Source organism: Cibotium barometz, chromosome 54, assembly GCF_041138505.1.
Source record: "Cibotium barometz isolate CiBa-2024 chromosome 54, ASM4113850v1, whole genome shotgun sequence".
NCBI lineage: Eukaryota > Viridiplantae > Streptophyta > Polypodiopsida > Cyatheales > Cibotiaceae > Cibotium > Cibotium barometz.
Genome location: NC_141099.1, coordinates 40,855,339 through 40,927,427, shown reverse-complemented (window position 1 = coordinate 40,927,427; position 72,089 = coordinate 40,855,339). Strand labels below are relative to the sequence as shown.

Genomic DNA, 72,089 nt, shown 5'->3' with positions numbered 1-72,089 from the left:
AAACATCATCTACAATCAAACCTTATCACTCTTTTCAAAGCACATTTCACTAATTATTCATTTTTTTACTAATCCTCTTCTTAGTCACCCATTTTTTACTAATTCTCTTCTTAAAGAAGACTTAATCAACCAATTAATCATAAATCAATAACTTGATTAAGAACATGTTCACTTATTTTCAGATTGCACACATTCTGATTATCACTTCACATTATTGCTTCATGTCAAAACACTCCAATTTTGACAATGACATCTTTAGTGAAGACACATTGGTAGTGATCCCATACAAGAGACAAGCCAAAGGGGGATTTAGATTCCTACCTAGTTGATAACTTGATTGAATAGTTGAAGGGTACCCACTCTAGGACCAAAGTCGAAGTGCCACAATCATTCTCATTTCTTATTGTGCTTCAACATTTTCCAGCAATCGATTTCTAGTGGCCGAATTTGTAGCCCCAAAATATCCCTAACAGCCCTAGAGTGTACTAGCTCAAGGATTGAGATAGATTTATCGACCCATTATTTTATCATGGATTTTTCTTGGTGTTCAAAGTCAAGAGTTTATCTTAGCCTTGCCTAAGCATGTCATTAGATCTTTCCTTCAAGCTATAAATGCAACTTCCCACTGTGGGTGTGTTAGCTCATCTATCACGTCCTCTCTTCATTCTCACACCAGAATGCTCCTTGCTAAGGGATGAAGGGAGAGCTCTCAATGCCTAGATGGAGGTAAAAAGAGATGGTTCTTCGTGATGATTATCTCTCACAATAGACGAGAAATGAAGGGCAAAGCTAATACAAGAAGAAAACCTACGAGCATGCATCCATCAAGCATACAAGCAAGCAAGAAGAGAAACCTCATAAGAAAACTATTGCAAGGGAATGATTGTGTATTGTTTATTATCACAAATGATTTATACGCAAATGACTAGTTTTCACACTAGGTCAACCAAACTTAAAAATGGTTCAACCTCCATTACTAGTCTTAAGCAACTATGTACACTAAGTCTGTAGACTTTCCTTATTTGATATTAAGTGCACGGTAAGACTACTTAATATGTTATAGCATCTTCTTACAAAAGTTAAGCATCTGTTTGCTTGGGTAAGATGGCAAAGCGCCTTACGGTAAGTCGGACATGTGAAACCCATTAGGGCCAAAAACGGCTAGAAAAGGGCTGTTTGTTAATCTAAGGATTAAGAAATTGTCCAATTGTGAGTTGACACGTATACAAAAGTATGGCATTCTTGACACGTATACAAAAGTATGGCATTCTTGTCTCCTCTAAATGTCTTCTTAACGGTTCTATTTTAGTGGCGAACGGCTAAAACGGCTTAATTTAGACGTTTGCGATGGCTAACATTAAAGTTTGGGTCCAAAATAGTGACATCTTGTTCCATTTTATATTTCAAAAAATCAAGCAGGAAGATACGAAATCTTCTCTTTTCAGGCTCTGAAAACAACGCTATTAATGACAAATCACCAAATTTTTTCAAACGTCTACTTTCCACCTTCCCTCCATTTTGGTATGGCTCATTCCCTTTTCCACCTTCCCTCCATTTGGGCATATGGCTTATTCTCCTTTCTTTGCATTTTCAAAAGACTCACTATTTTTCTCTCATCTGTGAGCTTCTATGGCGTCCTCACGTCGTCCTTCTCATAATATAACTTCTTGTGATTTTCATAACACCAGAGAGGATGGTGTTTGGAAACCCATGTCTTTTCGTGTGAATGATTGGGTAACAATGCTTCCCTCTTGCAAAGGTGCCCACAGGGTGGAAAGAACCAAGCGAAATGAAGTGAAATCCCATTGGAAAGGTCGTGTTCTTGCCTTCAAAGTGACTGACACTGGCTGGCTTGCAAAAGTTCAACATGTCTACATGGCCAAAGACATGGTGTTGAACTTGGATGAACATCAAATTCTCCATTCTTACTGTAATTTAACAAAACTTTATCTATTTGATACAACACAATATTTCTCCTTCTGATATATTTGTTGTTTGTTTAATTTCAGTTATCTTTCCATCAACAGCTGTGGAGTGGCAGCCTGTTGAGAGCTTAAGTGGCAGATTCAAAGCAATTCACAAGGGGATTGCAGATGTAATGTATGCAGACAAACCACCTTCATTTTATAAATCAGTGGATATATTTGTGTATTTTGCAGAATACAGGGTTCCATCAAGAGAAGGTGTTCATGGAGAATTATATGACATACCTATTCCCACATTAATGTCACTCGAATGGGAAGTTCCTGATCCAAATACCATAACAAGATTCAAATCCAAAATCAAAGATGATATTCTTAAAGCTATGTCTTCTGGAAGGATTTCAAGAAGGATAAAAATTCAATGGTTCTTGCCTATACATGTCTTTGTGGCATGTTTCAATACAATGGAATTGGAGAGGACAAGAACGATGTGGCTTAATAGAAGACTACTACGACTGATCTGGACATTGTACATGGAGAAGGATGGAGTACCAAGGAAACTTTTCATATTGGCGACAATATCAGTTGTAGAGTAAGCCCAAATTCTATGTCTATCTCATACCAACTATGTCGTCAATCCCTAGTTTTGGGCTATGACTATAGCAGATGGAAAAGCAAGCTTGGTAGTTGGGTCCCTTTGGATTCTGAAGAGAATTGTCTAGAGTTTGAATTTAACATCATAGTCCATCCATTCATAGATCCTAGGAACCTTATAGTAACATCAAACTGGAGACTACAACATGTAAGAGAGTCGCTTGAGTTTCTGGACGAAACATCACCTGAATATAGATTCAAAGTAGATGATATTGTTGTCAGTACAAGGATGGAGAGTGTAACCTCATGCATCACATGTCTTCTCCCAAAAAAAGTTGTATTTGAGCCACTTGCAAGGGCAAGTTTGTAAAGCTGAAAAGGATTTTTCCAATAATGTAATCAATATATTCTGCTAAATTTCGTCTTGACTTCTTCACAAAACTGGTCAACATATTGTTCGCAACACAAAACAAGGCTTAACAGTTGAATATCAAATTATTGATACTGAATTTAAGTACAGAATATAGTCCCAAAAAGGGTGTGTTCATATGGACAAAATGAACAAAACAAAAGCCAATTTGTGGAATCACTCAACAAAATCAACTTTTCTTTTGGCATGGGATGACCCTGGACCTTTCTCTCTTCTGTTTGCTTCGATCAAATTTGGCTGATTGAGGTTCAAGTTCCGGTGTTTTGAGCTCTTGAGGTGTTGGAAAGGAAGACTTTGCAGTGGATTCCTCAACTGGTGGTAAGTTGGGCTCTTCTCTGAGATCTTTAGGTATTGGCGAGGGAGATTTGGCAGTGGGGTCTGGTTTTGGAGAAGGTTCTTTGGAGGTTGGCTTTGGAGACCTGGCAGTCTTCTTGGGGAACATGAAAAAGAAATTGAATGGAGAGCCAACATTTTCCCTCTTACTTTCTTTGTTGGATGAACGATGCTTCTGAATTTTAAATTTCACTGGTGAGTGAAACGGAAGACCTTTAGTAGCACTCTTCTCTTTGACAGGTGTCTTCTCTTTGATTGGGGTTTTCTCTTTGACAGGGGTCTTCTCTTTGATAGGAGTCTTCTCTTGAGCTGGTGAAGAGCTCTTCTCTTTGGCATGAGGGCTAGGGCTCTTCTCTTTAGCAGGAGGGCTAGGTGTCTTCTCTTTAGCAGGAGGGCTAGGGCTCTTCTCTTTAGCAGGAGGGCTAGGGCTCTTCTCTGTAGCCTGAGGGCTCTTCTCTTTAGTAGTGCTCTTTTTCCCCTTGGAAGATCTGCTCTTAGTAGGGCTCTTCTTTCTTTCCTTCTTCTCTTTGGCAGAGGTCTTTTTCTTTTTGGATGAGCCATCCTTGACATGGCTTTTCTTCTCCTTTTTTCTTTTCTTTGAAGTTGTACCCTTGGCTCCTTTCTCAGGTGGAAAGGGGGAATCAGGATCAACTGGATTGATAGATCTTTCCAAAACCATAGACACTGCCTTCTCCCTTACCCAACTTACCCAAGAATCTGGATATTCATGCAACTAAGGCAAAAGAAAATGATAAAATTTCTTAATATGAGAAAGTCACTAAATGTATTGACCCTCATTCTAAATCTTGACTCAAGATATCTCCAAGCATTAGCAAGCACCATCCATCCACAAGATGTTGAGTCTTTCTGCAAAGGAACTTCCTGATTGTAGTACTTAAAATCTTCAAGTTTGTAGTCTTCATAGGTGGAACCTAGAAAACTCAAGATAAGTTTGGCAGCACTGTAAGCATAAAATATTGAGGGTCAATCAAACAATTGAAAACTTACAAAATATTGCTCTAGAACATAAACCATGGTAAAGTTGATTCTTACATTTTACTTCTCCCATGAATGGATGCTAAAGAATTCATAAAGATTACATCTCTATCCAATAGATTGAAGATAATAAGACTCCAATGGCCTCTATGATAAGATGAATATTGCAATTAGTTGTGAATATTGTAATGATGGACAAAAGATAATTGAGTGTGAGTCTTACACTTCAACATAAGGGTATACAATGTAATTGCATGTCAGCATATCAAAGTTTTTTAGAAAACTTGCAAGATCCCCTTGCCTATTGAAAAGGCACTGTGTAACAAGGGGATCAAGAATGGTCACTTGCATAGCCATTGAGTCAGGAAGATCCCTCATAAGACATCTGGAGACATAAACAAAACATATCAACAAAATATGGAATCTGAGAAATTCATCAAGAAAGCAAAAGGAAATCCACACAAACCCGAGACAGATAAAGAGGACTGTGTCACATATCTCAATATTGTGATTCACAAGCATACTTGTGTCTTCAGGGGCAATGTCACAATAAACCTCATCCTCTCCATGCATGGAGACATCTACTACCATTTGACCTATTACATTCTGATAAAGTTCTGAATTGGATGCATGAAGAATTTCAGCTTGCTGAGAAAGAATGGCATCCTCTGTAATCTTCTCCCGCTCTCTCTCTTTCTCCACTTCTTCTTTAATATCCTGAGCTTTTCTTGTACTATAAGTATGCGAAATATCTTCAATAACAACTGATTGTTTGGGTTGTCTTGCTGGAGGAATATTTAGAATTTCAAAAGCCCTCATATCTAGACTTGGAATGGGTTCCAAAGCTTTGTCAAACTTGTATCTAAGTCTGGACACAAACACAAAATCTTTGCTCATAAGAGTGATCCTATGAGCAAATGCAGCAGCAATGTATCCATCATTCATAAAGTCGATTAAAAAATCCTCAGCAGCCTCTTGAAGACACATAAGGGCCTGTGACTCCCATCGAACTTTATCAAGATTTGTGTTTCTCATTTTGCCAATTAACCTTTCTGATATGTCCCTGACAACTCGAATAAATGGCAGTCGAGGGATGAGAAGACTAGTAGATTTCTGTGCCGCTCTGATCTCTCTTAGTGACTTCACCTGATAGTTTAATCTCTTTCTTGCTGTTGCCCTAGCACGAGGCTTTGGAGGAGGCTTTTCTTGTTTTTCATCGACAACTGGCTTTTTGGAAGATCCTGGTTTGTCTTGAGTCTTTTCAGTCTCCAAAGGGGCGTAGACTTTCCTTGCAGTCTGTTTTGTCCTCGCCATTGAAGTTAAAGAAAAAAAAGAGACCCGATCGAGGTGATTTGTGTGTTGAGATAAAAAAACTTACAGTGGCCCGAACTAAGAGATGGGGTGGATCCAAAGTGGTTGGATTAGCTCTATCGCTTGATTCGGGCTATGGCAATAGGAGATGGAACTAAGCGATTAAAAGCTTCCAAAAGGATTGGAAATGCTCAATCGCTTGGTTCTGGATATGTCCGAAACAAGGTGAAAATAGAGATAGGGGAGGATCCGGAACGAAGCGATGAAGAAGGTTCGATTGATATGGATGAGATCTATCGCTTGATATGGGTGAGAAGGGTAAAAGGAGATTTCGGGAATTTCGGAGGAGCGATCTCGCTTGATACCGTGTCGGTGAAAAATAGAAATGTTTTCAAGAAAATTAAATTTTTATACCTCGAATCCGTCGTACATAGGACCGTTGGATTCACGTGTCATGCAATCATTTTTGCCACGTGGCACGAACGGTCACTATTTAAGGTATTTTTGCCACTCTCCACCTGCTCCATCGGATATTCGCAAAAACTCTCTCTCAAATTTTTTCTAAACTTTTGGACCACTTATTTTTGCTTAGTCGGCGGGCTCTGCCATATAGTGACTTCCAAGCTCTATTTTGCAAAACTCTCTCTTTTTTTTTCGAACCTTCAAATTGCCAAAGCCCGCACCAAGCGATAGAAGCATTCCAAAACTTTTGGACCACTCATTTTCGCTTAGTTCGGGCTCTTTCATATAAAGACTTCTAAGCCTTCTTCAGAATTATTCCAGCGTTTTTCTCAAATATCACAATGAGTAAAAGTGTTGAGGGACGACATGAATTTGTTGAAGAAAGCCCAAGTGAAAGACTCTTGAATGCTATTTTGCAAGATGGTCATGACATGAAGGTATACGTAGACGCAGTGGAGATATTCAATCCAAGGTTTGTTCTTTCAAATGTTTTGATGAAGCTTAAGGACATTCTTGAAGAGGAGTACAAACAATTTGAAATGTCAATTGAAGCTCATTGTTTTCATATCAGAGACAATGATTTTTGTCACCTTACCAATTTTACTCAGCTGTCAGTGGAGAAAGCCAAAGTTACAAAGAGGTTCAATAGATTTTCAAATAGAATCTCTTTCACATGCCCTTCATCCATTTCTTGTCCAATTCATAAAAAGCTTTGTAACCTTGTCCCCAAAGATGTCTCCTTTCTTTTCTTTCTATTTTTGAGAGCAGAAATACAAGATAAAGAGCAAGAATCAGAAATTGATGCAGAGAAGGAGGAAGAAAACTTAAATGTCACCACAGTCTCAAAGCTAGAGAAAAGTGAGATTTTAGAAGAGGAAGAAATTGATGTTCAAGCTGAGGAGAAAGAAAGTGCAAATCTTGATGTTGCTGAATTTAGGGCTTTCACTGTTATTGAAGAGCCCTTAGAGGAAGCAAGCATATCTGAATCCTCTGTTACTGTTCCAAGCCTTCCTTTCTTCTATATGGCAATGAGAAAGATTTTATTCCTTTGTCCTATCTTCAATGTCTCTTTAATATCAGGGAAGACTACTGTATTGCAGCAATTTCAGAAGCTTGTGAGGTGACCAAAGACTTTATTGATACAGAAGTAGAGTCAAAGGAAGAGTTTTTGGCACTTGATTTGCAAACATCTGACCACTCATTTATCCCTGCTCCTGATGCACTTGCCTTGTGCCTTAAAAGAGTGGATGAGGAGAAACCTTTCCTTAGAGATGAGGATTTTGAGAACAGGCTTATTGAGTTAGGTGTAGAGTCTTTTGGCAGAGATTTCAAGCTTCAGGCAGATTCTGATAAAGTGGAAAGGGTTGGCTCATGCAACTTGATGAAAGACAAAGTAGTAAGTGAGGATGAGTTGCAGAAGGTAGTTTCCTTTTAATCTTTTGCAAAATGTTATTGTGATTGTAATTTTTTTAAAGTGAGGTTTTTGTCTTGCAGATTGAATTGCTTGATAAGGATGATTTTCTAGGAAGAGCTAAAGGCAGCAGAGTGAAAGCTACAGAGACTAGGTCAAGAAGGCCTTCATCTGCTCTCATGCACTACTTATCTGCATTGGATAAGGCTGTGTTCTGTGCATTCCACATGAACTTCTCTGAAGATGCTGAGTTGCCAATATTTGCCTTGAAGGTGTTGTCAAGGTTCATGGGATAGACTCCCCTTCAAATAAATGCTAACAAGGTCTTGCTTCTAGAGAGAGCTGCTGCTCTTAGAATCTTTGGATATGCTGCAGGTTTCAATGCCTCAAGAGCAGGATACTTTCTTTGCTACTCTAGCTATGCAGCTGTAGCTGAGGAGTCAGATATCAATCTTCTTGGAGGTTATAGAAGGAGAAAATTTTTGAGATACAGAGGTGACATGCCAAATAGTCCCAAGAGAATCAAAAACTAATGTACACACAATATTTTGCAAGGACTGATTATAATTCAGCAAATATTTTGTAAGAGGTACAAATGTGTTAGTAAATAATTAGTCTCTATCTTGAGGTGTTTGTGTAGTTTCAGATTGCTGGTTCTTTGATCTCATCCTTTGTAATTGCCTCCTGTAGAACCAATTGAATAATTCTTTAAGTGCATTGCTTCTTCTTTGACCACCTCCTCTTCTGGTACATCTGAAAAAGGAAGTTCTCGCTTGATAGTGAGACTTTTCCATTCCTTGTGTGTTCCATGTTGCAAGGGGTCCTTCTGTAGCAAAATATGGTCCATGCAAGTAAAGAATATGGTCCATGCAAGTAAAGAATATGCTACAAAGACAATTCTTTGTTAGTAAATTTAAGAAATTACACTTTAATTTTAACTATTTTGATAAGTCTGAACACTCACCAAGTAATAAGTTATGTCTTTTTCTCCCCAGGCATCTATGATAGCTTTTATTAAAAACTTTATTGCTTTTTTGAAATCATCTGCATAATTATTTGAACCAACTTGTTGTCTTAGGACTTTGAAAAAATTGTCGAGTTTTTTCCAAACTTTCATACGTTTGTTGGCTACATCTGGTCTACTTTTGACATTTGTGGTGATGACACATAGATGTTTCTAGCAGTTCCACATTGCATTGACTTGTTTGGTATCATGGTTGCTCAAAAATCTTCTTGCTTTTGCTCCTCCCATTGAAACATCTTGTAGAACATCACCTGTACCTCTAGAAAGAACATGATCTGTTTTAAGATGCACTTCGCCACCATGGAAACCCATTTGAGAGAGCAAGGCTTCGCATTTTTCTATGCACTCATCTGCAAGTTTAGTCGGCTTAATAGAATATGCATAGTCCAGATGAAGTCGGAGCAATTTGTCCAAGATTCTTATCTCTGCATGCAATGTACATATATGCACATTTTTTTAATGTATTGGTAGAACTGGATCCCAAATTTTAACAGAAGTTGGATAATCGGCAACATTCACATTATTTCTGGATGGTGGTTTTCCAATCTCATTTTCTGCAAGCCATTCTCTTGTCCCTGTGCTTGCCATGCAATAAAGACATGGATATTTGGTATTTGCTCCTCCACATACACCAAACATACACTTCAACGCCTTGAGGTCGGCACTCAAATGCCGTTCCATAATGAAATCACCTATGTCGTCTACATGAAGGTGTTCACCTGCATTTTGGCTCTGAATAACTGAAGGAATGTCTGTATGTGAAAAGAGCCACTTTAATGTTTCATGACTCTCTATTGGCACATGAGCTAATCCAATCCACCATAGCTCCATTTCTGATTGAGTTTTGTGGTATGGAGAATCAAGCTTACCTTGACTATAGTCCAATGCTTTATTCATTAGGGATATAGATATTCTTTCCATTTTTTGACATTTTTGGATTTGAGCTTCATCTAATTTTATAACAAATACAAGTTTTCCTTCATAATCTATTTCTCGAATGTTGTAATATCTCACCATAAAAGATTGGACTTTTCTAATGTTCATCCAAATATTATTATAAACGTTGTATTCAAAAGACGATTTTTTTTTTTGTCTCTCATATGGCATTGTTCCCTCAATATAGAAATACTCTCCGAAATGTTTGAAAATTTCCTCATTTAACAGAGTTCTATATTTTCCAACATTGTGAGGTCTAGGCAACCCAAAAGCTTTGATTTTGTAATACTTAAGGACCCTGAACCAGGTTTTAAAGATGGCTCTGTATCCCTTTCTACTCACTCCCACTGTGTCACAAACTTCTTGCATTTAGGAAGGCTGGACCAATAAGTCCATATCTTTTAGTAGATGTTGAAAGACTAGTTTTTTTTTAGTTTGATTTTCAGGAAGTTTCAAAAGTTTCAAGATATCCGACCTATTCATAAGCTCATTCAAAAATCTTACCCTTTCCTGAGCATTAGACATGTCAAATCCTAGAAGGATAGTAACATGATCTCTTACAAGTTTTAACCTTTTTTTCCTTTGTCCAGATCTCTCTGTCAAGTTAACTATATCCCGCAGTCGTTTTACTCGTGCTCTTAACCCTATTGGAGTTTCTTTTAAGGTTTTCAATTGATCATTTTCTTGTTTCAAAGACACTATTTTGTTTTCAAGTTCTATAATTTTTGTTGCATTTAAAGATAAAGTATTTTGAAGATATGTAATATATTCTGCATGTGATTGAGATAGTCTTGAACTATAACCAAGTAAGCCATCCACCCCATCACCAACAAATCTAATCAAATCATGTGGTGTGTGAAAAGAAGGATACCGTCCTGTTCTAGGATCCGGTGGATATAGACTTCCATCTGTCCATAGGTCAATATGCTTCTTTCCTTCGTGTTGCGAAGATGTTGAGCTTCATTCGCACATGAAAGGGGTCTTTGGTAGACACTCCGTGTAGTTGCATACTCTTGGTTGAGCTTGATATTCAAATGAAACTTATGATTAGATGTATCACTCATTACTAATAGAGCTAAAAATATTAGCAGAGCTATTAGAAGATGAGAGACGCAGAAGAATGAGAATGAGATATAGCTTGTAAAATTCTTAGAGAAGCAAAGGAGTGAAATTTTTTGGAGAATGGATGAGAGCGCGTTCGGAGGGAATGGTCATTTAAAAGTAAGAGAAATAAGTATTTACCGCGAAATCACTAAAAGAGGACAAATTTCAAGACAAGCCATTAAAGAGTAGCATGAAAACGATATATTTTTTTAGATTTTAAAATATGTACTTAGATACGTGTTCAATCACATAGATACGCTTTAAATATCCAAAACGACCAAATTTGAAACCGTTTTGACCGTCAACGTTCTACTAATTAGCAAGTTAGCGAATTTCCTTACACAGCCCATTTTGAGACGTTTTTGGCCCTAATGCATGTTAACCTATAGAGTGGTTAACATACCCTCCTTCCTAATGGTAACCGCGTCCTCGCGTCACCCAAGTTGATGATGGTAAAGCTATTGTTGAGAAGTGAATGATATGGAGGATGTAAGATACGCCATGAAGTTGGTAGCCGAGGTTAAGTGGTATAGTTTCGAGACCGATCTACAACCCGGAAGCAGGGCAACATGGTAGGAAGCTTTGGATAGCCTTGTTGGTAGACAGCTTGTCAAAGTGTCATGGAAAGTGATAGGCGATGTAAAGATGCTTCATGCCAAGCCTTCGTTTGGTTGTGAAAGTAGTGTGGACCCTTCAACACCTTGTGATTTGGTTGTGAAAGTAGTGTGGACCCTTCAACAGCTTGTGATTGAGAGAATGAGGACCTAGACTCCATGGAATGGGTGGCATGGGTAGATGGCAGTTGTGTCATGGATGCCGGTTGTGTCATGGATGCCGCACCTCTTATGTATGCTAACGAAATCAAGTGTACATTGTGGGAGTAGACCCAAGTAGCCTCATGCACTCTATGATTCTGAAATACAGTTTCATACGAAGTCTTGAGTTGCTCCAGGTCTTGCAGACAAGCAGCCAAGCATTCAACGGTCTCATACAGCGGCACAAGGCCATCCTTCATCTCAGAAGAACCTTACTGTTGGCCAGCATGTGGTTCACATGATCGGAAGCTGCTGGGAACATATTGTCTGTAACAAGGCCAGCTTCTCGCATGTTATTGCTCTGCTTTTTGATGGTGGCAAAAGCAGCTCTCTTGCCCTCTGGACTGTCAAGCTTGCTTTGCTCCAATGTTTCTCTCACCTTGCTCTCTCAAAGCAACTCTCATCTCTTGCTCTGGAGCCGTCGTGGGCTCTCAGATCCCCTTCTTCTCTCTCACTCGCTTCTCTACACACATACAAATTGTAAGGTCCTATTAAACGAGTGCCAATGAAAGTATCCACGCCCGAAAAACATATGTTCCCAACCTCACCAAGTTGTTTTGTTGTGCACTAACTACTTTGGAAAATGAATATCCATGGTTACCTCGTAGGTCATAGAAGACAGGGTCGGGTCGAAGGCGCTGCCGAGCTACGGTCTGCTTGAGCTCACAAGGAGCTTTTAAATGTTCTCTATATATATATATATAGGGAAAAAAAACAATTTCCTAGATACACTAACTAGGAAAAGTGCAAACTGGAGAAAATACAACACTTACTAGATAGCCTAACTAGGAAATATTCTGGATATAGGGAATTTTTTCAATGTACGCTACATAGGAAAAATTCCATATATTAACCTAACTAGGAAATATTTCGAATATATGCAATTTTTTCTATGTACACTACATAGGAAAAATTCCATATATTAGCCTAGCTAGGAATTTTTTGAATATATGGATTTTTTCCAGAATATTTCCTAGTTAGGCTATCTAGTAAGTGTTCTATTTTCTCTAGTTTGCACTTTTCCTAGTTATGTTCATTTATATCTAGGAAATTATCTTTTTTTCTTATATAGAGAACGTTCTCTAGTGAAAATTATCTATATGGAGATCCAAGCTACCTACACTTCTCTTGGTCCTATATATAATTTATCCTTTAAAAATACCCATGGATATCTTTATAATAATTCTTTGAATGATTATAAAAATGGTAAAATATTTATGTGCAAGCTTAAATTATTTACACTAAAAAATAGTATTCAAAATTAAGTAAAGATTATAAAGAGAACTTTGATGTCATTACAAGAGTTATGTATGTGTGTATGTGTATTTACACACACACAAATTAATTAAAGACTATAAAGAAATCCAATGTTAACAAAAGAGTTTCTATATGTATAAGCGTATACACACACACACACACACATTCACACATAATATTTACTTTGAAAGAAATGTATTAGTTCAAATGATTAAATATATGAACTTTCAATTAAAAGCTCAAACAAGAAAGCTGGCTCACCTAATGGAGCGAGATGATGGACAAGCGCATTGAATACCAAATCATAGTAATGCAACCTAGCTCGAGCAACTAAAAAAGCTGAAAAGAACCTAAATATATATTTATATACATAAGAACTAATCTCAAGTCATCATGTACTTAGAAGAAAAATTGTGAACAACTTAATTTGGGACACCTAGCCATCATTCCATGAGCAAGAAAGTGCCATAGCTAGAGCTTGAAGCTCACTAAATCTCAAAGCACTATAAGGGAGGAGGCATGCACATACTAAGAAAGAAATTGCCTATGCATAGCAACACAAAAACAAAATAAGAAGCATAGTTGGCTGTTGTCTATCGTGTATCCACAAAGGGAAAAAAAACACACAGAAGCATTGCTTGCCATTGTCTATCATGTATGCATAAAGGGAAAAAAGACACATAGGAGGTAAAGTGCTATTGTATGTATATACACAAATAATACAATATAAAGGCATTAGTTATCTCCAAATACAGTGCAAGCGGCCCATATGCCTACAAGAAAACGGCCTTATCAAAGGCATCACTCCTGCATCCAAACGCTGATGCTCGCAAGCAAAAATATGGGCCTATCACTATAGTACACAACGAGCAACAACCGTATGTAATGCATTAAGGAAGAAGTGTTTAGTGCATAAGGTGTAGAGAGGAACTCTTAACAACACTTAGTGCACTTGTCATGGCCTCCCTCCACTCCCACCAAGGAGGGGCTAACCATCCTTGGAAATCGATGGTTAGTATACACAAAGAAGTCCCATATAACACAAGAAAGAAGAAGGAAATTCCATATAGTAAACACACGCGCGCACATGCGACACACAAAAAAGAAGAGAGGCTAGTACTTATTAAAATGAGTTATCCTTTCTTGAAGTATTATGTAATAAGGCACGCTTTGCTTGTTGAGAGTTAAGCAAAGGCTATTGAAACAATTAAATTATGACATGAACCGAGCCGACTCATGAGCGAAGATTATGTGTTATTGTTTTTATGATTATGTGTAAAATGTGGTTGGGCCTCACTAAAAGTCTTGTCTAGAACCGTAGACGGGGCAGTTGGCCTTGAGACAGCGAGCACAAGACCAGCAATGCCATGGGAACTCGCGCTGCTCTCCCTTTCACCCAACATTGTGGGTCGCTCAATATATTAAGGGCATGAAAAAGAGAGTTGCCTAACACACAAGAAGGGACTCTGACCAACAGAGAGTAGTCAGCTACAACAGAGAGTAATCAAAATTAGCTACTGTACCTGGGGTGATTTTCCAGCTTTTAGCCAGCGCTCAACACATTGCCGCGAACGCCTCTGCAGGGGAAATACAACATAATAGAGGAGAAAAGAAATAAGAAAGAAAAAACTATGTTGAAATTCCACCTAACCCAGTGGTTAAGAAAGTCTGCTAAGGAGTGAAGGCGACACTTGTACAAGGAGTAGAAGAGTGGATTCGTGGTGATTTTACTGGTGGTCAATGAGACGGTGCCCTGCATGGCTGATCCAGCCAGTTTGTGGCACCAGGGGGATGAGGAGGGCTCGAGTGGATGGGAGGATTGGGAGCTTGAGTCTGAGGAGGAGATGAAGCGTCGAATAGAAGAGACGGAGGCTGAATGTTCCAAGAAGAAATGTGTGCCCTACTGGTTAAATGAGAGATTATGCTCGCAAGCAAAATCCAAGGTACGTTTGAAGCTCAATCAAGATTTTATCAAAAGCCAGATTGGGCTGTTCTCAATGTGCAGCGTCTTCATTTTTTGTCTGGGTAAACCTCTGTCAAGGGTGGAACTAGGAAGATGGCTTCATGAGAGTATCCTGCATGATAACTTAGTATCCAAGGTTTTCTATTTGGGAAAAGGTTTCTTTAATGTCCTCTTAAGGGTCAATTTTTCTCTGAGTTGTTTGCTAAAGGGCCTCTGATTTTTGGACAACATCTAGTGCATGTTTTTCCCTTTGATCCGTTATTCGATGTTAACAAGAGACTGCAGAGTGCATGTCCAGTGTGGGTCGAGGTGGTCAGTCTTCTCCCCTGGCTTAGGCCACAACCCTACGGAATATTGCTCAGTCTCTTGGGTCGGTGTTGTATGTCCCTAATGATGAGATAGGGGGTAGGCAAGGTAACAGTGTCTGCATCACTTGGAATACTTCCATTGAAACCCCAAAATCGATAGATGTGGATCTGGGTCAATTGGGTATCTTGGAATTAGGTCTTAAATTTGGTGCATTCCGAGGTGCATGTTTCAATTGTGGAGGGTTCGGCCATATTGCAAAGAATTACCCTAAACTGATTGCCGCTAAAGGGGAGGAGGTAATAAATGATAGCCTGAGTGGAGTGGATAAAGCTAAAGCTTCTGCTGAAAGCCACAAGAACATGGAGAAAGGAAAAGAAGTGGTGAACGAGTCGTGTAAAGGCACCTCGGAGGCTGAATGGGCTAAGGTTAAAGGGAAGTCCAGCGTTAGGCAGGCTAAGATAGAAGCTAGGAAAACTCAACCTAACTGGGGGTTGGAGGGTAGAAAGCCGGATTCTCTTGGGAGTCTGAGTCCTCTCTATTACTCCAATTTGTTCAGTCCACTTAATGATAATGATAGCCGCCCCTCGTTTGAACAAAGATTTGATTTAATAGTCGAAGAAGCTTGGAAAGGTATCCAAAATGAGCAAAATAATACGAGGAATGAGGAGGAGGTTGACATGGTTCCGGAGGTTGCCCTCTCATGAAGAATTATTTAGAGTTTTCTAGCTGTACGTGGAATGTTAAAGGAATCAAGGATAAAAAGAAGAACGCATCATTTTGGGGGTTAGTGAAATCATGGGGCTTCTCGGTTTTTGCTATTCAAGGGGTAATTAATGACCCTAGTGAGGGGAGCTCTTAATCCTAGTGTCATTGCCAACCACCCTAATGGTAGGATTTTGGTAGTTGAGGTTTTGCTAAATGGGGAAAGAATATGGATTATCAGTGTATATGGGGCTCACAATAACCAAATTAGGAGTGATATGCGGAATTGGATTTCCAACTTAAATATCCAAGTTCCTTGCATTATTCTAGGTGATTTTAACATAGTGGAAAAGGTTGTGGATAGATGTGGCAGTAGTACTGTCCTCTTAGGGAAGGAGAAAGGGAAATAGGAGGAGCTAAGAAGGGGGCTGGGTCTTAAGGATAGTTGGCATTTAGGGGACTGGAGAGACAACCCGAGCCATACCTATTTCAGTCTCTTCAATAGGAGGAGCTAAGAAGGGGGCTGGGTCTTAAGGATAGTTGGCATTTAGGGGACTGGAGAGACAACCCGAGCCATACCTATTTCAGTCTCTTCAATATTTATCATCCTCTTCCAGAATTCACAGGGTTTTTTTTAGCCATCAAGCTTCGTGGGTGACCCACACTATCAAAGTTTCTGTTAATTGCAGCTCTACTCTTTTTGATCACATGCCTTTGAAGTGGTGTTGGAAGACAAATGATGGGGCTGACAATGATTCTCTCTCACTACCCCCCCCACAAGGAAACTGAGAGTGAATAATTTGCTTCTGAAGGATCCTCTCATTGTGGAATAATATACGAAAGAAGCAATTAGAAAACTGAAAAGGAGAAGGGGGGCTGAAGGTGCTTGGAAAAACACTATCCATTTATTATCTCATATGATGAACAAATAACTTTCATCGGCTCCTATAAGCTCATAAGAGCTTCCAAGATCACATTTACATATGTGAGAGCACGTATGAGCGCACACACATTGTCAAAATCTTCTTCCCATTATCTCATGCATGTGCAATTACCTTGACATGGTCCTATTATACCATTTGTAGTCAAAGATACTCCATTGGATCACTATACCAAAGAGATTTATGATGGTTATGATAATTGCAACTCATGACAATGTTTTGCTTGCGGATCGAAGGCTTAACCTCACCAAACCCAACACTCAACCAATCAAAATGAAGACAATGCTCATATAAAAAGTCTGTAATATCACATTCTGTAGATGCCTTTCTAAAATGCCCCTTTTTAATCATAAATATGCACATATTTTGGAGACTATGATTGATCTTGTTTAAAAAATAAATATTATGCAACTAAATGGCTTATGTGTACACATAAAATAGCCATAATCATGACCATACATATTGGGGATCCTCCATTTATACTTTCTTCTCTTCAAGAACAACCATCCATAGTCACAGTAGAAATCCTCTATCTTTCTTTTGTTCCCTTCAAGCACCACCGTGCATTATTAAAAAAGGACATGTGATCAAGAGGAAATAATTTATCATAAACTTTACTTTTCTCATCATCGCAAAGTAAAGATAGTGTTCTATATACCTTCTTTCCTCACTTGATATGTCTCTACATGTCTACTCCTTTCTTGATATTATAATACCTATTGTGAATTACTCTTTGAAAATATAGTTGATAGTCATGGTCTTTTATATGAATGACTCTTTGAAAATATCGTTGAAACTTTTTGTAGGCAATGTTAAATTAAGCACTATTAGGATCCTATTATATATCATGAGATTACACAAAATCTTCGAAGAGTTCGTATAATCTACTTGCGCTAATCATGTGATCTCTTAGTAGCCCATTGGAACTCACAATGTCTTGTAAGCTCTTGGAGAAAATCATTCTTAAAAGACCTTGCAAAAGCTCATAAAATCTTATAAAAGAAATTACTAAGCTTTAAGATAACATTGGATCCCTTAAAAAATGAGCAAGTGCAAGAACAAATTGGATTCTCATTATCTTAACATACAACTCAACGTTTTTAAATCTCATGCTTACTTGATTTGCTAATCGACTCTCAAGCCTTGCATACAATTTTAGCTAATCCTTAGAGGAAGGGATTCTATAGAATTTATGAACTTAAATGATTTTTTTTTTTTTGCATACAACATAAACCCTTTAAAACAATCTACATACATCTTCAAACTAACCTTTGAAAGCTATTTAGGTAGCTTCTATTAAAACACTCACTTTTTCTTACCATTCCCATGCTCATGAGGTTCATTTGATTATCATTTTGAAAAAACTTGTGAAACACTTGCTATCCTTTTGAAAATAAGACACATTTAGCATTCGTATGATCAAGGTGCTACCAATTTTTTTTTCTTTCCCATCTTTTGGCAATATCAACATAAATCTTTTGCCCTTTTTGCATGTACTTTTAACTTAGTGCAAGCCTACTATAAGCCACACTAGGATTGGTAAAATCATTCTCTTACTTTTTGGTATAAGATGAGAGTATATACCTACATTTTAACGCATGTTATATTGAGTTTGTGTGTGTGTGTGTGTGTGTGTGTGTGTGTGTGTGTGTGAGAGAGAGAGAGAGAGAGAGAGAGAGAGAGAGAGAGGAGAGTTTAAGTATTTTAATTTGTAATAATATTGACGCATGAATATTAAGGATAAAAGTTTTAAAGTAAATTTTTAAATAACCAATTAATTATTTCTTCACATAGGCAATTCAATCTTTATATAAGAAATTGGATTATGTAGATAATAGCCCATATTTCTTATTCAATCTCGAGCTAGGAAATTGAATTACCTAGATATTGGCCCATATTCTCTATATAGGAAATTGAATTACCTAGATATTGGCCCATATTTCCTATATAGGAAATTCAATTACCTAGATATTAGCCCATATTTCTCTATATAGGAAATTGAATTACTTAGATATTAGCCCATATTTCATAGATATAGAGGATTGAGTAAATTGTCTAGTTATATATAGGAAATTTCCAACCACCAAGACTTCCTTGTGTGAAGGGTAAGGAGGGGCCACATAGCCCTCAGAGCCGAGCGGGTGGGGTTTTTTTTGGGTTTGATAAATAATAAAAAATAAAAAGGGAAAGGGAAAGGGAGGGGTGTAGGACACTAGTTTTTGTATAATTAATAATAAAAAATAAAAGGAAAGGGCCACATGTTTGTTTAAATAATTAATAATAATAAATTAAAAGGAAAAGGGGGATGCGGGTGTTTTTAATTAAATAAATGAAAGTGAATGGCCACATGATTTTTTAATTAATTAAATTTATTTAATTACTAAATATTTATTATTATTATTATTTTTAATGAAAAACATAAAAGAAGGGAGAGTTTTTTTCTTTCTTCTTTCATTTTTCTTTAAAATAACAAAACAATTAAAAATACCAAAAAATAAATAAGGAAAATTTTCTTGGATATTAATAAGAAATTAAAGGGGAATTTTATAGTTAAAAAAAACAAAAGCAAAAGGATGGTTTATATATATATATATATATATATATATATATATATATATATATATATACATATACATATATATATATACATATATATATACATATATATATATATACATATATATATACATATATATATACACATATATATATACACATATATATATATACATATATATATATATACATATATATATACATATATGTATATATATATATATATATACATATATATATACATATATATATATATATATATATATATACATATATATATACATATATATATACATATATGTATATATATATATATATATATATATATATATATATATATATACATATATATATACATATATGTATACATATATGTATATATATATATATATATATATATATATATATATATATATATACATATATATATACATATATGTATACATATATGTATATATATATATATATATATATATATATATATATATATATATATACATATATATATACATATATATATACATATATGTATATATATATATATATATATATATATATACATATATATATACATATATATATACATATATATATATATATATATATTGAGGGGAAAGCAAAAAGAAGCGTTGGTTTTAGGTGCATGTGCATGCATGGGTGAATATGGGTGTGCACATGCGCAAATGGATGCAAACATGTGGGTGGTGATGTGTGAGCGTGCACGTGCAAATGCATGAATGTAAGTGTGTGCATACACGTGCGTGTGTAGGTAAGTGTCCACACGGGTGAATGTGTATATGCGGATATGAATGAATGAATGTGCATGCACGAAAAGCGAATAGGTGTGTGTGCACGTGGGGGTGCAGTGCGTGTGCACACATTGGCATGCACGTGTGCACACGCAATTTGTTCCCTCCATGTAGAGGTATAAAATGTCAAGGAACAGGTAGACGTGGACACCAAAGGCAAGCTTCTTCAAAATGCATCACTGCAGCTTCCCCTCCACATGCTTTTGTCTTTTTTTTTTCATTACTAACCCTCTCCCTCTTACAATATAAGATAGATATTAGTGAACACTTAACATGCGGAGATATACGCCTCATCCAGCAAAACTCTGATAGGGATGTAGACCCCATAGTCATCACAGCCATTTGTCATAAAACAACATTTATCTTATAATGCCATGTACACATATGCTTTGTACTTGATAGTACTTAACTTCAGATCATGGTGTCGAGTACTTATGAGATGAAATTCACCATTTTGGATGAGAGAGAAGAAATGCTAGAATTGTTTATGCTACCTAACCTTCCCTCCACACAAGCTTATTTTGAAACCTAAAGCGCCATCCTCATTAGTCACAAGCTACTAACGAGCAACCAAAGCATGCCACTGAGAAAGAAGACCCAGCCCCAGGTGTGGCACGGAGTTCCCAGACCTCAGCACACGGATGATTTTGAGGAACCACCACAACCATAAGAGGGAAGCAAACCACAAGGAGGTGCGGTTCCACCAAGCACAATAATCAGAGAACCACACCACAAAGTGGGCACATAGTGGGCATGTGACCCCTTACCAAGCCATTTTAATCCTACGAATTTATTCTTTAAAGTAGAGGAGAGAGTGCAGGAGGATATTTCAAAGAATCTCTCCCACACTTGCCCACAAATCCATGATTACACAATGAAGCTATTTACAGGCTTGCTAAGAATTTTCATCGCCCCATGAGCCCATTCATGGTGTACATAGGCTTGAGGTCCCACTTATGCGGCTTTACCTTAAGCAACCCTTCTAAGCATAGAGAGAATACAAAGTGACCAAGAAGAGGATTGGAGACAAGTCCCCTCACATTACAGAAACTGCATGATTGGGAATACAAAGCTAAAAGGACCTCAATGTGCTTAGTGCGAGCATGAAACACTAGGTTTCTTTCACTGCTAATGCGTTCTGGCTGTCAGTGAAAATCATAGTGCTAGATGGCTGTCCAACACCCAAATCAGCCATAAGACGTCTGAGCCACACACACTCAACACCCAAAATCATAGTGCTAGATGATTGTCCAACACCCAAATCAGCCATAAGACGTCTGAGCCACACACACTCAACTATAGCTGTAAAAGCTTCCCTGTACTCAGCTTCACAACTCAAAGTGGCCATTGTAGGCTACTTCTTGCTGAGCCATGACATACATGAATCACCAAGGCGAAAGCAAAACCCACTAGAGGACACTCATGTGTTATGAAATTCAGCCCAATCTGAATCACTAAAAGCATGGAGCTATGACTCACCCCCCTTTGGATAAAATAATCCAAAATATTGAGTGCCCTCTAAACAGCGAAAAACCCACTTAACAGCCTTTGCCAATGCTTCATACCTGAGCTATGCATAAATCTGCTTAACTATGAGACCACATACTCTATATTTGGCCTCGCGTTGCATACATAAACTAGGGGTCCAATAGCCTATTGATACAAACTAACATCAAAAGAGTCTCCTGCATCTTGAAGACTAAGTCGAGTACCTGTCTCCATAGGTGTAGCCATAGGTTTACAGTCTTCATGATTAAACCTCTTCAATAGCTTCTGTATATATTTAGACTACAGCATGACAATGCCATCATTGTGCTGCATAAACTGAATCCCCAAATAGTAATGCAAGGGCCCCAAATCTAACATCTCAAACGATGACTGCAAATCAGCCTTAAAGGCTGAAATCTGATCTATATCGAGTCCTGTGAGTGAGTAGCATGTTATCAACGTATAGAACGATGACAAAAAATGTGTCCTTACTCCTCTTCACATAGAGGGTACTCTCTGCTAGACTATTGCAAAAATCATTTGCAACCAAATATGCATGAATCTTCTCATACCATGCTCTGGGAGCCTGCTTAAGGCGATAAAGAGCCTTTTTCAACCTGCATACTCTAGACACTTCTCCTTTCATAGCAAAACCAGGAGGCTACGATACATACACCTCCTCATGTAAATCACCATTCAAGAATGTAGTTTTAATGTCCAACTGATGTACATTCCACCCATGATGTGCTGCCAACGCAATGAGACACCTAACGATAGTCATACAAGATGTGGGTGTAAAGGTCTCACCATAATCAATGCCCTGGGCATACCCCTTTGCAACAAGTCTGGCCTTGTAGCGATCAATGCTACCATCTGCTTTGAGTTTTAACTTGTAAACCCACTTAGTACCAATGGCCTTCTTGCCATGAGGTAGATCTGTCAAATACCAGGTGTCATTCTTGTGAGTATACAATTATACTCATCCTGCATAGCAGCATACATCCAATGATCATCATCATGTGCTTCCTCAAAGGAAACATGTTCCTCCTCATTACATAAAATAGAAATGAGAACATGATCCACATGAGAAGAATCTGTATGATGAGAACCTGCACGAGTTCTGCTAGGTGAAGGAGTTGTCAACTTGCTATTCCTCAATGTTTGCACACAAGCCATTTTGGCATACACCTAGACTCTCTATGGCTGCTCTCTCCTCATCCATTACATCCTCAATAATTGCCTCATCAAAAGGTTAATTTGTATTCTAATTTTGCACCTGCAAAGGCTAAATTTCAGCACTTGGTTGAGCATTCAATTGCTCTACATATGGCTGCCCTCCATGAAACAAAGGTAGGAGCGAATTAAACATGTCTTGTGAGCATACATTCTGCTATTTTCTACATGAAATCATGGGCTGAAGTGATTTTTTGACAAAAACAACATCTCTACTTACCAAAATCTTCTTTGAGGCCATATGGTAGAGCTTATATCTCTTGCTTTCTCCTATATCCCACAAATATGCATTTAACTGCCTTATCTCATCCAGCTTACTGCGTTGTTGCTCAGGCACAAGAGCATAAGCAAGACAATCAAAAACACGCAAATGAGCCACAAAAGGCTTCCTGCCATGCCAAGCTTCATAAGGAGTTTTAGACTGCAAGGCCTTGGTAGGGGATTTGTTCAACACATAGCTGCCTCTAAGCAAAAACCATGAGGTAAATCTTGGGCTTTCACCATACATCGTGCCATCTCCATGAGAGACCTGTTCTTCCTCTCAGCCACACCATTTTGATGAGGTGTGTATGGCACTATACATTGATGCCTTATGCCTTTTTCAGCCATATATGCATGAAATTCCTTGGACATATACTCTTCCCCTTGATTTGAATGAAGGGTACCAACTTTACATTCACATGCATTTTCAGCCCCATGGATACAAAGTGCCTAAAGCACATAAAAACATTTGACTTCTGCTTTAATGGATACATCCAGCTATATCTGGAGTAATCATCAATAAAAGTGACGAAGTATACATATCCCCCAATAGATGGTATCCTTATTACCATATATATCACTATGTATAAGCTGAGATTTCTTAACAGCTCTCATAGATCCATCCTTTGGAAATAATGCCCGATGCATTTTACCAAGAATACACCCCTTGCATACATGTCTAGCAGGGGTCTCAAGAGTTAGCAACTCAGACACCATATCATGCCTTAGAAGGCGTAACAAACTGCCATAATTCAGATGGCCAAATCATGCATGCCATAATTCTGCATCACTCATAGCATCACTCATAACACGAGTCATAGAGACTGAGCAAGCATCATGCTGAAACTTCTCAAATACATCCATCTTGTATAGGCTAAGAAATAAGGTACCTGAGGTAATGATAGAATACCCATGATTTCTATCCTAAACTATACATTTGTCATCCATAAATTTCACCATCAAGCATGATAAGGCTAAGGCTGAAACTAACAGCAAGTTCTTCTTTTTAATGCCTAGCACATATAAAACTTTAGAAAGCGTAAACACGTCCCCATTTGCAAAGCAGTGAGCACAACTCTACCAACTCCTTTGAGAGGATACAAGGAACCATTTGCACATGTGACGGTTCCTACACTTGGGACAGATTCCAGAGATGAGAACCAATTTTTTTGTGAAGTAATATGCTTACTAGCACCACTGTCAAAGTACTAAGCATCCGATTATGCCACTGACATGTATACATCATGAACAGAAGGGTCATAATTGCAATGTACAGTCCATGCCTAATCATCTTGAGCAAAACTTGCAGATTCCTTCTTCTCTACACTTGGTGTAGATGCATCAGCCCCACAGCCATGTCAGATTCTTTCTTTTTCTCCTTCTCTAGCCTTTTCTTGCACTCATTTATGTAGTGCCCTGGTTTCCTACAGTAGTGACACTTGCCCTTCTTTTTAAGCTTATCATATTCTTTCTATGCATCCTTACCTGAGGATTCTGATTTTGGCTTATAGCCACCATGCGAAGAAGCTTTACCTTTGCCTTTCTAACTGGCAAAACAAAAGCTTGGTCACCAACTCGCATAACAGATCTGTTTTGCCTAGATTGCTCTTCTTGCAAGAGTACTGAAACCAGCTCATCAAATGTAAGGGCATTTGGATTTCCCTTCATAGTAGCGAGTCTAAGTTTAGAGGCAAAACTTTGATAAGAATTCGACAGTGCATTGAGAAATGTGGGCACCAATATTCTATTAGGATATATCTCATCCACACTAGCGAGTTGCTCCTTAAAATCTTTGATCTTGGTCAAGAAGCTTTCCATTGAGTCTCCCTTATTCATGTGCTCAGACTCCAACTGTTTGCATAGATATGTAACATGTGCTTCATTGTGCACCTAGTATATTTTAGCAAGTGCATCTCATGCCTATTTTGAAGTCTTACATGACTGAATATGAGGAATAATGTTTCACTTCACAGAAAGTGAAAGCAATGCATGTTCCTGTGCATCTCTTCCATCCCATCTCGTTTGAGCAGTGGTGGGAGATACTAGTGGTGCATGTGGAGGAGCCACATCTGTATCAAATTCTACTTTAAATGTACTTGTAGCACTTGGTTACACTGGTAGTTTTGAAACAGGACGAGTTTCACTACCACTGACCACATTCCAAAGGCCTTTAGTAACCAGTACATGCCTCATCATATAAGACCACAATGGGTAGTTAGTCCCATCAAGTTTGTCCTCAGCAGATAACATGTTGAATACATCACTACTGCCAGCCATGACTATCTACCAAATGAAAAATCTTTCAATACACTACAAGTACTCAGTATTCACCAAATTGAATGCAACCCCGAATCGCTGCCAACTAACTGAATCACACTATATGAAAATTAACATAGAGTAGAGAATAGAGTGTTACTAGCAAAAGTACGATGGTCAATGTTGTTGAAGACATTGTAGATGTTGTTGCACACCAAATCTTTACCGCTGCATAGCCTAAACACCCAAAATCGAGCAGAACTAATCCCCAAAATGATGCCTCCCCAGAACGTCTGCAGAAACCTTGCGGTGCTGAAAACGCACCCAAAATGCATTTGAATTGCGTAGCGGACCCCAAAAAGTTTGTATACATCACACTACAATATATACCTTTTTCTCTTAAGGGGGTATCTCAATCCTCCACATAAAAATAGGGTCATGATGAGGAGGGAGGTAGAGTACTAAATCAAGTGTCAAGAAAGCTAGCTTTGATACCAATTGTTGGAATTAGGGTTAGGGTTGCAACAACACACACACACACACACAAGATAGAAAGATAAGTACACACCCCAAAATGAGTGGATAAGAGGGTGTACATATGCATGGAGGAAAAAACCTCCTAGTGAAGGTAAAAGGGCCCCAGTGGTCCTAAGTGTGTTCACATACATCACTACCATATAATGCTACAATAGGTACCAAAAGTCTTAATTATTTTAGCCACCATATCCCATACTTCTCCAAAAATCAAGGTCAAGCAACCAAAACAAGTATGGATCCGAAAAGCTAGCATATTAAACCTACAAACAAACGACTTATAAAACAAGCTAGTATGGATCACAACAAGGAGAGGCATGAAAACCAAAAACGAAGAAATGATATAGCCACCCAAGGATCGATAACCATAGAACTCTCCCTCAATAGGCCCAAGGATATCATCAAGGACAAATCTTGATCTAGAATGCCGAAGATAAAGACAACATATGGTGACCATCAAAACAATAAAGCACGGGAGCTAAAGTAAATCAAGAATCATGATTGTGCTCAGAGCCAATACACAAACTAGCTGAGCCAAATAAAAAATGGATACCTAAAAGGGCCAACAAAGGCAAGGCAAAAGTAGAGGAACAATTAACTAAGGAAGAGAGGGAAACTCTAAAGATAAATTCAAGACCTCCCCTGAACCTCTAGCATGAAGAAAACCCCTTTGAGCCCAACAAGCATGTCGATGGCAAACATTGCCACATATAATGGCCCAAAGACCTTGAAGTCTTTAATCCATACATGGGAAAAAAACCTAGTTTGTAAACAAGGATGTTGTCACCCTCTTACCAAATCATAGCACAAATGAAATTGTTGCTCACCTAATAGAAGCACAAAGCAAAAAGATAAGGCCAACCATTGCAATGTCGAGATGTCGAAGGCCAAAATATACAAAGGGCATAAGAATCAAGAGTGGTTTATGAAAGGCCAAAATTCACCCAAGTGTAAATCCAAAGCACAGCATATATGTTGCTCATAAGGTCTTTTATTGTTGAGCCACTTGCACTGGGGAGACAACTATCAAGTCAAGTTGCCTATGTGGAATGATGCGGTTGGCATAATGGTCAAGCCCGAGTCAAGGTTGGTGGAGTGAAGATGTAAGTCCCACTCATGCACTAATCTCAAGCTACAATGTAATAAGATTAATCCAAGTGTTCGGAGGAGATAAATTGAAGAATAAAAGAAAAACCCCCCAAAAATGAGTAAATGCTCACATAAGATGAAGAGTGGACTAAGGACCTGGACTAAGGACCAAAGAAAAGAATTAAAAAACTAAATTTTGACACCTCAGTGTGGGGATCTCCCCTCATGAAGTAGGTGCCTTTTTTCTTATCATTACTCCTAATTTTTAATCAATAAAATGTGATATTTTCATCTCTCCTATTTCAAAACTAGATCCAAAAAGTAAGCTGAACTGACCCAAAAATGGTCAAAAATTGACCAAACTGATCTGAAAAATTCTAGAATCAGTTTGCTTGGTTAGAGGCTCACTTTTTCCTATAAATAGAAGCCTCCACCTTTGTAAAAGCTTAATGGTGTTTATGCACTATTACTCTGCTCTCCTGTCCTGAGCCATCTACACTGAATTTTTTAATAATTCAATTGTTTTTGGCCTAATCCTCTCCAAAGTGAATTGGTGGCCACTGTGGCTTCAAACAATAGTAGAACCCTCAATCCCTCAAGCCAAAGGAGAGCTTACAAGCTCTATGTAAGTTAATTTTCTTACTTTGTTTAATGAAAATCTTGGTTTTCTTGATTTTTATGTTTTGCAAATGTTTGAATTAAATTCAAATGCTATGCCTTAATAAAAAGGCCACCCCCTTCTCTTCTTTACATTCCAACCTTTCTTAATCCTAGAAAGATTAATTAAGAGATTAATTAAACTCTTCTTATTGTTTACTCTCTTGAATTTAGAAAATTGTGTAGGTTAGAGTTCTATAAATCTAATTTAGATTAATTTAAGTTAAATGAAGAAGATAAAAATGAGAAATGGTCAGCCATACAAGGGAGGTTATGGTAAAATTTTCCAGAATTTTGTGAAGAAAGAAAGTTTATTTTTATGTTATTCCAAAAGAGTAATTCCCATCATTTTTGCATCTAAAAGAAATATTCTAATTACTCCATGTACATATTCACCTCCTATGAATATGCATGGATATCACTGATATTAATTATTAAAATTGATTTCTATGCATAGAAAGATGCATAAAGAAATTTTTTTTAATTACAAAAGTGTTCTTCTCATTAAAATTGATTTCTATGCATAGAAAGATGCATAAAATAATTTTTTTTATTACAAAAGTGTTCTTCTCATTAAAATTGATTTCTATGCATAGAAAGATGCATAAAGGAATTTTCTTTATTACAAAAGTGTTATTCTCATTAAATTTGATTTTTATGCATAGAAAGATGCATAAAGGAATTTTTTTATTACAAAAGTGTTATTCTCATTAAAATTGATTTCTATGCATAGAAAGATGCATAAAAGATTTTTTTATTACAAAAGTGTTATTCTCATTAAATTTGATTTTTATGCCATAGAAAGATGCATAAAGAAATTTTTTTAATTACAAAAGTGTTATTCTCATTAAAATTGATTTCTATGCATGGAAAGATGCATAAAGAAAATATTTTAATTACAAAAGTGTTATTCTTATTAAATTTGATTTTTATGCATAGAAAGATGCATAAAGGATTTTTTTATTATAAAAGCGTTATTCTTATAAAAATTGATTTTTATGCATAAATAGATGCATAAAGAAATTATTTTTATTTTAAAAGTGTTATTCCTATTAAATTTGATTTTATGCATAAATAGATGCATAAAAGGATTTTTTTATAAAAGTGTTATTCCCACTGAAGTTGATTTTTTATGCATAAATAGATGCATAAAGAATTTTTATATCAAAATTAGAATTCTCTTAAATTCTATGTTTAAATTCTATGAGTATTTGATAAATACTCTAAGAGAGAAATTTTTATCGTTTTATATTGACACGGATTGTAAAAAGAAAATTCAGAAAATCTATCGAGATTGAAATATTCAGATAAATGATTAATTATTCCTCATTGGAATTTGTAACTATTTTAGAAATCAGTTAAGTGAATATTCAAAGAAAGAAATTCAGTAAAATAGTAACTGAATTACTAAACCTTTTCGAGAAAGATAGTTCAGGAAAAATCTTATCCGACTCAAACCTTGAATCAGACTATGACCAAGACCAAACTCTTTCGTCAGTTTTGAGGAAAGAAGGTGTGAATAGTTTAGAAAAATACACTCAAAACTCCCGCCAAAAATAAGTTTGAGACCCTTCGAATTGATCTGTGGATCAAGATTATAGAATTTGAGGAATTCTGGTATGAAATTCAGAGTTCTAATCAAGAAGATTTGGGGATACTGATTCAAGAAATCCTCCTTGTATTCAAAAGAAAATCAAACTGAAAACTTGCATAGAAATGAGATGTGATGTGAATAGATGTGATGAGATGTAATGTGAATAGATGTGATGTGAATAGATGTGATGAGATGTAATGTGAATAGATGTGATGAGATGTCATGTGAATCAGATAGATGTGAATGAATGGATGAATGGGAATACTGATTCAAGAAATACTCCTTGTATTCAAAAAAAAATCAAACTGAAAACTTATATAGAAATGAGATGTGATGTGAATAGATGTGATGTGAATAGATGTGATGAGATGTAATGTGAATAGATGTGATGTGAATAGATGTGATGTGAATAGATGTGATGAGATGTGATGTGAATAGATGTGATGTGAATAGATGTGATGAGATGTAATGTGAATAGATGTGATGTGAATAGATGTGATGAGATGTAATGTGAATAGATGTGATGAGATGTCATGTGAATCAGATAGATGTGAATGAATGGATGAATGGGATATGATGTGAATAGATGCGATGAGATGTGATGTGAATAGATGTGATGTGAATCAGATAGATGTGAATGAATGGATGGATGTGATGTGAATCAGATAGATGTGAACAAATGGATGGATGTGGATGTGTATGTGATGAAAATGGATGTGAATGTGTATGTGAAGAATGGATGTGAATGTGTAAGTGAAGAATGTGTATGTGAAAATGGATGTGAATGTGTATGTGAAGAATGGATGTGAATGTTATGTGAAGAATGGATGTGGATGAGTATGTGAAATAATGGATGTATGTGAAAGAATGGATGTGGATGTGTATGTGAAAGAATGTGATGTGATGTGACATGAATATATGTGGATGTGAAGTGATAGATATGAATGTATGGATAGATGTGGGTAGTCGTACATGTGAACGATTGGATGGATGTGGATGAATGAGATGAGATGTGTATGAATTAGATATGATGTGGATAGATGTGATGTGATATGTGGATAGATGTGTATGAATTAGATATGATGTGGATAGATGTGATGTGATATGTGGATAGAAGTGATGTGATATGTGGATAGATGTGTATGAATTAGATATGATGTGGATAGATGTGATGTGATATTGTTGGAAATAAGTGCACACTAGGTGTACTATTTCTCTAGTCTAGTTTCAGTTCAGTCTTTGTGTCTTGAGTCTAGTGCCATGTGGCACCTCTACATTTATCCCATAAGTGAGTCTACTCAATCTTGTACTTCTCACCTATAAATTGTAGGTGTCACATCAATGAATGTATCAATCTTGTGTCTTATCTACACTCATCTCAAGGTAACTCTTTGTTTTTCATTTGTTCTTGTTTCATTTCTAGTTTTGCTCTTGCTTTCATATTTTCTACATGGTATCAGAGCAGGCTGCTCCTGCCCTGTATTGCCCACCATAGCTTCAGGCCACCATCTCCCTAGCTGCGCTGAGCTTGTAGGACCAGCCTATTCACATTCTGCACAGGCTGCGGCGGCCTGAACCTTCTGTCCGCCAGTTTTTTGCTGTCCGCCCTGCGTCGGCCTGTTTTCCAGTAGCTGCTGCGTACTCCTCTCGTTTTCGTGAAGCTGCTACTGCTCTCTCGCTTGGAGCTGCTGCTGCCCGCCGTACTGTTGCAGCTCTTGTAAGGGAATAGACACTTGCCCTTGCATTTTAGCAAGAGGTAAGACCTTCCCACATGGCCTCTTCTACTCATTCTCTCATGTCTATTGACAAATTCAATGGGTCCAACTTTCATACTTGGCAAATCAAAATCAAGTGCCATCTTATGAAAGAAAGTCTTTGGGACGTTGTTCATCATACTGCTCCCGAAGATTCTGACATTGAGCAAGTTATCACTTATGCTCCCACTGCCAAGAATGACAAAGCCTATGCTATCATCTTGCTCGGTCTTGGAGATGATTACATTCATCACATCTTCGACATACAGTCTGCTTCTCGAGCATGGATCACTTTGGATACCCTTTTTGGACCCCGCTCTAAAAATTCTAAGATTGCACTTATGATCTCATTCCTTTATCTATATATGCAGGAGGGAGCTACTATAGCCTCTCATGTCAATTATTTTCGCAGTCTTATGGTTCAGCTTGCATCAGTGAAGTCCCCCATCTCCGAAGATATTGCTATTGCTGTGCTTCTCAAAAGCTTACCTGACACCTATGCTACTCTTGTCACTACCTTCAAGTATCACAATAATCCTACTCTTGAAGGTATCATCAATGCTCTCCAAGAAGAGGAAAGAACAAAACAACAAAAGGTAACTGACACTACATTTTTAGCAAAGAAAGGAGGTTCTAAGGTAAGAAAGCCTTGCACCCATTGTGGAAAAACTAATCATATGGAGAAGGACTGCTTCAAGGCTCATCCATGCACCATTTGTGGCCGTGATAATCACTGGGAGAAGGACTGCTACTCTAAAACCTCTACATCAGCCCTTGCATCTACCTCAGCCCATGTTGCTGCAGCATCTACATCAGCAGATCTTGCTGTTCATTCCTCACATGATGAGGAATGGGCTTTCTGATTACTTCACCTTTCTTGTCTACCACTTTGACCACCGATGATGTAGGTCAAGGGGTTCTAGTGTCTTACTCATTATGCTTTTTGACCTCTCTCTTGTCCCTACCCAAGAGGCAGAGATTGCCCTTGAGGAGGGGATGTCTTCAAGGTCCATCTGTTTGTCTACAGTCAGTCTTCTGTCTATCTAGTCTTGTCTGTCTGTCTATCTGTTGTCTGTCTATCTATCTATCAATCTGACTGTGTCTTGTTTTAGATCCATCTTGTCCCTATCCTTGTGGACCCATATGAGGATATCACTTGAGGAGGGGTGTCTCAGGATCTTTTGTCTCTCATGTCTTGTCTCTCAGTCTATCTGTCTTTATGTCTGTCTTCTAGTCTTGTCCATCTTGTCTTCTAGCTTGTCTCTCAATCCTTGTCTAGTCTCTCTGTCTTGGTCTTATCTTTTGTCATGTTATAGTCTTGTCTTTTTGTCTTCCTCCTAGTGTCCACTTAAGGAGGGTGTTGCACACTAGGTGTACTATTTCTCTAGTCTAGTTTCAGTTCAGTCTTTGTGTCTTGAGTCTAGTGCCATGTGGCACCTCTACATTTATCCCATAAGTGAGTCTACTCAATCTTGTACTTCTCACCTATAAATTGTAGGTGTCACATCAATGAATGTATCAATCTTGTGTCTTGTCTACACTCATCTCAAGGTAACTCTTTGTTTTTCATTTGTTCTTGTTTCATTTCTAGTTTTGCTCTTGCTTTCATATTTTCTACAATATGTGGATAGAATGTATGTGATGGGATGGTTATGAGAATGAATGGGATGGATATGAATGAATGAATGTGATAGATATGAATGAATGTGATGTGATAGATATAAATGGATGTGATGTAAATGAATGTGATGGACGTGAATAGATGTGATGTGATGTGAATCAGGATGTGAATGAATGAGATGTGATGTCATGTGCATCGGGATGTGAGTGAATGAGATGTGATGTAAATTGGGATAGATGTGATATGTGATGTGAATGAATATGATGTGATGAGATGTGGATATGGGTAGATGTGAGTGGATGAGATCTGATGGGCGGAAAAATGAGGAAAGATGTGATGAGATGGAAAATGATGTGATGAGAATGGGAATACATATGAAATAAATGAGGATTGATGTGGAATAATGTGGAAAAACGAGAGTTTGTTATAGAAACTGTATTTATGACCTATTTTTAAATGACTGTTTTATGTCAAGGACGTTGGGGAAGCATTTTGACTGTCTTGTGAATGAAGTCGTGGAGACCTAATCTGAGAATGTTGCATAACAGTTGACGGAGTTAATGGAGGACATCTCGCGTAGCAAGGTCGGCCGAGGTCTTGGCCAGCCTCGGTTCGATTTAAATGGTGAGCTTCCGGTACGGTGGATGAGGGACCAAGGAAGCATCCTATGAGTGAAGCGCTAGGTGACCTGCGAAGGATCATGATGTCATCTCCCACAAGATTTAGGGACGATTACCAATACTTGCAACACATCATATGCTTAGAAGCCCCACCGTCGATGATCCAAGAATCATCATGTGCTATAACATTAGTCATCTCACTGCACACTTCTTCAATGGCAACAAATAGCTCTATTTTCGTAGCATGACTAGATTCTTCCTTGGTCTTTAGAGTACCATTCTTGGCATATTCTCGCTTTTCCCTGCATTCTTTGGCTATGTGCCCTTTCTTGTTACAGTAAAAGCATTTAACCTTTTTCTTATGATTTGAAGAGTTATAACCCTTACCCTTCTTCTTTATGCTAATAGAAAAAGCCTAGTCCCCCACCATTGTGACTCAACATCCTCATCTCCTTATCTTGAAGTAATGAGCTAAACTTGTTGTGATTGTGAGAGGAATAGGCATGACACCAACATTCAAAGATGTAACAAAGCTATCATACTTAGTTGGCAATATCATTAGATAGCGAGACGAGCAATATTAGGGAGAGAGCAATCTCATGTTGATTATAGTCATTTGGTCATGGTGGTGATCTTTGATTCTAGTGAGAAACACTTCCACCATTTCACCTTCATTTAGCTTCTCTTGTTGAGGCTGATTTTGATTTTTGAGATTGTGAATCCTTGAGGGATTTGGGGTCTTATACTAGCTCTGTAATACACTTTAAGATGGGACCATTAGGCTTTAATTGCTCATGTGTCAATGTTCTTTTTACAAACTGCTCCTGCACCGTCATGCTCTCCCTTGCCATGCCCTGTTCCATAGCAAAACCAGCTCATCTCTATCCCTGTCAGTCCAGCATATCTTGCAACAAAATAGAAAGGCGTGGCAGCCTTAAACTTTGAGGCTGCGCCATCTAACTAAACCTATGGTCTTTTTAAGGCAACACACTGATCTTTTCACTTCTTCTTTTTTTCCCATGCTTATTTGTTACATCCACATATTCAACTATCTTCCTAGTAATGGTCTTACCTCTCTTTTTTGTCCCTAAGAAGCCAGTTTCCAACTTCTTCAGACCACAATTGCTGCACTTTCTCATTAGACACATTCTGCATCAATCTCCTTTGGGCAAAGCATTGATTCCCATAGATGTGTGACACCTTTGAAAGTGCGAAGTGAAGCCAAGAAACCAATGCTAGTGCTATCACCTATGGCACAAATGTCGCATGTGCAATTGCATTCTACTTCATGGAGCCCAAAGGTATGAGACTGCATGTGGTTCAACATGTCCTTTAGAAAAGACATTTGCACATGGTATTTGTAGTAGCATGTGTATCTGTCCATCAACCGCCGCCATACAAATAATGGCTTTAGTATCTCAAACAATCTTAGCCTAATGTTGCAATTTGGATACCTTTCTTTGAACCTATGGAAGAACTCAACCTATGAAATTTTAAATTACTACATTAATCTCAGGTCTAGATAATTAAATTGTTAGCATACATGCTACTTAGCATCATTTAGTTATTAGACAAGCTGGTTGTGACACCATGCGTGTTATTTGATCGTGCTAGTTAGCATCATGTAGTTATTGGGCTACCTAGTTGTGACACCATTCTTGTTATTTGACAATGCTAGTTAGCATCATGTACTTATTAGACCATGCTAGTTATCTGACCATGTTAGTTAGCTACATCTCCTTGGCTAACATCACATGCTAGTTATTAGACTATGCTTATTATTTGACCATGCTAGTTAGCATAATCTAGTTATTAGACCATGCTAGCTAGCCTCATCTAGTTATTGGACCATGCTAGTTATTAGAACATGCTCCTTAGCAACATCTACTTGGAAGCATCAAATGCTAATTATCAAACCATGCCTGTTATATTAGACCATGCTAGTTAGCATAATCTAGTCAAACCATGCTTGTTATTAGATTATGCTAGTTAGCATAATTTAGGCCAAACTATGCTTGTTATTAGACCATGCTAGTTAGTATCATCTGATTATAAGACCATGCTACTTGGAAGCATCAAATGCTAGTTATCAGACCGTGCCTATTTTATCAAACCATGCTAGCTAGTATATTCTAGGTTAAACCATGCTTATTAGATACATCTACTTGGAAGGATACTCTAGTTATTAGACCATACTAGCTAGCATCATCTAGTTACTTGACCATGCTAGTTATCAAACCATGCTACTTAGCAACATGTACTTGGAAGCATCAAATGCTAGTTATCAGACCATGCTAGTTAGCATAATCTAGATCAAGCCATGCTTGTTATTGGACCATGCTAGTTAGAATCATCTAGTTATCAAACCATGCTACTTAACAACATCTACTTGGAAGCATCAAATGCTAGTTATCAAACCATGCTTGTTATTAGACCATGCTAGTTAGCATAATCTAGGCCAAACCATGCTTGTTATTAGACCATGTTGTTAGCATGATCTACTTATTGAACCATGCTAGTCATCAAACCATGATGTTTAGCAACATGTACTTGGAAGCATCACATGCAAGTTATCAAACTGTGCTTGTTATTAGGCCATGCTAGATAGCATATTCTAGTTATTTAGTTAACAGACCACACTTGTTTAATAGACTATGCAAGTTAGCATTATCTAGCTATTGAACCATGCTGGTTCTCAGATGTGATGCTAGACATCACAATGTGTTATGCTATTTATCATAGGAAGCTATAATTCTAAGATGAATGACTAACTAGCAAAAGGAGTTACTCCTACTAATTAACATAGAGTTCAAAGTAGTAGTAAAACATAAATTAGAAAGAATGTATATAGTGATAGAAGCATATATGCATAATGGGACATGTGCTAACTCACGATGCATATTAGTTGATCACCATCACATGCAAGTTATTTCACTTGAGTGAGACTGATCACCTGAAGCTTCTTGAGTACCTCCCTATTCTCTTTTGCTCGTTTTTGCTTTTGACATGCAGTCAATGAGAATAGTTTATCAACATCAAGTTCCATCCATGATTTTGCCCTTGTACAAGCAGCGAATAGGGGACTTCAAGGACGCTTAAGACTTTTGCAATAGGCATGTTTTCCTTTGAATTCAACATCATGGACAATGTTGTATTCTTCAAGAACAACTCCTCTTTACAATTTGGCTACTTGACAAGAGCCAATGTGTTGCGAACATTGGAAACGATTGCGGTTTAAATAACAACCTCCTCTAGTGTAGAATCTTCGTGGATTGCTTGCACGACAAGGTGTTGAATAACTGGATTCTAGATTTCTTGTCTCACTTTTGTAACAATATCTTTAGTCCTCTTCTTGAAAACTTTCACAACCTCAGAGGAGATTTTGTGCTTTTCTTCTTCATCAAGAGCATGTACTCCACTCTCACCCTTCATAAGTTTCTTCTACTCTTATTGTTTCCTCTTCCTTTCTCTCTCATACTGCCTAATTATGGTAAGAGTATATGAGTCCTTGAGTTGGGATCCATCATCCATAATGGATCCCTTCTATAATCTTCTATTGCTGACTGCAAATGTACATATGTTATGATAATTAGTTGAGGAAATAGCCAAGATATCAAGCATGTCTTCATACAAATAGTGGTTATAGATCTTTACCTCCATTGGTGGACACATTCTTTATATTGCAATGACACCTGCCTAGTCAGATGATGCAAATGCACGGTTTTTCATATCTCTACAAAGAGGGAGAGAGTGGGAGAACAAGGAGAGGATGAGGGAGGAAGGAAAGGAGGGAGTCTTAGAGACTGTCGGGATATTGAGAGAGAGAGAGAGAGAGAGAGGGTTGGTGGGGTGGGGGTCGTAAAAGAAACTGTGTGCGCGCGCGTGTGAGAGAGAGTGAGAGTGAGAGGGATGAAGCTAAGGCACGTGTCCACGTTATGGTGTAATTGAACACCAATATGATTTTAAAGGGACTATTTTTAAACTTTGGAAAGGGAGGAAATGACATTTGCAAATACATTTGAATTTTAAAAGGATAATGTGGGATGTTTTAAAATATAGCTAACAAGCATTGCTAGTTAGCAATGTCCCAGACCAAATTTCTAGTGCACGTTAACATGCTTACACCCATGAGTGAATATGAGGAACAATGTTGCTCTTTACACAGAGAGTGCTACTAATGTATATGCATGCATATCCCTGCCATCCCACCTGTCTTGTTTCACTATGGGAGGTGTAAAGGTAGATGTTACAGTTACATCTGAACTAGTGTCACCATCCAAAGTACTTGTACTATCCTTTGCTGATGAGATAGGGTGTACCTCAATGCTAATGATAACATTCTAAAGTCCTTTGGTAACCAATACATGATGCATCATATATGACCATAATGCAGGTAATTGGTCACATCAAGCTTATCCTTAATGGAAAGCATCCCAAATACATCACTGTCTGTGATTTCAACCTGCAAATAACTAATCTTTGATATAAAATGTAAATATCCCAATTACCCTACAGGTACTTTCCGCTAAATGTATCCAAGATGGTAGCTACCAGTAGATCACTATTTAATGACGAAGAAAACTTGCAAAGTTTATGAAAAATTCTCATAGATTTATGCATTTGAGCCCAGATACCCATCAAGCAGCACTACGAGGAAATACAAAAGTCAACAATGTGCATACACCATGTATAACATCAAGCAACAAAGCAAGCTTTCAAATATATATGTAGCAGAGAAATGAACAAGTTTTTTTGAGTGAAAGAAGTAGAGGGGACCACAAGACTATTGAGAACATGAAAACAAGTACTTGTATGCAATAACTGTTGTTCAATTTCAACATTGACATTTTTTTTTCACCCCACCAATAGGAAAGTGAACACTTGGGAAAGAGAGAGCCTTGTTGGCCATTATAACTTCCAACACCCCTCACAATCTCTAACAGGAAAGTGAGAGCCTTGTTGGCCATTATAACTTCCAACACCCCTCACAATCTCTAACAGGAAAGTGAATTCTTGGGAAAGAGGGAGCCTTATTGGCCACCTCTCACAATCTCTTTACTCAACCTGAACCAAAAAATCCTTAAGAGACTGTTATTTTTGAAGTGTGTGTGAATGTGGCACACGTATAAAGTAAATGTGGTACTCGTGCACGTGTGTGTGTGTGTGCACGTGGGTCTCTCTCGTGTGCTGCTTTTGGGACTGTGTGCAACCTTCTTAGCCCTGCGCCCTTTATAGCAAAATGTAGTACAAAGAGAACCATTGTTCTCTTTGGTACTTAAATGGTGCATGTACTCCCTACCCACCAACAATTATCAGAGCTTGATAAGGCATCATAGTCCTATTTGGTGGAAGTGGCGAATTTCCTTGACTATATGTGTGTTGATTTGCCATGAATTGCAATAGCTCTTGGGAAAGGTTATATGCCCTCCTAGACCTTCTAGTAGTCGCAATCGGTTCTGTGTACCATGGGATAATGATAAGCCAACCCCCCATCCATTGCTATTGAGGTTGATGATGTTAAAATGGCTGAGATATATTTGGATTTGAATTGGGGAGTCTTTACTGGTGCATGTTTCAATTGCCATAAATTATGCATTAAAATGCCCATGTGTTCTTCTCACGGGCCGCTTGTGACTATGATTTCCCCCTCTTTGACAACATCTCAACCATCAGTACAACTGCCTTAACCTCGAGGCCCTATAGCGACTTCTCTTCCAACCCATTCGGATACAGGAAAACAAAAGGTTGTGAGTGATGTGTTTGCACAATAGAATGTCATGCCTACAAGGACAATTAAAGGAAAATAGAAAAGGAAAAATAGAAAATTGATCAGAATGGATAGAAAACTCCACGCAAAGTGATCTCATTAAGGCAACACCCAATCCAATCTCGTAAACTAGTCAGCAAATCAGCTAATGGGTAAGTCAATAACTCTGAATGCTGCCATAAGAATTGGGAAAAATGGGCCAAAGTAGAGAAGAGTGGAATTCTTTTTATGGATGATGACACTGGATATGGGCTATCCCATGCCACACAGAATTTAGAATCTACGAATGCATGAGACTGAGATGCAAATATGATTTGCTGTAAATAATTTTGCATGTATCATATGTATACAATGTTAAAATGTCTTTCATGTACAATGTGCAAGGCCTCTCTGACATAAATAGCTTTTTTGGAGTTATGTATATAAAATGTAGCCACATATTGTATGTTTGCAAGAGCATAATCAACAATTTTTTTGTTGGTAGGCAAGGTTACTTTGCTAGTTATCATATTTTCTATATTGGAGATATTCAACACTTTGGGGAAGCCATGCGTATCAAGGTTACCTTATCATATTTTCTATGCTGAAGATAGTTAGCACTCTGTGGGTAGGAATTCTTATACATCCACATTTACATGCATACATCCATTTTCACATCCTCATTTATACATCCACATAAATTTGCCAATGTGTATGCCTCACGGAATTTAAGGCAAAGGGAAAAAATAAGGCATTTATTTCAAAGATATCCATGGTGCTCTAATACATTTACTTGTGGTGATTTTAATAACTCACAGCATATGATAATAATACTTCACATTGCACTCCATATGATGGCATCTAAAAAGCAGATATGGGACCAAATACTTATGCATTTACATGCATGTGATCTTTGGACACAAGTTATGATCCATGATAAGGGCTACCTAGTGCTCTAATGCATTTATTTATGGTGATTTTAATAACCCACTAGCATGTGATGAGATAATACTTCACATGTTATGATCCATGATAAGGGCTACCTAGTGCTCTAATGCATTTATTTATGGTGATTTTAATAACCCACTAGCATGTGATGAGATAATACTTCACATGTTATGATCCATGATAAGGGCTACCTAGTGCTCTAATGCATTTATTTATGGTGATTTTAATAACCCACTAGCATGTGATGAGATAATACTTCACATTGTGCATCTAAAAAGAAAATGCCATCATATGGGACCAAACATTTATACATTTACATGCACGTGATCTTTGGACACAAGTTATGATGCATGATAAGGGCTACACCTTCCATCATAATGCTTTTACTTCTTATTGGGCACGTTGTGAGAGGTGCCCAAATCTAAAAACAAATATGGTGTGTGAAAATACATAATGAATAAATGATGATGTGTAGAGAGTCCAAGGTGGCAGAGACAGTGTGGCAACGGGGAGGATAAGAACATGTGCATAAAACAAAAATAGAAAGCTATGGATGATTAAAGAGAGCCGACACAATTGTTCCAGAAGGCAATGAAGCAGCGACGACGGGAAAAAAGGGGAAATTGGGATAATTTACGGGGAAGACTGTTAATCCAATTCTAGGATTAACAAGAACTGCCACCATTATCTTACATCAAGGAGTCATGGTAGATACACCAAAGGGTCATACATTCAAGATATAAAGCAATAGTGTCCAAAGCTATAACTTGGATGGGCGCCCGTAATGGTGTGACATAGTATTTATGGTGATTTTTGCTTTAAGAGCATGTGGTAATAAGTTAGGATGAAGTCCTAAGTGATGTACTTCATGGATATATTATGAGAGTAGCCATTGTAATAGCATTAGGCCTCTTATAAGCCTAAAGTGCCCGGCCAACCATAGTTTAAGTAAGTGTGAACACATATGGCTATGTATATAAGTGAATTTCTCTGATAATATAACACACTCTCCCATTGTGCAATTGAGTCTTGCTCTTTCTAATCATCTTGCTAATATCTATCCCTAATGCATGCTAGTGAGTATGCATGTGCGTGTGTGAAGTGAGATGAGAGGAGGGACGAGGACCTGTAGTGCAACGCGGCGATGTGACAACGCTCGCGGCAGAGACGCGGTGGAATTGCTTCTCAAGGAGTTGTAGAGCTTGTAGACCTCAAGGGTTACGAGCGCGACCATTGGAAAGATCCTCACGACAGTTGCAGTTCACCAAGTAATCTCTTTTTGGATGTGTTTCAAGGAGGGTTAGGGTGAGCCATAACATTTTTGTCGCCGCGCCGAGGAGCCATCCCTTGGCTTTTTCCATCATTTTGCCTCTAATCTATGCATAACCCATTGCCATTATCTTGATTAATGGTTTCTCATAAAAAAAATATAGATTTGATGATGATTTGTGTGAGATTTGGTGTAGAATAGCTCTCTTTTTTATTTTTGTGAAAAGAATGCTTTTTGCTTAATTTTTAGATTAATTTATTGTTTTTGTTGTTATTTTGGTGGTTTTTTATGTTCATAGGGCTTGCACATAGTTTGTATTAGGCTAAGTTTGCATCCGTAACATCAAACAATGTAATAGAATGCAATTCTTAGTGAAATGTTAGCTCTCTTTAGTTTAAGCATAGAACTAAGATAAATAATTTTAGTTTAATTGTGTGTTTTTTGTTAAAATTGTTTGGATTAGTGTGTTAGTAAGCATTAGGAGTAGCTTAATCTTTCAAAAAATTCTTAAAACCATAAAAAAACCCTTGAATTCGACTAATTTCTCTTAATGGACTGATTTTTATCATTAAGGGTGATTAATCTTGTTCAAAAGGCCAAAAAATTAGAAAATGTGTTAATTGGGGTCCAAATGGATCATATGAGAGTCGAAATTGGTGTTTTTGAGTATTTTGAGAGCATTTAGATACATCAAAACACCTAATCACATAAATTTTTTCATCAATTGGAGAAATTTGAATCTCTTTGCGCTTAATTTTGCCTTAAACGAGGAGACCATAATTAAGAGTCTAATTAATTTCCTATTTTAGATTAATTTACACAATTGTTGATGCACAAAGATTAGCATTCCTTTGCTCTATCCAATGATGTGCTCAATTGTGTGAATTAATTAGGAATTAGTGGTTAATTAAAGTCTTTGATTAGTATAAAAGAGAGAAAGATTAGTAAAAAGATTAATTCTTAATCTTTTTTACATAACTCATTAAGTCTAATGAGCATTCAATGAGAAGATGCTCATGAGTTATCAAAATTGTCCATTTGGGAGTCGTTTATGAAGGGTGTAAGGGGTGTCATTAAAAGGTTGACTTTTTTGATTCCCATTTATCTTTTTGGGAAAATGCCCATACCATTTTCATTTTAAATTCAAAAATATTCCCCCCCAAAAAGGGAAATTCGTATTTCCCACACAAAAAAAACAGCCATGAAAGAAATTCCGGTCGTGAAAGAAATTCCGGCGAAGAAAATCCGGCCGCCCGTGAAATGAAAAATTCTGACCATGAAAGAAATTCCGATGAAAAAATTTTGACTGTGTAAAAGAAAATTTTGGAAAGAAATTTCAATGAAAGAAATTCTGGTTGTGAAAGAAATTCTGGCTGTGAAAGAAATTCCGGTCGTGATAGAAATTTTGGCCGTGAAAAAAATTTTCGGTCGTGAAAAATCGGGCATTTAAAAATTTTTTCCCAAATTTTCCGTGAAGTGCGGTTCACAATGTGAATTTAAAGTTTCACTGCGTGAAACTTTGGAGGCTCGTATCTCCTAAGCCATATATCCGATATGAAGGCTCTCTTGGGCTCATCGAAAAGCTGACATTGAGCTCTTTGATATTGGACTTCGCCGTCCGAAGTCAAAATTGACCATTTTGACCTTCGACCAGGAGCCTCAAAATTCGATCAAGAAATCAAGACAAAAAACAGCCCAAAAACCACAAAAAATCGTAAAAATTAGCACGAAAACGAGCCATATTCGGACTACTTTTTGAGGGTCTAAACGACAAAATCACGGACGGCTCAAGGAAACAAAGTTGTAGTACTCCTAAAATACAACAACTCTCTCTCATACAGAGTTTTTCTAAATTTCTTTTGGAACACTCTCAAAAACGTGCTGCGAAATGAGAAAAATTTCTCGAATTTTTTTTCCGTCTTAAGACAATGATGGAAAATAGGTTTTAGGACCTCGTCTTCCATCTGGGAAGTTCCTAGCATACGCTTTTTCCGAAAAAATATCTCAGAGGTTCACGTGCGTATTTTTTCCTAAAATTAGTCCTATTGTGATATGAAAGCACTTATGGTCGCATTGTCTCTTTTTGGATTGGCTACATGATTACATGTTAACTTTGCAAAATCCAAATTGCTTTCGATGTATGCATACTCTTGAAATGAGATATTGTGGTCAAGTCAAATCTTATCATTAGATCAGATTATTACACATCTGGGATATCCCATAAGTTGGTTTGCTTCTCTTAAGAATGAGACATGCTAGGTTTTATAGAAATTGAATCACAAATTGGATTACTGGAAGCTTTTCACATGGCGTTTGCATTTTTTACTCCGGATCCATTCTTATGGCTTATGTTTAGTTCTACTTGCCTCTTTTAGTTTGGACCAAAAAGATATTGATAGTTTCATTCAAGAGCTTTGGAATGCTTATGAAAAACTGCAGCTAATAAAAAGGCGCTCAAGCTATTGAAATATGAGCTTGTTTATATGCCTAAGATGCATGGTGTTTTGAATATTCTCAACTTACATTATCATACCTTGGCCAAAAAAGCTACTACGATTGCTGATTTTCTGCAACAAAAACAGCCATGGGCAATTATGAGAACATTGAACTGGACCCCTACACATTGGGACATTGTTCTTGGACTTTTTAATGGTAAAATACCTGGCTATTTGTATTCGACTAGGCTTATTTAGGATTGGAAATAGATCCTATCACACTTGCATTGGTCTAGCAAGAACGTTGACACTGGAAACTCTCTGGATTTGGAAAGAATACATTAGAGCAGAGTCTTTGAGGAACTACAAGCATTATTGGAACCTCGAAAGGCTTATTTTCTATCCACCAAAGGTATAAGATATGTAAATGATGTTATAGATATGAATGGACAGGTTCTCAACTTTCCTCAAGCAAATCGTCAATATGATTTGGGCATGCGGATAATGCAGTCTATACAACCTATTCTGCCCTTTAATACACAATACAAGCTGATAGACTGGAAGTTAGATAGATAGATGCCTGGTTATAAGCCTATTTCCATTTGATCAGTTGATTGCAGCTAGAGGATATAAGCTCATTATTCCTCCCCCATGGATTGCCGAGCAAGCTAATCAACTCCGGTGGATATCTAAACCGTGGTGTTGGTGAAAAACATAACATTTGGAAAAATAAACTAACTTTGAAACAGAGTCTTCTTATGGAGATGCCTGGTTGGGGTGCTTCCTGTCGATATACTATTGGCCAAGAGACACCTTGCCTCATCACACTATTACAGGGTGCTATCATGCACGAGAAACGGTGCCTCGTTTGCTTTGGCACTGTTTGTCTTCTCGTGTTCTTCTTGATAGGCGTTTTAGATATTTGAAGGCTCATTTTCCTAGGCATCATTTGTCCAAGCAATTCTGGCTTTTGGTGGAAACCCCAACGAATTATTAGACTACTCACAATATCTTGTGTGGACAAGATTTTAGGCACTAGGGACTCTCTAGCATGATAGAAATCAGAACCAATCAGTTAGTTGATACCTATGCCTACTTCAGACGCTCTTTGCATGAATCTCTCCTAGACTCTTACGCCTTGGGGGAGATAAATACTAGGCAATTAGATATGTTTTTTCAATGTTTTTAGCTTGCCCTTTCTTATGGGTAGCTATGCTTGTACCATACCTTGAGTGATTTATTAGACACTGGTTTTACAAAAAAAAGAATGTGACACTAGACTATGTATAAGAGACTAGTATCCCGCAATCAAGCTACTCATCTAGGTCAGCAAGTGCACATGTTCCACAGTGCACAAGTCAGCAAGGCGATGATAGCTAAAATAGCCTCAACAACGACAGAAGATTATTTGATTCCGAGCCATCCAGAGCGTGTTCAGCATGTTGCAACGCATCCAGAGCTAGAGGGATGCCAAGGGCCTTCGTAGTTCTTATAATTATGTAGCGAAAGTTCTACCTAGTAATATAAGATTGCATTCAAGCAGGATCTTGGAGCCCAACGTTAGCTGCATGCCTAAAAGTCAAAGCTCACAGGTGGAGGTAGGGTACGAAATAGCTCCAGTACTTACAGGTGTGACCATGCAAGCCAGCTCCAGAGTGTTGAGAGCCTCCATCTACACGCTCTAGGTTCTTATTAAAGAATACTTTGTAAACAATTGTCATGTGCATCTGTTAATCCCAATGCTTATAGACATGGATATTCTCATTAGCAAATATATGGGCAGATTTAGAGTGGGTTTTATAGCCCTACAGGCTCCGGGAAATGCCCAAGACATAGCCCAATGGTTGGGAAACCTTTTAGACATAGTTTGGACACAAAATATGACTTTTTGGACAATGTTTTGTGAAAAAAATAGGTAAAACCGACTTGTTGATAAATTCATACAAATAGGATCATCAGGCATTCATTAGGATATCATTCAAAGATCAAGAGGATCCATTTGTCAAAGTCTGCAAGGCAGTGGATTAGCAAGAGCTTCTCTTGTCTGATTGCAAGTAGAGGGTTGCAAGGATCTTTGGTATGCATCATGAAGCTGTGAATCAGCAAGATCATTGAATATATAACATGTTTTGGCAATATACAGTAGATTAGGTCTCTCTCCTTCTCTTCTTTGTCTTTGCTAAACATAGGATTAACGTTAATCTTCTTTGCCTAGCGTTAATCATGAACACGCTTCCACAACACATGTTACAACAATTGGTTGTACTGTACTGACTTGACATGAAAAGTCAAAGAAAGAACTGAAAACTGGGTCCTCCATTTAATTCATCACATCATCTAGGTTGTCTATTTAGGAACAATCTGGAAAGGATATACTCTGATTCAATGATGATAACTGTTCCTGTAGTTTGAGCACATGAATATAAGCTGGCATTGCTGGAACTGTCTTCTCGAGAGGATCTCGATCTAAGAGTAGGAACACTATGGGCCAATTTCGGCAGAAGGCACTTTCGGGCATGGTTGACCACCAGTTGCTACACGTGTTGAAAAATCCTGTGTGTCGAGCTCACAAGCACACAATTCATGGGTGTTTTTGTCTTGTTCTAATTTACTTCTCTCCCAAGCTGCAAGCAGTCGTGAACTTAAGGTCATGGTAACGGGTGCTATGCATCTCATCTTGGCATGCCCCACCCCTCCCAACACCACACCCCACCATCATGAAGTTTGCTGTGGTATTAGTAATAGTTAACTCCCCAGCTGCTGCCATCCAGAATAACTTAAGTGATGGCATCAAATATAGACCATCCATCCAAAATCCAATTCACCATTATCTACGTCCCAATCAACGGAACAGGTACAAAATGGTATAGATCTACATAGAGTGGTACACCCTCTTGCTTAGCTTCAATCCACATGCACAAACAACTGTCTGAACAATATGCTGACACCTAGTCTGTGGACCCTGATGGTCTGGAGAGAAACCCATGATGCCAAGCACTAAGTGATTACTCCCAATTTTGGTCTACTGATGATCACGACAAGGTATGATGTTGGTGCTATAGTATCGCCTGAAAACCCTTTGAACAACTCACTGACTAAAGTATTGACAACATCAAAAAGCATGACCACCAGTTGATCTCTCGCTTGATCCAACTACAAAGAACTTTGAACTTGGAATTTCTCCGTCTGTTGAGGGCTTAACCTCCCACTGAGTTGAACCAACTGTAGAAACCCTAGAATTACCTCTTTACTTTTCCAACCTGTTGAACCTGCCCAAACCTGCAACTTATATAACTATGCATCTTTGATAGGAGTGTCATCAGACACATGAAGTCCTGTTTCTCATTAGACGAAAGGTACCTCAGTGTGGCGGCAGAGATCATGTTCCTTTTACCAATATGTTCCATTATGCATACTCCATACGCTTCCAACTCGATAGATCAAGCTTGCTATAATTGAATCTATTTTGCATCCTTAGTATGAATATAAATCTTCACATGCATCCCAAACCTGCAACTTATAACTACGCATCTTTGATAGGAGTGTCATCAGACACATGAAGTCATGTTTCACATTAGACGAAGAGAACCTGAGTGTGGTGGCAGAGATCATGTTCTTTTTACCAATTTGTCCCATCATGCATACTTCATACAATTCCAATTTGATAGATCATCGGTTTAGCTTGCTATGATTGAACTTGTTTTGCATCCTTACTTTCCATGCCTCGATCTTCTTCATGTCCTCAAACATGTGAGCATCTGCATAGATGTTGGACATCAAGATAAATGCTGCTGCATTGGTTTCATCCAACATCACAGCACATTCAAAGGCATGTCTACCAAGCTCCACATTGCCCCACTTATGGCAAGCATCTAGTAAAGTGCTCCAAATTGCAAGATCAGGTTCAAAAGGCATCTTCTCTAGCATTGCAACGGCCTCATCCAGTCGGCCTGCACGACAGAGGAGGTCCACCATGCAACTATAGTGGGCAATACTTGGTTTGAGGCCATACTCTTTGCTCATAGCATCAAAATACTCCAGACCCTTATCAATGAAACCCAAATGACTGCATGCAGTGAGAATACTGAGAAATGTGGTCTTGTCCGGCTTTATGCCATCCTCCCTCATCTGGTCAAACAAGTAAAAAACAAGTCCACTGTCCCCTTGTCGTGCAAAACCACTAGCCAATGCAGTCCAAGTCACAAGGTCCCTCGTGTGCATATCATCAAACACCTTCTGAGCATCGATCATGTTTCCACACTTACCATACATGTCAACAAGAGCATTCACCACAAGAACTTCGTTGGTCTCGAGTCCACCAACACTGTTAATCTGGGCAGGAAATCTATTCCCAGAATTGGCATGTACATCCACTGCAGAGCTGCAAACAGATAAATCCATCTCAAAACCCTTTTTGATAACCTCAGTGTGTATTTCACGGCCCTTATCAATGGCACCTACCAAACCACAAGCTTTCAAGCTAGAAACAAATGTGGCTGTATTGGGAGACACACCCTCTAGTTGCATCTGTTCCAAGCAACCGAGCGCTTTCTTACCAAGCCCATATTCTGCATACCCACTAATGAGTGCATTCCATGAAACTTCATTTCGAACTGGAAGCTTACTAAACACTTCTTGTGCTTCTGCAACTGAGCCATATTTAGCATACATATCTACCAGCGTGTTGCCAATATATGAATCTCTTTCAAATCCATGCTTACAGATCTCGGCATGTATCTTTCGGCCCCTGTGTATGGCTCCTATGCTGCCACAAGCCTTCAAGCTGCAAAGAAACGTAACATCATCTGGGGATGTCCCCTCGAGTTGCATCTGTTTCAAACAATTGAGTGCTTCCTCCCCAAATCCATGTTCAACATACCCTGCAATCAGCGCATTCCAAGAGGCAACAACACGAACAGGCAGCTGGTCGAACACATCCCGTGCTTCTGCCAGCAATCCACATTTGATGTACATATCCACCAATGCACTGCAAACAAAGGGATCTCTTTTAAATATAGTTGCATTAATCTCAGTGTGAATTTCTTGGCCCCTCTCTATGGATCCTATGCTGCCACAAGCTTTTAAGCTGGAAATAAATGTGACAGCATCAGGAGAAACATGCTCCAATTTCATACATTGGCCAACATTGAGTGCTTCTTTACCGAGCCCTCGTTCAACATAAGCTGAGATCAAGGCATTCCACGAAATAACATCTCGAGCCTGCAGCTCATCAAATACATCCTGAGCTGCAGCAATCAAGCCACACTTGGCATACATGTCCACTAGTGTGTTGCCAATAAAGATATCTTTCTCAAAACCCTCTTTGATAATCTCAGCATGTATTTCTTGGCCGCACTCTGTGTCTCCTCTTCTAATAGGGGCTTTCAAGCTGCAGACATATGTGAAAGCATTGGGGGGCATGCCCTCCAGTTGCATCTGTTTCAAAGTGTCCAGCACTTGCAGGCCAAGGCCAAGTTCAGCGTACCCTGCAATCAGTGCAGTCCATGATACCACATCTCGCACTGCAAGCCCATCAAACATTTCCTGTGCCTCCAAAAGCAAGCCGCATTTGGCATACATATCCACCAGGGAAGTGCCGACAAAAAGATCGCATTCGCACTCCTCTTTAACAGCTTGGGCATGTATTTCTTGTCCTCGTTCAAGACATTTCAACTTAGCGCAGGCTTTAAGTAGGGTAGCAAATGTAAACCGGCTAGGTCGAACATGATCCTCTTGCATTCCTGTGAATAGGTCCAAGGATCTCTGTGATTCCTCGGATTCAATGAACCCTTGTATGAGAAAAGTCCAGCAATATTCATCGGGATCGACCAGTTTACAGAAGACTTGATGGGCATGTGGCATGTTTACACATGCCACATACATTGGGATGAGGTGACCTCCTACTGATTTGTAAGGCTCAAGACCATGGCTGCAAATGTGCACATGCAGGAGCTTGATAAGTTCAAGACTCACACCCTTTCTGTGTTTCTGCAAGGCGTGGACGAGGTTCTCCAATGGAGGGAGGTCAAGCAAGTGCATGTGAAAGGTCTCCAAATTGTTGATTTTGCTGCTGTTTCTGTTGTTGTTATTTCTGAGTTGCTGTGGTGTGGATTGAGATACATACCTGGAGGTGGGTATGGCCGTGTGCTCGTGTTGTTGGAAGCCCTGTAGCAAGCCAGGGTTTGCAAAGCCGATGCCGTACACGACTCTACCCCCTTCCATTTCTTAGAAAGCCTCTCTCTCTCTCTCTCGCGCGCGGGCGCGGGCGCGCGCGCCTAAAACTGTGAGCTAACGACCCAGCATGCTTTCACCTCCCATCGACGGCGTGCCACCACAATGCCCCATCGCTGCTCTTCGATCCTCCATCCCACGCTGAACCAAGGAATTGCTCATTCATAGCCATTAATTAATTGATTTCTTACACATCTAAGCACCTAATGGGACCTTGGTCCTTTTTGCTACTAGTTACTCAAGTCAAGCTCTGAATTCAAATGTAACAAGAATATGCAGGTAGTGGAGTTTGGAATAGAGCTACTTTTGTAGCTCTTGTGCTTTGGAATTTATGTTAAACACAATAATATATGTGTGTGCATATTAATAAATATGTAGATAATATAACCGGAATTTCATGTACGTGGAGAGTTGGCACACTTCTGCTCCAAAAAATCGAAGATCCAAGAAACGTGCCTTGCCTTGGAAGATTACTTTTGGTCAAGTAAACATAGAACCTTGCATTTGTGAGTTTGAGAATATGATATTTGTTTGTAAACACACTAATACATGTGTGCATATATATTAATACATATGTATACACACATATGTGTGCATATATATTAATACATATGTGTGTATATATATTAATAAATATAAAATACTATAACCAGGGTTGGTGGAGAGTCCGCACAGTTCCTCTCCAAAGCCATTCCTTGGAAGATTACTTTTGTTCTTGTTGTAAGCATAGAGCCTTGCATTTGTGAGTTCAATGAATTGAGTTCAGTGGTGTGCAGTCTGAGACTTTGTCATTCACAACATGTATTGTTCAGTTTTAGCAAACTAATTTTAAACACCTTAGTCAAATAAAGTTGTTACATTCCCGTAACGCCGCTAGGGCATTACCACAAGAGGGGACGGCCTCTGGCTCACCACCCAGCCATAGAGGAAGAATGAGGATTGCCCCTCATCCCCCAGGCTATATAGTGTGTGGCCTGCCGTCCACACTAGCCTGGCCGCCCATGACTCCGCACGGGCGTCTTCTCCCACTGAACCCCGGACATGGCCATCCGGTCTGCCGCGTCGGTCTCACAGGCATTACAGCCTGCGTGACATTACCCCCCCCCTTAAGAAGAGTTTTCGTCCTCGAAAACAAGCTGAGGAAACCTTTTGGAAATTGCACTACGGCGTTCCCAGGTTGCTACTCCTCATCCCTATCTGTCCATTTAACAAGTACCTCCTGGTACACTTTATGTCGGGTTTGTCTGTCACGATACTATAGAATCTTTTCAGATTCATGTGGTATCTTTGGTGGCTCTATCAAGTCCACCAAATTCTCTGGAGAAACTGCGTTCTCTAACCCGTGAACTGATTTCTTCAGTTTACTGACATGGAAGACAGGATGAACTTGAGAACTCTCCGGTAACTCAAGTTTATATGCTACGTCCCCAATCTTCTTAAGGACCTTGAAAGGACCGCAATATCTAGGAGAAAGTTTATCACACTTTCCCGTTTTCATGGCTGCTGACTGCGCAGGAACCTTTAAAAATACAAAGTCACCTTCTGCAAAGGTCACTTGTTTGCGTCCTTTATAGGCAAATGTTTTAGCGCGATCCTGTGCGCTACGGATGCTCTCGCATGCAGCTTTGAGCATATCATTCATTTATCAAGGAACTCCTTGACATATTGAATCTTCTCCTTTTTCAGGCCTACAGCCAACCATCGGAGATCTCGGCTGGAATCCATACATTAACATGAATGGTGTAAATCCAGTCTCGTCTCGCTGAATGCTTGGAGCTGTTATAAGCAAACTCCAATATGGGCAAATATTCTTCCCAATTTGATTGCTTCTTATCAACATAAGAACGCAACATATCCTCGAGTATTTGGTTAACTTTTTCAGTTTGACCATCAGACTCCGGATGATCTACCATACTCATACTCAAAGTAGTATCCAACTTTTTGAAGACTTCCCTTCAAAAATGACTGTTGAACTTTCTATCTCTATCCGACACTATATCTGCGGGGGCAGGCCATATAGCTTGTAGAGATGTTCGATAAAGAGTTTTGCCAACTCTGGCGTTTTAACAATTTTCTTCGTGGCAATAAACTTTGCCATTTTAGTTGTCACTACTACCCACACCGAGTCATTCCCTCGACTCGTCTTGGGTAAACCGGTAATGAAATCCTTGGAAATGTTTTCCCATTTCCCTTGAGGAATCTCCAGCGCGGATGGAGTAGTCCTCCAACCTTAAGACGTTCATGTTTATTGACCTGGCACTTACTGCATTTCAGCACATAAGTTTGGACGTTCTTAAACAAATTAGGCCAATAAAACTGTCTTTTAACTAGTGCATAAGTCTTCTGAATCCCAGGATGACCCGCACTTGGACTATCAAAACTATACCCTGAATACTCGGCTAGCCTCTCCGGACTAACTCTCGCTTCGCTACCCGCCGCACCTACGGCCAGTCTCTCCGGACTAGCATTACGTGCTGGCGAGGAAGGTGGGCGAGGCTGTGACAAAGTGCATACGCGTACAGCGCGCCAGACCTCTGTAAAGACAGGATCATGCTCACACAAGCCATGATTTGGTATTTCAACCAAAACCTTAAGGCAAATTTCATGCCTTATTATGCATCATGTCATTAGCACAGAAGCTAATGTACTGGAGAGCACTCTAGTAGCGCAAGTTCTTAGACTATGCTACTAGATATTTGTAGACTACGCTTCCATGTTGCATCACCAACTTTTTAAAACTTCTCCTTGGAAAGCTCTACGGCCATAAGAGAAATAAACTAGAGCCTATATAATCATGCATCATAAGGATTAGTTCCAAAGCTGAGAGATACTTTTCTCTTAGAGTAACATCTTTGCACAAGCATATGCTCTAGAATCTTGTTGAGTTTCTAACTACCATCAATCTACGGATGGTTAAACTCCCCTCTAACTCAGAGTAAATGTAACTTTTGAAAATTTTTTAATATAACAATCAAACTTCCTCTCTCTTATGCCATACTATATCTGCGGGCAGATCATATAGTATGTGGAGATGTTTGATAAAGATTCTTGCACCACTACGGGTGTCTGGAGTTACATCCAATCACTTACAACTCTTTGTTGCTATTACCAGACATATCCCTTCAAGTATTGTCTGGACTCACACAACTATTCGAGTTTATGTGATATTTGAGGATATCCCTCCTTTCCCTCAAGAAAGGTTTTTGTCCTCAAAAACTCTACTCTCAAGCGGACTACGCGCTAGTGTCATAGGTCCAAGAATAAATCTAGACCATGTTTAATATCATATGTTATATTCTTGAGGCCTTCCAAGAAACTTTTAAACATCTTGCAACTAAGATGTGGTATAGTGTCTACGCACATATGGTGGTACTATTGATAAACTGCTTTGCAACTTATCAGTGGTTTCACACTTGTAACAAAGTGCTTCATTGTTGCATATTATTACCCTTCATAAGCGGTTACACACTTATGAATTATTTGGGTGGGTTGTACCATCTATCAAGAAAATTCCAAACTACTAATAACCACATTATTAATCCACAGATAATGACTGAGCTTGCTTTTGCGAAGCCATAGGTTGCTAGATAATTGAATTACACAAGCCCAATGTCTCATTACATCATACATTCAATATAAATGCAAACATCACAGTACTTCGTGATGATGAATTTAGGAATTTCATCCTATCCCTGTTTGGTGTTGGTATGAAGTATAACTATGAGAACATTATTTGCTGCCTCCTCATTATAGCGGCAAAGTTACCAACCCATCACAGGTGGCAATCTCTACCAAGCTATAACCAATGACAAGCAAATAAACGAGTACTCTTGTAAGTTCTTCATAACCATATCTCACACCAGACTCATAATCACTACGGATTAAATGCCAGGGCTTGCAAAATTGAATGTTATCTGATAGGTAGAGGGGATCATCAAACTACGGATGACCTCGACAACGCACTAGGACTAGTGATATGTAACTTTTAAGTTACTCCACTCTCCTTGCTTATTCCATACCATCGAACAAATCGGTCCCTCGATTTGAGCAACGTCAACATATTTATGAGTACCTCGATACTCATGTATTGTGGTTCGGTGATTTAAAATGTTGATCTAGAGTATCTTTCACTCGAGGATCTTAATTATTAGCAGTTATGTATTAGTAGTGAGTAACTACATACCCACTATCATCACACTAGTAGCTCCATACAAGTCTGTGAGTAACTCCGTACCCACTATCATCACACTAGTAGCTCCATACTAGTCTGTGAGTAACTTCGTACCCAATGGCGTACCTCCCCCGAGTGGGAGTACCATATACAACCATCTATAACAAGATGCTTAAGTCACTTGCTGCTAAGAAGTGACTACACAAATTGACCCCTCCATTGCACATTGCAGTACATTTTTTGGTATTACAACACGAATTTTTGGACGTCCTTATCATAGAGGTCAACTTAAAAACTAGTGCATAGGTCTTGTGGAGTCTCGGCCGACCTAACCACACCACTGGTGACTTTCTACAAAAAATGTGGCGCCAAAGTCACCACCTATGTACTTTAACTTCGTAAAGTACATGGTCTTCATCTATCATTTATGGAAAGTTGTAAAACATTCCTGCAATGGATTTTTATCACCCTAAAATTATTGTGCACTATTTTAGTGTGAAGAGCTTTTTTCCTGGGTACCATGGTTCACCCCAAGCTCATTTGTTGCTAAATTCTCCGATTTAACAAAAGATATGTCTGCCTCCGAACACTCCAGTTCAGCCCCAGACTTTGAGTTTTCTTAACACTCCGATTAAGTCAAAACTCACCAGATACAGTAGGATTTACCGCTAAGCTCTCCGGCTTAGCCTTCTATCCTAACTCAGCCCGAGTTTATGTACACTACATTTGTCGGATCCGATACTAACAACAACCAGGCTCATCTGGAGTGAGATACTACTCACTATTGTCATGTAAAACCTTATTAAATCCATGGAATGCTCCACTCATTCCCAAGGTGTCATACGACTTATAGGGTTTACACGCACATGAACTTTGTAAGCAAAATAGCCTGTCATGCAATATTATAATTGCTATGTAGGAAAGTAATATATTTTCCAAATTCATACGGTAGCAACTAAAATGTGCTCACAATCGCACTCTTATGTTGAACATAGGCACAAGACTACGCTTGCAAAATGCTATAGGGTGTCCCCCATGCATGAAACTGTCCAACCAACTAGTCTTACTGCTAACCTCTAGATTTAGATCACTCCGGAACTAAATCACTCTGTTAGCACTAGTACATTATCATGGTCTTGCTACCTAGAGCTTCTCCGAACTCTGTAACTGGGTTTTATCCCAACTTATGGCTATATTTGGTAATTTTCAAAGTTCAAATTTTATGTTGCACACTTTATCACTACAGACAAGTGTACATACAGACCTGCCAAAGAGTCAAGTTACATGCACAAGCCTTGGCGTCCCATTCCACCAAGACTATAATCGATTCCGTGAGAATTTGATGTCCCATACCATCAAATTACCACCAAACCAATTGATGTGACATATAAAAAGGCTCTTTCCCCCCTCGAAAGATCACCACAAACTCTCGAGCAGTGGGATGTCGACGCATGGCAATAAAAAGAAGAGAAAACCATGCTAGTAAGTTTAAGAACAGTTCTCTTCGCTCAACTTGTATAAGGGCATTGAGCATTACATCTCAAGACTACATGGTTCTCATTTGCCAAAGTTTATCACAATCTTGTAGCATCTGTTAAAAGATTGTGAAGGGTTATGAGCACTACGGCTCAATTAGGCTTACCTTGATTTCTCGTGATAAGCACTTCGTTTAATTTTGGTACAACTGCTAAGTGTATGCTCAGCTTAAATTTAGTCTCTCCGAACCAAATGTGTGATCACCACATGTGTTATTTTCGCGGCGCTACGGCCATAGACGTGTTCACTAGGCACAACGGCCATAGAACGGCTCTCTCTCAAAGGACTCGGCACTACGGCCGTGGGATCTGTCTCTCTCTTAGCATGCGACGCTACGACCGTGTGCGGTGGGTCTCTTTCGTGGAAAACAGGCGCGACGGCCACACGGCGCGACGGCCGTGTGGGTTGGTTTCGTGGGGTGTGCCGTTGTTTTGTGTTTTTTTTTAAAATAAAATAAAATAAAATAAAATAACGAGCTGGGCCGGCCCTCGCCGCTTCGGGCATGGCCGCCCGCCCGCGGGGAGTGTTCACAACAGGCCCTATTCTGGCCGCCACCGCGCCTGGCTAGCCGTCCGCTGACCGCCAATGTGAATTTTTTTTAAAAAAAAATAAAAATAAAAATAAAAATAACGGGCCGGGCCGGCCCTCGCCGATTGGGCGTGGCCGCCCGCTCGCCCGTGGGGAGCCTGGCCGCCGCCGTTTGGCATGGCCGGCCGGCCGCCTGCTTCATTTTTAATTTTTTTTAAAAAAATGAATAAATAAAATATTTATTTTTTTTCTTTTTCTTTTTTTCTAAAACTGCAGCGTTTGCTGGGCTGGTGGTTGGCCGCCCCGCCGCCCCTAGCTGGCCGGCGCCGCCCCCGCCGCGCCGCCGCCTGGTTAGCTGGCTGGCCGCTGCCTAGGCTGGCCGCCTGGGCTGGCCTGGCTGGCTGGCAGCACAGGCAGAGGCGCCCCCTCCAAATGAGGTTTCCATTCAGCAAATCGCCCACACAAACGACGCGGCGCGTTTCAGCTTTCATTCGTGGGGCTGTCTTCGCCTTTAGCACACCACCAGTCGCACTCCTGGGTTCTACGCCCCCATGTCGTGGTCTATTCACAGCAGCTAGTGTTCGCTGGGTTCTACGCCCCCACGTCGTGGTCTATTCACAGCAGCTAGTGTTCGCATTCAACAGCCACTTTGGAAAGGCCTTCGCACAACAACCCTCCTTAACGCAAGGGTTTTCGCCCTCTCAACCTCCACGCGCTTGCCGTCGCCTTGTTGGTAGCGCAGGTAAAAGCGTGGGGCTGTGGGGCTGCTCTTCGCCCCCCCACCCCCACACACAGTTGCAATTTTTTCTCTACATCGAGATTAAAATGGCGCAGACACATCGATTTCGAAAGGAAAAAAATGAAATAGCGTACCTGCGATTCGTTTGCTGTGTGTGACCAGGAGAGAGAGAGAGAGAGAGTGTGTTCTTCCCTTGCATTCTTCCATGGCTGCCCCCCTCCACACCCTCCATTCGAGATAAGGATAAGGAGACGAATGGTCGAAAACCATCGACGGACTGGGCTCCGGTCCCCCGGTCACGCGCGGGCTCTGACAATCCCATCGAACCACGCTATGATACCAGTGTTACATTCCCGTAACACCGCTACGGGCATTACCACAAGAGGGGACGGCCTCTGGCTCACCACCCAGCCATAGAGGAAGAATGAGGATTGTCCCTCATCCCCCAGGCTATATAGTGTGTGGCCTGCCGTCCACACTAGCCTGGCCGCCCATGACTCCGCACGGGCGTCCTCTCCCACTGAACCCCGGACATGGCCATCCCCGGTCTGCCGCCGTCGGTCACAGGCATTACAGCCTACGTGACAAAAGTTAATTAAGTATATGCACCTACAGTCATATAAGATAAATAGTAGCACCACTACAATAAAAAACATGGCCTCGGTCGTCCTACTTTTGTAAGGCACTTTACCATCTTACCTTTTGTGTGTGACAAAAACGCGTCTTTTATAAGACAGTGCTAGAATATATAAAATGTCCTTACTCTGTGCCTTGGGGGAGGTCATGGACTTCATGTATGTACTTGCTTAGGCTAAAAAGAAAGTGCCATGACCTACTTTTAAGTTATGTTCGGCCAAGTGTAAAACACTATCCACTTGTGTATAAGACTTCTTTTAAAATTGTTAAGCAATACACAATCATTTCCCTTGCAACTAAATTCTTGTGAGCTCTATCTCCTCTTCTCCCTAGTCTCTTACATGAGTTCTCTTGCGTAGGAATGGTAGTACACTCTTCCTTCCCCTCTCTTACTGCCTCTTCTGAGTGTCAAATCCATAGTGTAGGAATCCATCAAGGTGGTTCAAGCTCTTCCTCCACACCCCACATGGCTACAGGGCTCGGTAGGTGTGTTTTGCTTGTTCTTGCATTGCGTGAGTTTGGTAGCAGAGCATAAAAACTGAACAAATAACACTCATTAAGCTTTTTGTTACTTGTATAAACCCCTTCAGTAGGAGTAGAGTAACATTACACACCCCAAACAACCAATCTAAAAGACCAAGGGAAACCAAGCACAAAACTGCATAGGTAGCTCCTCGGAAGCTCATGTTATCCCACATTTGACGTGAACCTACACTAACGTGATGTGAGCCTTCACTAACATAATTGTTCTGAAACCCGACATGAGTGGGTTCAAATTGTGATAGCTAGACCTAATGTTATACGAGGCAGTTTTAACACAACCTTAAAAATGCTTCACTTATCCTTATCCAAGAAAGATCTTCGTGCAAAAATATATATTATTACCATTTTCCAAGTTTTTTTAAATCATTTTCTAATTATGAGCATTAAAGGATTTAGAATTGCACACTAACCTTATTAGAAGCACGTGACCTAACCTGCCATCTGGAATTCAATGAACCCCTCTATGAGCTTGAATGTTAACCCCATTTTGGGATTAACAAAGCACTCTTCATTACTAAGAGAGTTAGCAATAAGCATCATGAAAAGATACTATAAACATTATAAGTTGGCCATGCTACCTAGTTAGTTATTTACGTTTTGGGTGCCCAAGTGTAAATAAGGCCCAATTGTACATAAGTCATTTTTCTCATAATGCAAAGATGCAATCCCCCTTTATGCTAATTGAGCGCTTTGTGTACTCCTTGCTCTTTGCTCTTATGTGTGCATGAGAGAGAGAGTTGAGAGTTGCTTTCTTTGCGCTTTGTGTACTCCTTGCTCTTTGCTCTTATGTGTGCATGAGAGAGAGAGTTGCTTTCTTTGCTTTTTGTGTACTCCTTGCTCTTTGCTCTTATGTGTGCATGAGAGAGAGAGTTGAGAGTTGCTTTCTTTGCTTTTTGTGTACTCCTTTCTCTTTGTGTAATCCTTGCTCTTTTCTCTTTTGTGAGCTTGTGTGTGTGTGTGTGTGTGTGTGTGTGTTTGAATAAAACTAATAATATATTCATAGCCGAACCCAAAAATTCAAGAAGAAACCGTAAAGCAATGTAGGCTAAGTGAGTATGTGAACTCACAAGATTGATGGCCGTTATATACTCGTCATGGAGCCAAGGAAGCCAGCTAATGCATCCATTTGTGTTTAATGAGGATCTGAGTGTGTGTGTGCATGTGTGTGTGTGTGTGTGTGTGTGTGTGTGTGTGTGTGTGAGAGAGAGAGAGAGAGAGAGAGAGAGAGAGAGAGAGAGAGAGTTGAGCTCTTTGTGTAATCCTTACTCTTTGCTTTTTGTATACTCCTTTCTCTTTATGTGTACTCCTTGCTCTTTTCTCTTATGTGCATGCATGCGCGTGTGTGTGTGTGTGTGTGTGTGAGAGAGAGAGAGAGAGAGAGAGAGAGAGAGAGAGAGAGAGATCAGAGGATTAACTTGTTCTTCTTAGTGCCTCCCTATGCTTTGTGGGAGAGTGGAGCTAGCAACCATTGGTGGAGCTTGGAGACTATGGAGATCCCAAGCTCGAAAGTAAGGTAAGTATCCCCACGATAGTTGTAGCCTATTTCCTTCCCTAAATAAATGGTTGAGAGATCTTTCAAGGATAGAAACATGCCATAATATTTTTGGTGCCACTGTCGAGGAGGCAATCTTGCTTCTTCCCTCTTCATTGAGCACTCAACTTCTTTTTTGTACGTTTACATTCATTTTTTCTATTTTTGGTGAAGTTTATTTCTATTATGAGAAGAAAATTGTGGTAAATGTGTTGTTTTTTTGTTATTTTTGGTTGTGTGATTTAGTTGTGAGTACTTACGTAACTTAGAGGAAAGCAACCTTAGTTGTGAGTACTTGCCTCGCTGTCAGGAAGGTAATTTTGCTTCTTCCCCCTTCTTTGGGCACTCAACTCCTTATTTGCACATTACATTCATTTTTTCTATTTTTGGTGAATTTTGTGTATTATTATGAGAAGAAAGTGTGGTAAATGTGTTGTTTTTTGATATTTTTGGTTGTGTGATTTAGTTGTGAGTACTTGGGTAACTTAGAGGAAAGCAAACCAATGATTTTTGTTTTGATTTCTCTTTATGTTAGCATCATTGTTTCTCCAACAAGTGAAAAGCCAGGGTACTAGCTTTTTTCTAGTTTTCCATAAAATCATAAAAAAATATTGTAGTTTGAATCTTGTTGTGGTTACCATTGTTTTAGCCAAAAGACAGTGCACATCAAACAACTACCGATCTTCCTACATGAGAAGCATTGGATTAGGTTGCTTAGCTAGCATGAAAGTGTGATCATGTCTCGATTACGTAGAAAGAACTGAATTTAATCAACACTAAGATGCTCCATTCAATGAAGAGCTTAGGGAGGAGAAAGTTGTAACTTCTCTCATAATTTGTGGTGTTTTCCTAAACATTACCAAGGGTCTATTTGGATACCCACTTGGTGTAAAACAAGAGGCTCTGTTATGAGGAATAAATTCATGGAATTTTATATTCCCACATTTCTCATTATTTATAAATTCTCCTAGATGGGTTTAGATTAAGATGCCTTTCTAAATCCGGGTGATCTTAGCTTCTTACACATACACACATGATTCTATACATGCATGCGAGTATGGATTGCATCATCTTGATTTATTAAGTTTCATATGGTTATTTGTACTTATAGTCAATTAATTTATTAATTTATTGGCATAGTTGATGTAAGTGCATATCCTTGGGTTGGATAATGGAGACGAGCTAGCGGTGGTCATAAACATTTTGAGACACTCGACTTTAGGTGTTGGTGGAATACTATTTGATTTTATGAGTGACGAGTGTCATTTATTCCATTTTAGGTGGCTTTCATATTTACTAACAATATATATTTAATGGGACATGTAAAAGCTCCCTTATGCATATTTAATTTTACAAGAGATGTGCACATTTTATATGGTTTGAGGTTTATACCTATTTTGAGTAATTTTGCTTGCACGTTCATTAAAGAAAGCTATTTTTGTTGAAATCGGCATCTTTGTAAAAGTGGACACTATTTTGAGCCCCATAAGTTATTTCAAGAAATACAATTAAAATACACTAAGAGGAAGTGTGGACTCACTCTTATGTGGGGGTAAATTGGACCCAATCTTGTGTTATGTGTAAATTTTACTCTATGCCATGCTATTTATTATTTTGTAATTTATTTATGGGTCGTTTTCCTCTAACAGTGGTATTAGAGCCAAGATTAATCATAAAGCGTGAAGCCGCCAAAAGATAAAGAGGTGAAGGAAGCCAAGGAAAAGAAGATAAAAGTTTCAAGTTCAAAAGAAAGCTTTCTATTATCCATTAGGCAACCAATTAAGGGAAAGAAAGGTGAAATCCCACTCTCCAAAACAACCCATTCCCCTCTTTCAAATCAAACACCATGGATGTAAATCTCTCGACCCATAATCTCTAAAACCACTATTATAAAGGCTTGTAGGCAGGTGCATTTTTTTGGCAGCAATTACATGTGAGCGGTTTTGTGAAATTGGCAAGTGGTTGAAATGTAACATAAGTACCTTTAACATTACTCACTCTCTCTCTCTCTCTCTCTCTCTCTCTCTCTCTCTCTCTCTCTCTCTCGTTATTGACACATGCACACACCAACATATTGCACACACACATGAGATATTGATAAAAGTCGCTTCTATACATGAGACATCGAATACAAAATCCATGGAAAATATCAATAAGTGTTCTTGGAAACCAATGACATGGCCATCTCCATGACTCATATTCCAAGTGGGGCACCAGCACTACTTGAAGCTGCATGATCTTGCTGGTTTGTGTTGGGTCCTAGAGGTCTCCCCCCAATTCAGATACTGATATGGATTGGTCATGTTAGACTGTGGTAAACAATATGGATTGGCATCATTGCCTATGTCATTTCTACTCTAGGTGGTGGTGGATAATAAGCAAGTTGTCGGGATGTATTATTAGCTCTAGGTGGTGGTGGATAGTAAGAAAGTTGTCGAGCTGTAGAAGTAGCACCACGTGGTACATATGTACCATGCCCTGGCAACCATTGGTGTTGTCCATGCTAAGGTGGTTGCGTGCTTTCTTGAATAATCTTTTTAGATTCTTTTCCTCCAAACACGTGGTACATATGTACCATGCCCTCGCAACCATTGGTGTTGTCTATGCTAAGGTGGTTGCGTGCTTTCTTGAATAATATTTTTAGATTCTTTTCCTTCAAACATATTGGAACTTAGGTCTATGCTTATACAATGACAGCGAAGCTCCTTGCATGCCTTAACCATGACACTAGTCCTTGCAACTAGTTCCCCCTCCATTGTGAAAGTACCAAGGAGACACCTGACAAAATGAAGAAAGACCTCCAACTGATTGACGAGCTTTTCGAGACCGGGTTTATGAAGCCATTCTACAACATACAACATTGCAAATGAGTTATTATGAGGCTTTACCACTTTGGGATCAAAATCTAAAGGACCCTCCTTGACTAGGACTCGTTTCCACGCTGGTGGCAGTGTCATGCTTCTCGACCTGAGAGAAAATATATGGTCAAACTGAGCAAGCCAAACAGCCTTCCCCCATTAAACTTGACCCTTCTCCCTCACGGAGCGTGGGCAGTGCCTCCTCACTCTCCTTCAGCTGCGTCACACCTGTGCCACTCCTGCCTTTAGTGGCTTGTCGTTTTGAGAACAAGCTTGAGCAACAGAAGTCTGAAGCGGTTACCTTTGAGCATCTCACTCAGCGAGGTCAACTCGACGTGGCAGGTGATGTGGCAAGAACTGCCATGTCATATTGCCAACGCTGATGTGGACGATGTCCCTTGCCAATAGAAGGATTTTAGCGACCTTCTACCATGGACGACATCGCCTGCCAACCGAGCGCTTATGGAAGGAGTATTTCGGAGATGTCAAGCAATGGTAGAAGAAGGTGTTAGCAATGCCCACGGTCTTATCCCAACCCTTGAGCATTACACTTGCGTGGTCAATCTCCTCAACCACGTGATAAGGCGATCGTCGTATCCTGATATCGTAACATACTCGATGACTATTTTTTTTAATGTACTCACCTTTTCAAGATGGAGAGGGCCCACAATAGCCAGGTCATGGAGATGCCAATATGACGTGGAGTGCCATGTCATATTGCCAAGCATCTGCAATATGACGTGGCTAATCCTAGCCACGTTAGTCGCCCACCCAAGTGGCTATGGGCTAGCAAGAGTGAGGTATGGATTAGACGGGTCAATTAAAAGCATACTAATTGCAAGAAAAAACCTTATAATTGGGTTGGGTGCTAATAATATCCAAGACTAGACTATAAAACAGTACCTTGGGCTCAATCATGAGATAGAGATGCAAAGATCCAGCCCTTATATGACAAGTTTTTAGGGCTTGCAAAAAAGTCACTTGTAGCGGGGAAGGTAGCTGCTAGCAAAGCCTACTATAGGCCACGCCCCCTCCCCCCATGGTAAGTTCAATTCCATATCCTATATATCACATAATCACACATGAATGTGTGAGTGAATGACAACAACATGGTGCCTAGATACCTAGTTACTAGTGAGAGTGAGCACCAAGACCAAATTCCTATGCATAACCAAAGCGAATGGTTGCATAGATACCTAGTTACTAGTGAGAGTGAGCACTAAGACCAAATTCCTATGCATAACCAAAGCGAATGGTTGCTTGGATCCACATTTCCAATCATCCAACGTGTTGCAGTCCTCAATGGTTAAAATTAAATTTTCAAGAGCTAATCCAAGTTCCACGAACATGACAAAAACTTAAAGTACATCTATATCTCAAGGAAAAACAAGGTAGAAATTTTAGCTTTCTAATTGGACACCTTCTTTTTTTCCATTTTTGGAGACTAATAATACAAGTCGTCCAAAATTTTACTTTTTTCAAAGTTTAATTTCAAGAGTACCCAAAATCCACATAAGTCTATTCGAACATAACATTGATGGATATCTCAAATGAATATGTTTGTGTTTTTAATTCTATAATGGTTAATTTGTGATGTGATTGATCTCTATGGATGGACAAGGGTTTGAATTCTTGATTGGATTTTGCATACATTATATGGTTTTTGTGGGGTGTGTGTGTGTTTCTATTTGAGAGAGAGAGAGAGAGAGAGGCGTGTATATGTCTATTAGAGACAAAGGGAGAGGCAAGGTTTGTGTGTGTGTGTGTGTGTGTGTGTGAGAGAGAGAGAGAGAGAGAGAGAGAGAGGTGAGATTTATGTGTGTGTGTGTGTGTGTGTGTGTGAGATTGAGAGAGAGAGAGAGAGAGGTGAGATTTATGTGTGTATGTGTGTGTGTTTGTGTGTGAGATTGAGAGAGAGAGAGAGAGAGGGAGAGGTGAGGTTTATGTGTGTGTGTGTGTGTGTGTGTGTGTGTTTGAGAGATTGAGAGAGAGAGAGAGGGAGAGGTGAGGTGTGTGTGTGTGTGTGTGTGTGTGTGTTTGAGAGACTGATTGAGAGGAGGGATGACATGATAATCAAACGATTAATTACAAGAACATTTAAAAGAAAAATGAAAAGAATAATACAAAATATAATTGAAAGACTTAAAAAAATATTTTTTTTACAAAAAATAAAATTTCACATAAAGTTAAAATTGTTGACGTTGACCCTAACCCTAACCCTAACCCTAATGCAAACGGTAACATAAATGATATTTACAAAAAATAAAATTTCACATTTTTAAAACTTTTTTAACACTAAAGTTAAAATTGTTGACGTTGACCCTAACCCTAACCCTAACCCTAATGCAAACGGTAACATAAATGATATTTAGTAATCATTTATTTGGAATCTCCTAACAAGATTTGGTTCTTTTTCTTATATTATTGATTCTCTCTCTCTATCTCTCTCTCACACACATCTCTCTCTATCTCTATTATGGAGGCCAAGCTTATTTTTTCCCACAATGAAACAGGTGAGATGAGGGTGCCTTTGAGCAATGGCAAAGGCTTTGTGAACTATATGGCCAGTTGAAGGCACTAATCTAACTGATGAGGAGGTCAACACATTGGTGCTTATTGCAAGCTATAACTTATAGAGTAAGACATTGAGAAGGGAGAAACAAACTCCTGTGAGCTCAAGTCAACCAGAAATGCCCAAGGAAGAGGCAAACACGTTCCGAATGATATGTCACAAGATGGTCATAGCAAAAGATACAAAATAGGCATTTTAGAAGAAGATGCGAAAAGGATCAAGAAAGCACTAGATATTAATGCACAAGTTACACAAGTGCAAGTGTTTCAGGCTTCCAAACATGAGGCTTTCACCATTGAGAAATTTGGAGAAGTTTCTCATGTGAGAAGTTATGATGTGCACATAAAAATGCATCCATCATGCTCGCAAAACCCTACTTAGCATGCAAGCACTTATCCTTTGTGTACATGAGAGTAATGGGATTGAGCCAAAATGAAAATATGTTCATTCACCAACCAATTTTAACAGAAAGGGAGGTAACCAAATGTCTACACAGAGAACAAACTTACCATGAATTGGTTTAGTGGACAACTTATGTTCCAAGTTTAATTTCAGAGATGTATGGGATGTGCAAGAATGCTCTAGGGTATCATTTAATTAGAATAATTGTATTTTGCTTTTGATTGGGCTGATCATTTTATTGGAATAACTTTATTCTACTTTAGAGAGAGAGAGAGAGAGAGAGAGAGGTATGTAGCAAAAAAAAACCTCCTAGTATTTTAGAACCACTTGCCATTTTTTGGAAACCACTTGCACACAATTGCGTGCCAAAAATAATCCTCCTTATAGGCTAAAGTTCCTCTCCCGTCCTCTCTCAATAGTGCATGGCACACTTTCTTTCCCTTAATTACTTCTTTGAAAATGCTATTGGTGTAGGTAGCCCCAGCGCGCGGCTTCTTGTTTTATCTTTTGAGCTTATAAGCTTTAAAAGCTTAAAGCTTAGCTTTTAAGCTTTCTTAAAAGCTACAAAGATTAGTGAGGAGTAAATTCATGAAAATTTTTATTCCCACGTTTCTCATTATTTTTAAAATTTTCCTAGTCTACAGGTTTGAATTGGGATGCCTTTCTAAATCTGAGTGATCGTAGCTTACTTTATGCATACACGGGTGATTCCGTACGTGCGTGAGAGTATGGGTTGCACCGTCTTGATTTATTTAATTTCATATGATTATTTGTATTTTTAATCAATTAATCCAAAAAAGAGATGTTAAGTAAATGTCAAATAAAGTAGCAAAGAGAGTCAAAGAAAATAGTTGAGGGTATCTTTCCTGGGGAAGATTCCCTAGGGCATAAGCCCAAGCTATTAGCATAGGGAAGCCACCAGTGGAAAAAATTCATGAAAACTCCAATCGCCAATGGAAAATGGCTACCATTTTGGATAATGATGTGCCCAGCATGAAGAAGGATGAGGAAAGTTGTACACAAGGGAAGACATTAATAAAATGATGCTTGATCTCGACTTCCATACCTACATACAGTCATTGCTAATGCAAGATCAAGAGAGAATCTATAATGAAGATGCAAGGTTCTAAACTTAACTATGACTAATGAAAGGGATGAGAGATGATGCAATAGTTTGGAGGTCCTCAATACAATGTTTCCATTCCCAAGGACCTTATTGATTTTAAAGATACATCACGTGTATGAATCTTCACAATTTAGTGGTTTCTCTACCAGAGATGTACTCAAGAAGTGTGGATAGATATGGGTGCATGGAGTTTTAAGTGATTTCGTTTCTCTACTAGAGGTGTTCTCAAGAAGTGTGGATAGATATGGGTGCACTATATGCATGAAGTTTTAAGTGCTTTGGGTGGATGTGAAAAACTAGTAGGAGAAAACCCGTTGTGATTAACTTGAGTTAATAATGTGTAACAATAGTGATGGTAAAGTAGCAAGAATGTAATATATTAGGTTTCTAGGGACTGACACATTAATGGGTAATGTGCCAATCATGTCTAGGACTCTAACTTATGCACATGATTATGCAGACTTAATCGCATGTTGAATTAGTCAGGTGCAAAAAACTTAGGATTTTTGGTATTTAGGCACCATTGGGGGATGTGCCAATAAGTAATTTTAGTCCTTTTCCTTAGGATGTGTGTTGTGTGTTACGACTTGAAGTAAAGATTCAAAAACTTGTAAACAAAGAAAACATAAAAGAGAGGGCTACAACTTATACCCCTACGTGGTGAGTATTGTTGGTCTTGTGGTTAGGTAGGAGATATAGACAACAACGATGATAGAGGCACGCACATGTGAATAAGCAGTAGGCAATCTTGAAGGTACAATAACAACGGGAGAAAGAATTAAAAAAGGATTATCTTTGCACAATGATTTTCATGCAAGGAGGTGGCTAAATTATTGAGGAGGGGTGGGTGCATGCCATTAGTAACAGTGTGAGTACCCCTAACTCCTTGCTTGATTTACCTTTCAACCTGATGAAGCTAAGGCTTACGCTCTGCAAGAATCCCTTATTAACTTGGATTCTTCATTTGACCATCTTTTTTGCACGTGAAAAACCAGTAAATTCTTCTTGGTTTTTCACATATAAAAATGTCATATTTTTGGCACTAGGAGATGATGTAGAGGTTTAGTGCTTATGGGGAGAATTTTGCATGACCATATTGCCACTTTGACCAACCTTTGTGCACGTAATTATTTTAAGATAATTATGGCATGATTGCACCTAGTTTTTCACACGTAAACCTTTTTCTCAACTTGTCATTGATGGCTCTTATGTGTCGTAGTTTGGACTAGGAGTAGGGCTTGGATTGGGATTGGAAGGCATGGAAGCTGTTGTCGGCTGTACCAGAACTAAGCAAGAAGCTGTGGGCGGCGGAGATATGAGGAGCTGTCGCCTAAATCAAGACAAAGGCAGCTGAAGCGCTTCATTTATTGGAGTCCATGCACAGTCGGCTAGCTGACTGCTGGTCGGCCAGTTCCCCAAGGAGTCCAAAGGCCTATAAATAGGCAAAGAGGCTCATCATTAGAATCATTCAACTCTTTATGAGTTGGGTCCTTAGGGTCCTTAGAGTAGGGCAAATTTTGGTGATGTTCACCCTTTTTACAAGGCAGCCTAGTGCTGTGGACTGAGTACCTTTTTGTACCATATGAATATACTGAATTTCTAGCCATATCTCCCTCTCTCTACTCTCTCTTCATGTCTGCATATCTCCCTCTCTCTACTCTCTCTTCATGTCTGCATTTTGCATCAGATTGTTTCTAGTGGTGTTTAGGGCGGCTCAAAGAAGACTCTGAGAGCTTTTGCATGTTACATTATGATATTGGAGGGGTTCCATGAGTTCTAGTAGATTCATGAGAGAGATATTTATGTTGAATCCTCCTTTTTGAGAATCTTTGTTGGGTATGATTATCTCGAGTTACTCATAGGCCATTTTCCAAGCTTTTCATCATTAGCAGCCCTTGATTGGTTTGGTCTAAATAATGTTCATCCTTGAGTTTTCATCTTGAAGGGTATAATTGTAGTAGTTGTTTGAATTCATACCTTGAAAATTATAGTTCCTCCTCTATCCATCAACAATTTATAAAGCTATCGTTTAGTCCCATACTTGATTTTGGTTGTTTTGTACTAGTAAATGACCCTAAGTCTACTACTTCTATTCTTTTCTCTTTCCCTTTGGATTTGGTGGTGGCTAGATGCGGGCATCTCCTCTCATGCTTGTTTTCTTCATTGTCTCCACTAGGGTTTAATTGACAAGTTGCCACTTGGGTTTGATCATTGAGGCTTTTTAATTAATTAATTACAGTTTCCTCTTCAGTTTCCCACTGTTGTTTATGTCTATTAACAAAAGTGTGTATTTAGCCTTCCCCTCTCCTAGCAATACTATATCCTTCTAGGAATCCATATTTGAGAGGTACCTTGGTAATATCCTTGTGCGGCTAATGTGACTTTTGGCACCTAAGTTTGACTTGTGGACTAGTCTTTATTTCTGAAATGGGCCTTTATAGGGTTGGGAAGTCCATGATGATTTTTCCTTAGTTTCACCCCATTTTCCTTTTTTTAGTAACCTTTGTTTGGGTATCCATAGATCTTGTGCTCTATCAAAGCACCCTTGTGACTATAAGATGATTTTAGGAACCCGTCACTTCCTAGCTAGTTGCTTCCAGCTTTTATAGGGTCCCATGATCCTTTCTTGTCGTGACTCTATTTTACTTTCATTAGGGATTCTATTTTACTTTCATTAGGGATTCTATCCTACTCTTGTTGTTGAGTTGTTGGGCTCCAAAGTAGAGTAGAGGGCTTGCAAGGTTTGCCAAAGGTAATTCCTTGGTGGGTGAAATCTAAAGTGGTATTATCACTTTGTGAACATTCTTCTATTGTATCAGCATATTCACTTAACCATTTGGGTTCCTAAGCATTTGATTCCTTGCTTAAAGGATTTAGCTTAACAGCATAATTTATATTTTTCTATTCTAAGTCCCTTCAGCAACTTGGATGCCTTTACAAGTTGTAAGGTAGAAGCTCTAGCTACTCCAATTCCTTGCACCTTATTTCCATGAAGGTCCATGAAAGAAATATTTTTTTGTGACATTCATTCGAACTACTTTCAATGGTCACAATGTCATTGACCTTTCCTTGCACCTTATTTCCATGAAGGTCCATGAAAGAAATATTTTTTTGTGACATTCATTCGAACTACTTTCAATGGTCACAATGTCATTGCCCTTGACATTTGATCGTCGTCCATGGCATTTTTGCCTGCTCTTTGAGGTCTTCTTCTTCTTGACCTCTGGTGTTAGATCACCGTAGCGCCACTACGGGTGCTACCATAGGAAGGGACGGCCTTTGGCTCACCACCCAGCCACCACAGAGGAAGAATGAGGATTGCCCCTCATCTCCCAGGCTATATAGTGTGTGGCCTGCCGTCCACACTAGCCTGGCGTCCACACTAGCCTGGCTGCCCATGACTCCGCATGGGCGTCCTCTCCCACTGAACCCCGGAAGGCCACGTCCTCCGCGCTCCGACCAAGGCATTGACGCTAAAGCCCTGTCTAGCCATCCAGTCTACCGCCGTCGGTCACAGGCGCGTTACAGCCTACGTGACATTACTCCCCCCTTAAGAAGAGTTTTTGTCCTCAAAAACAAACTAGGGAAACCTCTTGGAGATTGCACTACAGCGTTCCCAAGTAGCGGTCCCCTCATCCCTGTCTGTCCATTTAACAAGTATCTCCTGGTACACTTTATGTCCGGTTTGTCTGCCACGATACCCTAGAATCTTTTCAGGTTCATGTGGTATCTTTGGTGGCTCTATCAAGTCCACCAAAATCTTTGGAGAAACTGCGTTCTCTAACTCGTGAACTGATTTCTTCAGTTTACTGACATGGAAGACAGGATGGACTTGAGAACTGTCCGATAACTCAAGTTTATATGCTACATCCCCAATCTTCTTAAGGGTTTTAAAAGGACCACAATATCTCGGAGAAAGTTTACCACACTTTCCCATTTTCATGGTTTCTGACCTCGCAAGAACCTTCAGGAATATAGTCACCTTCTGCAAAGGTCACCTTTCTACGTCCTTTATCCGCATAAGTTTTAGCGCGATCCTGAGCGCTACGAATGCTCTCACGTGTGGCTCTAAGCATATCATTCATATCTTCAAGGAAATCCTTGACAGATTGAATCTTCTCCTTTTCTAGGCCTACAGCCATCAGAGATCTCGGCTCGAATCCATACATTAACATGAATGGTGTAAATCCAGTCGCTAAGTGTTTGGAGCTGTTATAGGCAAACTCCAATAAGGGTAAGTACTATTCCCAATTAGATTGCTTCTTACTAACATAAGAGCATAACGTATCCTCTAGAATTTGGTTAACTCTTTCAGTTTGACCATCAGGCTCCGGATGATCTGCCGTACTTTTTGAAGACTTCCCTCCAAAAATGACTGTTGAACTTTCTATCTCTATCTGACACTATATCTGCGGGTAGGCCATATAGCTTGTAGAGATGTTCAATAAAGAGTTTTGCCAACTCTGGCGTCTTAACAGTTTTCTTTGTGGGACGATAAACTTTGCCATTTTAGTTAACCTGTCCACTACCACCCACACTGAGTCATTCCCTCGACTCATCTTGGGTAAACCGGTAATGAAATCCATGGAAATGCTTTCCCATTTCCCCTGAGGAATCTCCAGCGGGCGGCGGATGGAGTAGTCCTCCAACCTTAAGACGTTCGTGTTTATTGACCTGGCACTTATTGCATTTCAGCACATAAGTCTGGACGTCTTTAAACAAACTAGGCCAATAAAACTATCTTTTTACTAGTGCATAGGTCTTCTGAATCCCGGGATGACCCGCACTTGGACCATCATGACTTTCTTTAAGAATTTGGGCCCGAAAGTCACCAATAGTTGGTACACATACTCTACCCTTGTAGAGTAAGTACCCATCGTCAATGGAGTATTTAGCATATTTCTCCCCCCGATGAAGTACCCCCCTTTGAAGCCGTGGCAGTCAAAGGTGATGAAGGGCCTACGTCAGAGCTCTCCAGCTCCAAACTATACTTAGAAGACACGGCTAGTCTCTCCGGACTAACTCTCGCTTCCCTTCCCATTGCACCTTCAGCTAGTCTCTCCAAACTAGCAATCCGTGCCAAAAACAACGAGGGAGGTGGTCGCGTCTGTGAAGAAGTGTGTACGCGTATAGCGCGCCAGACCTCTGTAAAAGATGGATCGTGCTCACATAAACCACGTAGTGACTCCAAGAAATCATTCTTGAAGACTGTGAAACTAAGTTCATTAATCTGTGGCATGCGACTAAGTGCATCTGCCACCACGTTATACTTACCTTTTTGGTAACGTATCTGAAGGTCAAACTCCTGTAGAATCTCCGCCCACCGAGCTTTTCTACCCTTCAGTTCAATTTAACTTGAAAGCCATTTCAGACTTTCATGGTCCGTCCGGACCTCAAAAGAAGCACCATATAAATAGTGTCTCCACTTTTTCAGTGCATGAACTATCGCTAGTAACTCTCGCTCATAAGCCGAGTAGTTACGCTGCGCACGATCTAACTTTTTACTCTCAAATGCAATTGGCGTCCCCTTTGCATAAGTACGACCCCAATGGCCTCATTACTAGCGTCTGTTTCTAAGACAAACGGCTCATTTGGATCGACAATAGTCAAAACAGGTGCAGCCGCTATGGTCACCTTGAGCTTATCAAAGCTCTTCTGTTGGGCTTCCCCCCAACTAATGTTTTTAGTTTTTGACCGTAATTGGTCAGTCAACGGGACTGCGACCTTCGCGTAGTCCTTCACATACTATCGGTAGAACCCCGACATGCCAAGAAAAATCTGCAGTTCCTCGAGATTCTTCGGCGCTGGCCATTTAAGAATAGCCTCTACTTTTTC

At 39.2% G+C, this 72,089-nt stretch overlaps 1 protein-coding gene across 1 annotated transcript; it reads right to left on the bottom strand.

Moving 5' to 3' along the window:
* Positions 1 to 47,050: 47,050 nt before the first annotated feature.
* LOC147608159 (pentatricopeptide repeat-containing protein At5g27110-like) lies at positions 47,051 to 49,603 on the bottom strand. The gene has a single exon (XM_086790166.1). It carries the CDS (start codon positions 49,601 to 49,603, stop codon positions 47,051 to 47,053), a length of 2,553 nt encoding a protein of 850 aa, XP_086646292.1.
* Positions 49,604 to 72,089: the final 22,486 nt, after the last annotated feature.

Bases quoted from the DNA above. Each gene is read 5' to 3' on its own strand.
- LOC147608159 (XM_086790166.1), bottom strand. From the start codon at position 49,603: ATGGAAGGGGGTAGAGTCGTGTACGGCATCGGCTTTGCAAACCCTGGC.